Source organism: Trachurus trachurus (genome assembly GCF_905171665.1).
Source record: "Trachurus trachurus genome assembly, chromosome: 1".
NCBI lineage: Eukaryota > Metazoa > Chordata > Actinopteri > Carangiformes > Carangidae > Trachurus > Trachurus trachurus.
The window spans coordinates 11,010,527-11,082,615 of NC_139891.1; the positions used below are offsets into that span (position 1 = coordinate 11,010,527).

A 72,089-nucleotide genomic window follows, 5' to 3' on the forward strand; every position below is an offset into this window, starting at 1 on the left:
GCTATTTATGATGGCACAGCTAGGAGTGCGGTCTGTCCGCTAATAATGTGCTGGTCCAGCTCAGATAAGACTGGACAAACCTGTCCCCCTCCAGTGCTCTACATCTCTCTGTTTTGTTTGCCAATACTTGTTTCAGCTTCAGATTTTAGATCAAACCATTTCTTCTTTACTTCGTCAGTAGTGCACTCTTTTTAAAATACACCATTCAGTCCTTTACTTTGCATCCACTGCTGACGCTACTAAATATAACAGCATGTTGTTTGTTGACTTCCTGCAGCAGTTCCTCCACTTCAGCATTAGGCTACTGAAGTTATTTTGGATTCTTTCGAGTTCTTTAGATTTTCACCTGGGCATTTTAACGTCAATTCTCAACTCTACCTTCTTTGCGAAATGTCTGTGGTTTCTGTGTGCACACCGCCCGGCAGTTTCATGCCCTTTTATAGGGATTGATGAGGCATGAATCTGATGTCAGTTTTCTGATGAAATTTCCTAAAAACAACTTAGGAATTTAAGAAAATACAACAAGAGTCGTATGTTAGCCTTTGGTGCCTTAACTCAACCAATTCCATAACGAGGACGAATCAGAAAACAGACATATAAATATTAATTATATGTGTTTCGTCATTTCCGGGTAAATAGTAGATGCGTCTTGTCCAGTGAGGATGAAGTTAAAGAGAAATGTATAGATGCAGTTGATTTCCTGTTGTTTTGGTATTCTTTGCTTACAGAGATCTGTAAAAGTCTATTTAAGAAATAGTGATGTTGTTTTCACATGTAAACTATGACAAAGTCCAAACCTCCTGTTGCCCTATCTGATCAGATACTGCTCCTCCCTGTCCTCCCTCTCTCTCTCGCTCTCTCTCTCTCTATCGCTGTCTTTCTCCTTGAAATTCCTCCTCAGCAGCCTTTCCTCCCTTTTTCTCCTATCGGCATCCTCTTTACCCTGTCTTTTCCTCTCCTCCTCCTTGGTCTCTATCATCAAAACCTCTTCCTCTCCCTCCCTCTGCCTCCTCCTTACTGTAACAACCTCCCTGTGCTCTATCCCTCTCCTCACAGGCCTTTCCTCCCTCTCTTTACTACTAACATCCCCCTGTCTTCCTCCCCCGGTGTTTTCAATTTAGCGCCACTATGAACCAGTTCAGATTGTAACGCTATCAATTAGTCAGCGACTCCAGCACGTTTATTTAATGGGGCCGAGAGTGAGCTATGGTGATTTACAGGCTGCGAGGGAGATGTAAGGGAGAGATGTGCAGACATGGGCTGATATGGGTTTTTTTTTAAGTCTGTGGGAACGGAGCCTATATGTACTGTGTACCTTGAGGATTTGGTGCTGCGGTTTAAGGTCCCTGCAGTAATGTGGTGAAACCTCTATAAGATGAAAAGGTTTGGAGAGGAAGAAAAGAAATGCGAAGGAAAGAGAAAATGTTTGAGATTTTCTGGAAGGCTAAATGCCCCTTTTCACATGTATTGGATTTCAACCACAGCAGCTTTTTGTGCAAGAGCTGCATTCTTCTTATATACTATGGAAATGCTCTAAGATAAAAAACAGAAGGTAAAGGTATAAATACTGTATATTGAGTAAGTATTTCGCCTTCAAAGAAAAAAAATGCAACTTCAATGACCATCGCTGTTAAATTCCCAACTTTTCTTCTTTGTTGTTTTTTTCCTCAACTGGCCGAATGTCGATGATGTAATGTCACACAGACATATTTCCATTTGAAGGAGGAAAATGCTGATTTCAAGTACATAAATCATTTTGATGATATCTGGCAAAGAACAAATCTTTTCCTGTTGTTTAGAGGCAGAAATTCATTGCTGAGAAAATATGGTATTATTAACTGATCACACAATGTAGCTGTAAGACATTGGCATATGTACAGCTAAAAGAAACGTTATTGTCCAAAGTTGAAGAAGTTTTAGAACATTTCTGGAAAATGCTGAGGATCATGTGTTGAGGTTTTATTTTATGTTGTACAAAAAAAGAAAGGAAAATGCAAATCACTTTGTGTTAAGCAACTACTTTTATGTAAATATTCCAACTGTGTTGCTCCTAGTACTGAATAGCTTTACAGCATTTTTTTTTTGTTACTTTCATCATGATGATTTTGTCTCTTTTTTTTCTTTTTTTTTAAGTATATTTTTTGGCGTTTTTGCCTTTATTTGATAGCACAGTGAGATAGACAAGAAAGGGGGAGGCAGAGAGAGGGGGAATGACATGCAGGAAATGTCTGCCCGACGCAGGATTCGAACCTGTAGCCTCTACATGGGACGGCCGCCTTAACCACTGCGCCACACACCACCCCGATTTTGTCTCTTTTCTGTCTGGCTGCAGGTTAAGTGGGTGAAGACCAATCTGCTGATGTCGAAACTGGAAATAAAACGTTTTTCTCCATTTTTTTTCCAAATCTGTTACCTTCATCACATGCCAACGCTTTTTATTCATCATGGCATTTCCGAAAAAATTCAGTTTTTAATTTTTAATTTTTAATGGATATTTAGTAGATTGATGATGTGTCAGCTGGTAGTTTCATCCCCTAAAGATCAGATAAGATTTGGTGAGAAGGTGGGAATGGATCTCATGTTAGTTTAACGACACAGGGAGCACATGGCCTCTTATCATTTGATATGTAACACATCAGTGCCTCCTCTGTCCTTCAGTCAGTTCTCTACAAAGGTATCACTTCAGTACTGTCCCACCCACCGGCAGGGAGAGAGGGTTCAATGTTGTTTAAGTACACAGCAGTGCATTATATTTTTGGTTCTAACACTATGTTTAGAGCACAACCAAAGCTTCTGCCACAAAGAAATTCACAGGAACTACGGTTCCACAGCAGCACAGACACAAAACACACACAAAACAAATGGGTGGATATCCAAGATAATGTTTGGTCAACGTAACAGAAACTGGCACATTGAAAAATTACGAAGGTTCATCATTATTTTTGCCAATATTCCTGTCGGTAATAATAACATTACACTCAACTAACAAAAACAGATCACTGGCTTTGTTCACCTTTGACCCTCTGTGCTTGCCGTTGTTGGACAAGCACAGACCGTATAGGCCGCCAGTCTGTTACTGTAACAAGTGAGAGACATAATGAACTGGATTTATCTTTTAAGGATCCTTGAAGATGTGCAGATTTCACCTTTCAATAAAACACCAAAGCACATAATATCTATCAATACAGTATAGTAAGTTGGGACAGCAGGTCAGGTGGGCATGTGCATGTGTGTGTGTGTGTGTGTGTGTGTGTGTGTGTGTGTGTGTGTGTGTGTGTGTGTGTGTGTGTGTGTGTGTGTGTGTGTGTGTGTGTGTGAAACAGTGCGGGGGAGCAACCTGTTATGGGAGAACCGGAGAAGGGTTTGTTGGCTTGTCGGTACGCACAGCCAATGACCTGTCGCCTGTCACCGAGCCCCCGTCGTGTCTCTCAGTGTCTTCCTCTTAATTACCCATCATTCCTCTCGCGGCAAGGCCCCTCACAAATTACAGCATATTGTCCCCCGCCGATCAGCCTGTCATCATGCGGCTCCACGTTTCAGAGCGCGCCTCATTGTGGATGGAGAGCAGAGCTGGGGGGCCCGGGGAGGGACGCACAAACACACACACATAATATGCACAGAGCTTTGACGTGTATCTACATGCACACTCACCGATTAATTTGAATAGACATGCATGCAACAAAACCATTAGTGTGTCCACATTACACACACACACACACACACACACACACACACACACACACACACACACACACACACACACACACAGAGGCCAGGCCCATTAGCCCTGGTGCCAGCTGACTCTGTGACCCAGACGGTTTTCTGCCATGTCAGCAGGACCAAATGACAGTGCTATGGTAGCAATACCCCCTCACTGTCTCTCTATCTCGCTCTCTCTCTCTCCCTCTCGCTGTCTCACACACACATACACACATACACACACACACACAAGTATACCCTGATATGCCGAGAAGAGAATCTGACATCCTCGCTGTTGATCAGCTGAATCATTTCTGCCCCAAGAAATGAGCAGGGAAGTGACCCCTCTGTTTATAAGGTCGTTGAGCGTTTACAGCAGGATTCTAACCCAAACGATGCACACATGGTACATGCAGATGTGATGCTTGAGGTGAAAATCCTAAAGTTTGATGGACGAAAAGCTGAATCAACAGGATATATAAAGTTTTAATTTTCTTTCTTTAGAGTTTGAGAAAATATTACGTATGCTATTTCTCAGCCTTGAATCCATTCAATTCTATCTAAGATTAAGACATTCATGAAGACATTCATAAAAAAAACAGAAAATTAAAAATGTTTCTGAAGAAAGAGTAAACTCAAATTTTTACCAAATGATACTCAAACAGTAGATTCAGCAGGTTTTTTTTTTTTTTTTTTTTTTTACAGCACAACTTGCTCTTAAGTGACATCCTGAAAAAAAATTCCCATGTTGATTTCAGTATAATCACTGAAATTTATCCTTAGTGGAGAAGTACAGTATTTTCACACACACACTTATATATCCAGAAAGATGTTTGTGGAGACGTCGCCCCTCAGCTTTATTCTCCTTCACTCTGACTTGCTGCAGCTCTATTTGTCTCGCAGGAGGAATTGTAGCTGCTCCGAGTCGACGTCTGCCAAGTTGTTGCATCAGTTGAACGTTAAAAACCTATTGAAAAACAAACACATAGTAAACTTTAATTGTAGGCATTTGCCTTGGGAAGGAGGGCTCGCAATTTTACTGGTGCTCTCTATTATTACCTAAAATGCAGGCAAAACACTAATTAATAATCACTAGCATATGCTGGGTGAAGTGTGGAATTCTTTTACTGTGGCATTAGGTGCAAATGAGATTAAAAGTGCAGTAATGGCTGCACAGACCCTCCATCCAACACGCTCACTTTAAACAGCACATCTGACAGCTTGTTTTTCTTGCAATGGGCCAAGATGCAGGTAACAACTTTAATTCGATATCAGTTCTTATTTAGAGATTATCTCATATACCTCTAAGAAAACAAATATCATTTCAAGTATGCGTATGGTATTTTTGACAAACACTTGAGCTCAGTTCTCGGACTACATTTGCACGGGAGATTTTGTCCTACAGTGTCGCTAATATGACAAAAAAGTGCCATGTGTATGAAGAATTTAGCACCCTGCAGTTCCCAAACAAATACCTCTTAATTATAAGCAATTGGCCCTCCTTCCCCTCCGACCGCTGACTGGGACACATGAAAGCGTTAGTAATTGTAAGAGTTGCTGCGTTTATGTGGTGGGTGGGTGGGTGCGTGGGGTGGGGGGGGACTGAATGTGACGCGGCTGTAAAAAACAAAAATGGAAGGCTCTCATTGAATACTTCCCTCTTCTCTCTCTCCCTCTCTCTCTCTCTCTCTCTCTCTCTCTCTCTCTCTCTCTCTCTCTCTCTCTCTCTCTCTCAAGAAATGAAGCAAGGGAGGGGGGAAAATTCTCCATTTGGCACTGATTAGGGAGGACGCAAATTTGAAGGAGGGGGCTCTGAGACCACAGGGGTTACACACATGTATCTGCAGCCACGACACTCTGGGCCCCCTCTAATTTAGATGTCTAAGAATTTGCTGTATGTGCTGCCTCATGCCAGTAAGTCTCAGCCTCACTGTAAATAAATGGCACAGGGCAGTGTGCAGTCACCCCCATTTGTAAGTCATTAAAATATTTTCTCTGTGACATATTAATTAGGGTGTTGCATCTGTGTCTTCTCGGCTGTGCATGAGGAGAGCTGAGGTTTCGCATGCTTGCTAACAGTGTGTGTTTGTGTGCGCGGCGTAATTCATGAAAAATTATGTAGTGAGCAGGGACAAGACAGCTCCACACCTCTTTGAGCCATCTGTAACTCATCGTCTTATTGTTTAAAAACAAAGACTCAGATGTCTTAGCGTGGCTCTTACTGGAAGTTTAACTATAAAGCAATAGACTCTTTTACTGACAAACGGGGCAGTGTTGGGATTTGTGAACCACAGCAACTCAGCACATGTTTCAACCTCAGAAATATCCTCAGACAAATGTTGATCAGACACCAGCTACTTAGTTTTACATTAGCGCAGGTTGTTTACAGTTTTAGAGCTTTCGTTGCTGCTCTTAGCGACACTGATGAGAGTGATGAGACTGAAACCATAACAGTAAAGTTGTGGCTTTTGAAACCAAAAACAATGAGCTGGAAGATGCTGAAACTCTCTGTGGAGCTGTGTATTAATACTCAGTGGGTACATCACAACAAGTGACACCTCTAACATTTTACACGCTCATTTGTTGCAATGTTAATATAAATGTATAGATTAGCATAACTTTTAACACACTGAACATACTGGGTTGAGCTTACACAACAACACAATAAAAAGAAGGAAAGAAAAAACAATGTGTTTTTATGCTACTTTACTTTTTCTCTAAGTGGCCAGATACTGGAAGTTGCAAACTGAAACTTACAGTATGTATTCAATTATCTAAGTCACTCCGGGGAAATATACTGCAAATACACTTAACTTTTCCTCATCAACTTTTTAGAGATTAAAGTGTAACACAGTCGGCATGCTAATTAGAATGGCAAAGGCGAATCTATCTCAGCCTTACTTCTTTTAACTGGAACTAATTGAAATTGAATTTCTCGATCTCTGACTCTCTTTCTGTCTCAGATACAAACACAGCGTTGATTTCCCTCCAGCGTATCTTCTCTCTCTTCATGTCGATTATCTTTGTATCTCTTGGCCCCGCTGAGAGAATTATGGCTCTAATAACTTTCATTCGAGGCCCCTGTAGCATCAGTAAAATGTTTACAACAAGAAGGCAGAGAGGTCCTTTGGTGAAGCCATGCGTTCGTTACAGAGCCTTTGACTCAATTCAATGTGTATAAATATACCCATTTCATTATGGAGGCCAGTCAAATATTTGTTTCAGCGGTTTTCCCCCCATATAATGTAAATTGCTGCAAGCTGTTGCACTTGGAAAATGTTTTCTCATAATGCTTTTCTGCCTTCACATAAATCACAGCTAAATGTTGCATTCAAATGACTACAGACAGGCAATTTATTCTTGGCTTCCCTTGTGCCCCTCGAGAGAGGTTTGTGGCGAGCGGGTCGCTTCAGTTTTTAATAGTGACTGTCATTATTTGTTGACAGTTGTTCATCATCCTTTCCAAATTTATTGTGTTCTCCTGAAAGTATTTCTTTGTTTTGACCACTGTCAAATGAAGTGAGGGGTGAAAACATGTCAAGAATTAGGGCCACTGTGAGGCAACGAGCACATGACATGACATCTTTTTTTATAGTGAGGTTAAGAGTGATTCTTATAATAACTATCATTGCGTGTTTCTATGAATCTTGCTCAGAAGATACTCTAACAAATATCAATAACATTTTAACAAGGATTTATTGTTCGTCTTTCTTGTCTCACATTTGGCCTCCATGCTCCACTGTGTAACCAGAACCAGAGACCTGGAACGCCACATTTTCATTCCCTCCACAAAAGAGAATAACTCTCATGATATATTATCTGCACTAAGAAGATCCAGTGGTGAGACTGTAGTTACCTAATAACACTGAACCACGACTGTCCCGTACAGTGTGAGTTAGTGCTGCTGCTGAGCCGCTCTGTGTCAGCTTTTAACTGAATCTCAGTGGGGTTTGCCGACTGTCGGCTCGCTGTGTAAGCGGCCCGGAGTCACCCCACCGAGGGGTTTTGAGGAATCTGTCAGCAGCAGCGGTAAGCAGAGGTAATCCTGCAAAAAAAAAAAAACCTGTCTATTAGCTGCCTGTTAACTGGCCCTCTACACCATAATGACAATGTAGAGCACAAATGCAACCCTTGGCATCCTGAGGTTGGACTGTGCAAAGTGTTACCACGTCTGAAGTTGGGTGTAGTGAAGTGGACCCACCTGCTAATGTTAGACATGCTGCAAATAGAAAGGAGACCATCCTGTCCTTGGGGTACTTACATGAAGGATATGATAGATTTAAATAAGAAAGCTGTGCATTTGGCTGAGAGGTCTTTAAAGGGAGAAAATGTGAAAATGTGAAAACAATATTCAGTAGTTAGTTCAGTTATCTATTGGGAAGAAAGGAAAATTTTTAGATTTCATTAAAAACAGTTCCACTAACATGAATACAAGTAACATGGAAACTGGATTCATGTAATCAAAGCTGTCAATAGTTTTACAATGAGCCGAAAGCAATTTTCCACCATGGTGGGCAATAAAGATTTATTGTATTGTACTGTATTATTGTATTGTATAGTTACATTTTACAATAGTTACACCCCCATTCAAATGTAACACGGCTTTCAATTTCGAGACAACCTGCCAAAACTAATGGGAATTTATGTGTTTCTATCCACTTCTGTAATGTGAATATTAAGAGTTGTGGTTAAACAGCTGTTTGTGTCATTTTCAGTTTGGTGGTAAAAAGACAGTATATGTGATTATGTTTACTTTTGGTCTCTTCAGTGGTTCTTTACATCATGTGCTTCATGTAAGTGTGTTTCCACTGCACTTCATCAGATTTTGCTTCCATCAATACATCAACCTCTTTTTATTTTAACCAAAAAAAGCTCATGAAAACAGATGGATGGAAACTGTCCTAATAACTCTGGGCACAGCAAAAAGGTCTCGATTAATATTGAAGTGGTGATAGAAAAGCTAAATAGCCCACTGGATAGACAGAACAGCTGTAATAGAAGATGTACCTGCAGATAATACTCCAACAAAAAAATATGGGTAGTAGAAAAAAATAAAATAACTGTCATTATTTGCTTGGACATTGATGAAATACTGTCAGTTAAACAACAGCTGCTATAGAAGAGAAGCTGCATTTTGTCCCCCTGACATCTTCAACGATTACTAAAGAGCAGAGATGTCACTTAGTGGCTCTTCCAGCATCAGCAGTGACACACAAAAATGTTAAATAAATAAGTGATCATTTGGTTGTGGTGCAAGTGTGATGGTTTTCAAGGATTTTTTGGGACGGTCACGCCTTTTTCGGGAAGCCCAGTTGCTGGACCTGGTCCCTGGAACATGTCAATGATTAGACTCTCATTGGGGGTTGTGAGATGTTGTCAGGGGTCCCAGAATTTGTAGCCACGCCCCACCCTGCTCATGGCAAACTTGTCATATCCTTTACAACAGCTCTTGGATATACGGTCATGAGGAAAATCCAAGGGAAATCTGATGTGATTAATTTTGAAGATTATGTTGATGAGTCCAAATTCAGTTTTGTCAGGAATGTTTGGCTAATATGAGCTCAGAGTTGGTTCGGGGTCAGTTTGTACAGCGCTCAGAGCTGACAAGCGGCCAGCTCAGTTACAAGACACGCATGGATGTTTGGATGGAGACAAATTTGTCATTATCATTTAAAATGGGATGGTATGGTCATGTGAATGCTCCATTGGGTGGAACCTTCGTTGCCCGACCTATCCCAAAGATTCACCGTGTGTCACTAATGAAAAGAATATGGCCCCAAACATCAGACAGCAAACTCGGTTTTTTTGCACTCTACGACGTCCACAAAAGGCCAGACCTTTGTTGACTGTGTTGTCCAAAAGGATGCAGCTGTTGGGACACAGTAAATAAGTGTTCTTCAGATATTATTACATTGATATAATGATGTTCAAACATAGGTGATTTCATAAGTTGCAACAATGCATCTTAAAAAAACCACATGTAAAACTTAAATAAAATTGGTAGAGGTGAAACAAGTGGACAATTAGTAATCAAATAGTTGAATGACAGGAAAGGAGTAAATTAAAAATGATTTAATATTGTTTTGATGATTGATTAATTGTATCGGCCTTTAAAATGACAGAACAAGCAACAACAACATGATGCCAGCACCATGGGCACAGGAAACTGTAAAATACTGTGATATGACATTTTATAAACCAAATTCATCTACACATTCTATAATGAAACCAATCGTTAGTTTAGTTGCATTAGTTGCAGAGCTAATTAGTTATAGTCACAGTATTAGACATTGCGTCAAATGAAGTTGACGGACTTGAGAACATGATGAATTGTTAAAGAAGCAGAGAAGCCTGACTTTCTTCTCTTACATTAAGCCCATAATGCAGCTCAGTGGCATCTTCCATCACAAAACTGTTTTCGGTGGCTAAGCAGTATTCATCACAAGGAGTAAACAGATTTCTAGCTGTAAATTATTATCTAAAAATTTGCAAAACAGAATTCATAATGCAAACCACCCACTGTAAAGCTGTAGAAATTAGTTGTCATCGTGTTTTACAACAGTTCACTATGGTGAAATTAACAGGGATGATTATAATGAACACTATGCTCATAGACAGATACCACAGCTCTGGTAGCACATGACACACAAGCCAGACCCCATGTCTTATATTTAGAAACCATGTTGACTGAAAACCAAATGTACTGTTTGGTAAACCCACTTTAACACTTTGACATTGAGTTTGTTTTACACTCCAGAGTTTTCATCACTCAAACTGCATTTCTGCTGCATCATGCTCTGCATTTTTCCTTGCAGATGTTGATAACTCATGCCCCTCCTGCGTCTTAGCCGGTCGAGTCATGGATTCAACAGATCACCATTAATCACACCGTGACCTTCCTCTCAACCAAGCCCATCTAAAGCTCATTCATCCCCATTTGCCATGAAGCTCTGCGGGTCGATAATTGGCAAAGCAAAACACAGATTAAACCCAATTTAGAGGGTTTCAACTTGAAGCTTAGCAGAGACAGCCAGGCTCAGGCTGAACTGGAGTTCACTGCGCTCTGGTCCTCTCTGCCTGTCTGAGGCTGCACCGGGAGGGGACCGCAAAACCTAAATCAAACCAGTCTGTTCCCTGTGTTTGTGTTTGCGTATGTGTGTGTGAGAGAGAGAGAGTGTGTGTGTGTGTGTGTGTGTGAGAGAGAGAGGGAGAGCGAGAGAAAGAAGGAGAGTGAGAGAGAGATGCAGAGAAAGGAAAAATGTGTGTGTATGTACGTGCGTGTGTGTGTGTGTGTGTGTGTGTGTGCAAGACATGCAACAGTGCACTTCTCCCTGCAATGCCATCACTAATAGAAACCAACTTCCAGTGTTCAAACTCCATTTGCCTCCATTAACCTATTAGCTTAAAGTTTAATTGCAGGATGTCGTAAAATGATTTGGTCTATGAGTAATGACAATATTTCGGCTCTGTAATGGCCAGAACAAAGCAAACTAAAGCTAAGCTAAGCAAATCCCGTTGTTTTTGTTCCTCACGGCATGTCTGGGCTGCAGCTTTGGGCCTTTACATCGCTGTGTCTGTCAGATAATTGTTTACTGGCAAGGTTTTTGTTGCATGAGGGCAACATCACGGCAGGATAACAAACTAATAACTAATTTCATGGCTTTTGAGTCATTTTAAAAAGACCATCGTGAGGATCAACTTTAAAGAGCAACTGTGACTAATCGGACAGCAGGTATTCAAAGTACGGACCGTTTCTTATAAAGTGAAAAAAGACAACTCATGGCTTTGAAAAAAAAACATAAACCACTTAAATTCTGTTTATCAAACAAGCAGTGCAATGAGCAGTGGAGACCACATTCCTCTCTGCAACCATGGGAGATGACCCCTAGGTGGCAGCGTACCTCATGAAACCTCCAACACTGTAACAACAACATCACTCCAATTACAAAACCCCCTCAATTGTCCGAGCTTTTATTTGTTCCGCACGGCAACGACACTGGGTGACAGTGTGTCCGAGCGCTCAGTAAGTTATGATCAGCTGCCCTGGCTCTCGCTCCTGCCCTTTAAACAGCAGCTTGATAGGATCTGTGAGGCACGCTGGGCATGTATAGTGTTACTTCCATCAAAGGGGACTGAATGGAGGATGATGTGTGTACTGCCTCTGCTTAGTGGAGGCATTTCCAGCTGGCGCCAGGGCAGAGGAAACCCACTGAGACACACAACAACACACACAGACACTGGGGTCAGCCTGGATTCACCCCCCTCCTCCTCCCCCCTCCTTCTCCATGCCTCTTGGCCTCCACCGCCTTCTCTTCTTCTACCCAAACGCTCACCCCCCGCCTTCACTTCCCAGGCCTGGTCGCCTCTCATCTGCTCCTTCTCTCTTGTTCATCCTTTTTCTTCTGTTTCTCCCTCCATCTCTCTGCTGTCTCTTTTTCTGTTCCTTTCTTTCACCTCCTATTTTGCAAACTCAACAGTTGCATGCCAAATTCTCCAAAGAGCCAGTTCAAACAGGTTAATAAGGTTAAAGAAAAAAAAAGGATAGGGCATATTCATTGGTATACTTACAGGTAAGTATCGGAGCAACTCTCAAATAATCACATTAATGTGCAAGTTCAGCAGCAGCAGCCAATCAGAGACAAGGATTTACCCTGAATGCTCAATCCTTCAAAAAAAGATTTTTAAAAAATAATTAAAAAAACATAACTAATTTCATCAATTTTAAAAATCAAATACCAGCACGGTGTAAACAATAATACCTATATAAAATGTATAAGAGGGATTAAGTAGCTTTATAACCAACTGGCGTCACTGGGAACAAAACTAGTTTGGAAAGGGAAATAACTTGCCGTGCTGGTAGATGAGGCGAAATTTGAAAATTCATCAACACCTTGCTCTGCAACCGCAGAAAATGAATATAAAAAGTGACTGACAAAATTTACAGACTTTATTGTTGTGTATCTTGTAAGAAATCTTAACGTAGCTATTTGTTCAAATATAATATACAAAATGACCATAGGCTACTCACCATTATACAGTAGGCTACATTAGCCAGTTAGCCTAGCTTAACACAAAACAAGGAAAGTAGCTAACTTAGCAACCACCAACTCCTGACTGAGGGTATCTAGTAGTGTGTTGGAACGGTTCAGTAACCAAAACATAAATCTGTAATTTACTAGAGGTTATGCTGAAAATGCAGTGTGATGAAAGAAAAGGCCCATGCTCTCTATCACACCTTTCACACAAAACCATCTTTTATGATTCTTGTTATTATCATTATTTTATTTTAAAACTGTGTGGGGAGCTGCTGTTTCACACCTCCTGTCAGATCAGCCTCAGATACAGAGGGAATAGAAAAAGAGGAACACAGTACTTACATCACCACAAAGCCGCCCTCCTTCTCCCCAACATCTGAGTGACATCAGGGTTTAGTGGAATCTGATTCCGGCGGGATGTTAACGGCTAAATGCCTCTTGACTCGGCACTGCTTCCCAGTCTTCAGGGGGAGTACTGGAGAAAGGGTGTGTGTGTGTGTGTGTGTGTGTGTGTGTGTGTGTGTGTGTGTGTGTGTGTGTGTGTGTGTGTGGTGGTGGGGGGGACTCTGAGTGGTCAGGACAAATTAAAAAGCCAACCTGCTATTTTACTGCTCAGATCTGTTGATGCTATAAAGCAGGAAAATGGGGCTTGGCGGCCTTTACATGACTACTCCGGTGATTTTACGTGATTTTCCCCCGGCCCTGAATCCAAGCCTTCTTGGCACAACATGCTATGTCTTGACCAAGCATGGGATCCGTAAATGCCCTAATAAAGATTTTTTAGCACTTTATTTAGTTCCATGCCCTGGGCCAGCAGCGTCTAAAGTATGTCACTCAGTAACAGTGGAGAGAAGAAATAACCCTAAAGGCTAAACAGGGCGTAATGTAGATTTAATTAACAAGCCAAGCATGGGCTCACACACACACATCAAGGCATGAATACACACTCTAACAGACACAGAAGCCCAAAGATGCACGTGTTGAAACACAAAGACACACTCACATAACTGTAGGTTAATGATAGTCACACACGCACTTCTAACAAGGCAACACACACTTGCGCAAAAAACATCAAGCCACACATCCCCGGGTTTAGAGCGATGGTGTGAAAATATGTGAGTGTAAATGAGATGCAGACAGGCTCTCAGCAGTGAAGCAGCAGAGAGAGAGGGAGAGAAAGAGGATGTGGCTTGGCTTTGAATTGCTAAACTAAAGTTTGAGGAGATGGAAGGAATCATATTCTGAATTCTATGCATACTGATCGTCTTTGAGCAGCAGAGTGTGAGAGGAGCCGTATACTGTATCCCTCCGCTGCTTATTTGGGATATCACAAATTCTTTTTGAAAAAGAAAACTGACATCGCTCTCTCATGTAGCTTGTGGTGGAGGTGGAATAAGTATTCACAGGTTTTACTTAAAAACAAAAGTAGCATTAAAATATTGTTGTCCTGCGATTGGTATATACTGTATATATTTAAAAGTATTTCATATGTGTATTTGTGTAGTTTTACCAGGAAAACATGCTCAAAGCATCAAAAAGTAAAATGTATCCCTATGCAGAGGGGCTTCTGTTTGTGAAGTATATTGTAAGTTGTGTGATAGTTTTTATTATGATTGATTCTTTATTTCACCCAAGAAAAAAGGCTGAGTATAGTATGTCAAATATGAAGTTACATTGAAGTGCATCACTTTAGGTGCAACTTACTGAGACAATAAGTGATTAATTAGTCATTATTAGTTTGTGCCGCTCAGCATCTAATTCAGAGTTAATGAGGAATGACATAAGGAGGGCTTATAGGTCACCTCACCAACCCCATTTATTGTGTCAGTTGCTCTAAGATCATATCTCCTGGTCTGTTTTCAAATACAGTAACTGACTCTTTCCTTAGTAACTATTCAGTATTTAGTGTACTTTATTGTTTAGAGTGTATTTTCATCCTTTTTAATGACACATTCATATGAAAGCATATGGAAACAATACTGTTTGTGTTGTGTAATAAGTAAGTAATATTTATATTGTATCTAATATGTAATAAAAAAAAACTGCAGCTGTCAAAGAAATCTGTCTATATTTAAATAATTTTATATTTCTTCATAATCTGACATTGGATTAATCTAGTACAATATCTTCTAGTTTGACTGGCTTCAACATTAAAATGCAGATGGGGCACAATGATTATGTGTGAAATTTACAGAACAGGATTCTTACTTTTGATGGAGCATTTTGCAACTTTCACAAACAAAACAGGACAAAATCTGAGTACAGCTACATGTGGTGGAGTAGAAAGGACATAAAGTCTGTCTGTGAAATGAAGTAAAATGCGAACGAGTAGCATAAAATAGAAATTACAAGTACCTCAAAGTGTATGTATAATATCACTATGAGTATTTTTAAGCCCTGCAATTATCTGATATATTCACTTTAATGAGTTCACCTACCTACCCACCCAACACATGATGAGCTCATGCAGTTGGCTACATTAAACTACTGATGGTGCTCTAAGTTGTAAAGTTCCTGCTGCATTTGGATTCAAACAATAAATAAATAAAAACTAATAAATAAATAAAAACTCCACAAATGTTTGTTGTTAAATCCACACACCAATAATTCATTAGTCTCAGTGAATCATTAATTCTGCTCATTAGGGCCGATGAATCTAAATCAACAGGGCTGACGGTGAATGAGAGAACTCAACACTTAAGTCATTTATTCCTGTTCACTCAGTGACATCAGAGCAGATGGGTCTGATGTAAATGTTTGGCACCTGAACCCGAGGGACAAGCTGTGCTGTGATCTCACATCTCTCCCACTCACATGCAGACTCAAAATAGGCTTTCCACCATTTGAAATCATGGCAAGACAAAGACAAATGATCAGTCAGACAAATTAATAGACTTGTCAGGTAATTGTGCATCTTTTTTTTGGTTGTTAAAAATCAACAATGTCTGATTCCAAAAGGTGAACTTCACATTTTCGTTTTTTCTCTCTTTAAATCAAATGAATTACAGTGCCCATGAGACTGGCAAACAGGTTTTCCTCTCAAATGACACCAAGTAATAAACACATAAATAGTCTGTTAATGAAATAAATAGAAAAGTGTAAAGATCATAAGACTTAGGTAGTAGATTCTAAGCACTAATTACATCTCTTGCATGATTGAAGCAGCTACAATATCACAATGAGTTAACCCTGTGATTATTACAGTGTACATGTTGATTTATGAGGCTGTTACAGAATACTGACAGCAACATGGATCAAAAACAAAATTAATGACAAAACTTGGATGGAGCATAATTAGCTTTTTTTTTTTTTTACAATCACCTCACACACATGAACATAGAGCCTTATGGTGGAGGTTTTGTGATACATTAACTTCTCACATCACCCATAATTACTGTAAGTAGCACACACACAGGATGTAACGTGACAGGTTTCTGAAAATGCAGACTTGTACAGTGACCTGGGAAAGTATTCAGGCAACTTTACTTTTTGTACATTTCATCATGTTTTATATTCTTCCCACAATAAACCAATTAAAAACACCTTTTTATAGATTTTTGATACTTTGAAACTTGCTTGTTATGCAACTCAGATCACTTGATGTGTAGGAGTTGAGTTTAAAAACACACTTTCAGCAGACTTACAGAAATGTAATTTTGCAGTTTGGTGATAATAAAGAGTGGAATCAACTCATTTCATCAAATATTAAAACGGACAATTACAGCTCCTTGTGTTAATGGCTGGAGAGTGGGCACATTCACTGCTGATTTCGTACATTCCCCTCTCAGACTGAATGAATAGACGGGGAGATAACACAATGGGCTGATGAGGAGAAACTTGCAGTAATCTCATTAAAAACTTGTTATCTTCACTTTTCGCTCCGAGCTCTCACCTCACGTTACTTCTCTCACCTCCAGCTTTCTCAGACAAGTACACAAATCATACAGTATATGTACACAAACACACTGCACTTGAATGTAAATATGAATTTACAGAGTATTTACATGACTGTATACACACACACACACACACACACACACACACACACACACACACACACACACACACACACACACACACAGAGGCATGCACGCACACACACAGACGGAGAATGCACTTGGCTGAGTTTTCTCATGACTCAGTAACACTGTAAAAGTCAGGCACATTCTCCAACACTTTAATAACATTCCTGCCTCTAACCACAACATCTCACCACACACACATACACACACCACAGTTGGGTATTAGCTTATATTAAATATTAACAGAATATGAGTGGATTGAAGTTGGGTAAACTTGTGGTTTATGTTGTTGAGTCAAAATTTGGCAATTATTCAAATACTTCTAAGGTTTTAGGAGCAACACAATAGGCAAAAGAGTCAATGAACACTATGGGAGAGGAAAAGGATCTTGAGGACAAACCCACACACACACAAGCACGCACACACGCACGCACAAGCACGCACGCACGCACGCACGCACGCGCACACGCGCACACGCGCACACGCACACACACACACACACACACACACACACACACACACACACACACACACACACACACACACACACACACACAGAGTAACTTATAGTAGTGCCAATCATTATTTCCTCCACTAACATTTCCATTTCCGTCGGACTCTTCACTCCTCTCCCTCCAGCACTCCTTTTGGCTGCTTGCTGTCTTCCCGTTTGGCCGCCTCGGCTTCCTTCAGAGCGCTGATGACTGGTAACCATGGCGATGGGAGCTCAGGTCCAGTCCTCTTAACCTGGTTGAGGTGGCTGAGAGCAGCGTACAGCCCGGTGTCTGTGCCGCCGTGGATCCCTGGCTCCTGCTGTTGCTGCTGCTGCTCTGTGTAGTACATCTCCAGAGCTGCCGGGGTGCAGTGCTTCTGCTGTGTCAACAGCAAGAACAGGACAACTGCATTGGTCTCTGTTTAGGTGACACACTGCTCTGACTCTAATAACAGAATAAAGTCTGGACCAGAGGGTCAGCATGTATGGCGTTGTGCTGACAGCTTCTCTACGTTAGACAAAGCTCTAAACAAGTCAACAACAAGTTAGTAAGATGCCTGCTCAGTAGGGCTATAGCTTTCAATTGTGTGTAATGATCTTCATTGGGAGATGATGTCATGGATTTGGCTCATTTGCAATTTGAAGATCAGAAAGTAAAGTTTGAATGAGGATTATTTTGTCAGACAATCTCCAAGAGCAAGATCAAAGCTTCAAACGCAAATTAAAAAGGTCTGTAAAATGCATACCTGTACAAGGAAACTGGCTTGTGTGTCCTAAAAGTCCTCAGTAAGTCTTTTAATGTTCAGGTTCTTCAAAGTTTCACATTACAGGCTTTTAGGTTCCTGTGTTGGAAACCTGACAATGGGTGTTTCGTCTAGACAACTTAAAAGGTTGCACAAATGCTGTACAAACCAATCCATCAACGGAAACCTGTATCACAATGTCCTGATGACTATGAAGTCAAAGATGCGCAGGCGAAAACAGATTTTTATCAGTTTATACAGGGCCTGTTACAACTTTCCACCAGTGAGAAACAAGTGAGAACAAATGTTAGTGCGATGGACAAAGTGAGTTTTTCTTTAATAATCTGCACAGCAAATGTTTCTACAAGTCAGATCAAAGGAGTGAAAATGCCTTCTGACAAAGTAGTTTTTCTTCATCCTAGTGCGCAGATGAAGTTAAAGACTCGCAGTAGTCTACCAGTGCACCGCGGCTGCCAGGCTCAGTCCTGTTTTCACTTAAGGAAAAAGCATCCTCAGAAACCAAAACTTGCTTGTTTTTGAAGTGAGGAAAGCTGTGCAGCGTGAGACAACACGGGTAAATTAAATCAGGCAAACTCAATGTCCAGCCTGTTTATGTTACACTTTGGAAGAAGGCCCACTTTGTTGTGTTGACCTCACAAGCATTTCTCCTCGGAGGATCCACTACCTGACCTTCTCTCACAGCGAGGAGCCCAGCCTCTCAAAAGCACAGCAGTGACTACGCCACCCTCCATCCTCACTCCTCTTTTTATGTCTCCAACAACACATTAACAGGAAAAAATGCTGAAAGCAACTGTAACCGGCAAAAACTTCAAAAGCCTTGCCGGAAGGTCCCCCCCTCCCCCCTTCCCTTCCTTGCTTCCCCCCTCACTGTTAAGCCTTTAATCACAGTTTAGTCACGCTCAGCCCTAATTAAAGACCCCTCCGATTCACAGGCAGGCGTCCCAATCTCTGCCTGACCAGAAAGCGGGCTGTGTCGCTCCCTTGCTCTCTCCTTCTACCTCCCTCTCTCTCCCGATCTCTCATTTTCCTTTGTGAGACAGGGTCTTTAACTAACATGCGTGGCAGCGCTGGCTCAGAGCATGATGCCTCCAAGGTGTCATTTAGAGATAATGAGTTTGGTTTTCTATCTCCAGTTTTTCTGAGAATCGTCCTGAGGTGACTGGTGTGAGGGTGTGCCGAGAAACAGGGCATCAGATGAGCTGCACCGCAGACTATGTAAGTGCCCTTTGAGTGGGTGTTGCACAGTCCACTTTAGTCTGGATAATGAAATGATTATTCTGACATCGGAGGTTGACTCTGATGTGAGCTGCTTTTGTTAACTACAAGTAGTTATTAGTGTCCGATTAATCTTTCCTTTCACTATGCGAATCTGCAGGTTTATGCATCTATATATTTGAGCAGGAATACTGAACATGAACTCAAAAAACTCACAAAAACTGCAAAGTGTGTGTGTGTGTGTGTGTGTGCGCCTACCCTTAGGATGAAACCTTCTGGGCAGGTGAGCTGGTCATACCACATGGCTTTGTACATGAGCAGGAGGAGCAGGCTGGTCAAGAAGGCCAGTGTGATGAGGATCAGACCTGTGATCTGGATAACATGCACATGAACCGTAAGATAGTACGTAAATGATAAGGATGGCAATTTTATTGTTAATAGCAACAAATTCCATGAAAAGCCCAAGATCTGCACTTTCTAATTTCCATACCTTCCATAGCTACCTCAACCCCAACCCCGGGGGATCCCTACTCAAGATGTAAATCTTTAAAAACAGGCCACAGATGTAAAATTTCATTTTTTTTTAAATAGCTAGTCACTGACACCGAAGAAGAAATGCTTCGGTTCACTGATGTGTTTTCCATAGTTTGGGGGAAAATATAGAGTTGTATGGTGCAAAAGAGATATATCAGATTGTAGTTACACAGACAATCCTTATTAACAGGATTGATCCATTGGTGGTTTTAGACTTTGGCATTAATGTGCTTAATAAAAACGATGCCAGGCTGATACTGAAAAAAGAATGTACCTACATGCAGATTTTGTGTAGTCAGGCTGTTCTTGTACCTTGGCTTTCTCTGAAACATCACTGTAGAAGTTGATGTTCAGCTTCTTGATGTTCGGCACGTACAGCTTGTTCTTCTTCTGCTGTAGCTGATACTGTGTGGATGTCTTCACAATGATCTGCAGAAAGATAATCATCTCTCACTGTGACTCTTGAAAAATAAAAGCTCTCCTAATTAGCAATTATCCACATATCTGTTGAAAACTCTACTCTTCATGTCTAAAAATACATGTTCATCATTTGCAAAGTGTTGCACACATATTAATATTATGTTAATGTTTCAACAGTTTCTAATCAGCCTGTGGAACATCCCAAGCTGCTGAGCACATCATCCAACCAAAATATGACTGAGAGCTTTCTTTGTGCATTATGCATTCAGGGAAGTGCTTACATGGCATGGGCTAATGCCAAGGTTTTAACCCTGGACAGTAAGTCAGGGAAGGTAAATACAGCAGTTTCAGTGTTGGGGTTTATGCTGAAAAGCTAATACCCACATTAAATTTAATGTGTGCATTCAGAGTCAGACATGTTCTGCAGCGAGATGCAATCCGTTGGCTATTTCTATAATGCTGTAATGGTTGGTTGGTGTGTAACTTGGAAACACAGTAGCTGTTTCTGAGAAAAACAAACGTGAGTGAGCAAACACACTGACACACACTTAACAAGCTGGTCTCACCTTGTCTGCGAATGGCTGCTGGAGCTGGTTGACCTCCAGGGGTGTGATTAGAGGGATGTTATCAAAACCGTCGTCCGCAGATGGCTGCTTCTCCAGCTTCTCAGACAGATTACTGCCCAGCTTCACCATGGCTGCTTAGCTGCCCGAAAATGCCTGGATGGATCTGGAAAGCAGGGATGGACAGCTCGAGTCAGGCTGACTCAGACTGTGTGTGAGACCAAATGTGACAGCACTGCTTGTAGCTTGAACCGAGGATCCTGCCAGGACATGGAGGAAGGTGGAGAAAATGACAGTGTGATGTGTAAAACACGACATGATGAATGTGCTGTGTAGACCACGCCAAAGGAGGAGTCCAAGAAAAAGTTAAACAGATTAGTTTGTATGCTAAAAGAATGGCTTGTGATGTTGGTCTAATGTGGCAACGAGTCAAAATTCAAATGTGTCCAGTACTTTAGTTTGTGACCAAATACCTGTAACATCTCCCTCCGCCTTCAGTTATATAACTTTGTGTTACGTGCAAATGCAAATGTTAGCATGCTACTGTGGCAAGGTGAAGAGAGCCCGGGCGGGCTTCGAACTCCAGACTCTCGGGTAAGAGTCATGCGCGCTAACCAGTCACCCAAAGGGATGTCCTTTGGCCAAGTGGTTAGCGCGCATCTTACCCGGGAGTCTGGGGTTCGAAGCCCGCCCGGGCTCTCTTCACCTTGCCACACTACCACGCTAAACCATGATAGTCACATCATGGTAATCCTTTAGGCCTATGGCCAATGTACATGGTTCAACATCAGCATTTTAGCATCGTCGATCATGTTAGCCTGCTGGAGTTAAAGGTTGACTATGTAGAAATACAAGAACAACAACAGAAAAAGAATTCCAGCAGTCGATTGCCAGACCGTTGCTAGGTAAAACGGGCCGTTGCTAGGGACTCCGCTCTGATCAGAGGACAGCAGAGGAGGAGAACTAAGCAGGATATTTACCATATGTTTCATTTTTACCGTCATTAACAGCATAATAAATGACTTGTAGCTTGTTACAGGGAGAGTGGAGGCTCTCTGCCTTCCACACCGCTGCTGCTCAGAGCCTCCGCTGTCACTGCTCTCGTCAAGTTGGAAAAAAAAAAAAAAAAAAAGGAGCTCCGTGGCACCGAAAGTCCGCGACGATAAACGTGTTTATGACAGATAAGACTACACAAATACACCCATCCTAACAAGTATATGATAATCCATTGATCCACCGATTGATTATTAAAAAGGCTTGGTTGGAAACAAACGCATACGACCGGGAGGAGGCAGGAAAACAGCGGAGAACTGAGCCACATGTCGGCTACAGTCAGGTAGCTACCAATGTAAACAGAACGTTGACAGAAAGTCATTGTCGAGCCCGTCAAAAAAATAAAAAATAATAATTCAGACTAAAAAAAAAATTTTGTGGAAAAACAATACTTTCATTCTGTACCCCTCTAAAGGCCCCATGGATGTATTATTTTTGAAAAAATATAGCTTTTAATAAATATTCTACATATTCAACCTTTAACAATGAGTTTATAGACCGAATCGCCTTGTTGTTTACATTCTACTTCCGGGTAGAAAACCAGAACGTAATTTGAATGAGATCAATAGTAACGAACGAGAGTTTAGCTATATATATCATATTTTTCACGCCCTATCACTGTTTAGACAAATCTGAAATGATTGAAGAAACATTACTATTTCTGTGTGTGTGTTTTGTGTTGCTATGTGTTGTATTTATTTAGTTTGGGGGGAACACGGTGTCTAGAAAGCATCAGTGGCTCAGCTGACAGGGACAGCTGACAGCGGCAGCTAAGCTAACGGCGGTAGCTAAGCTAACAGCAGGACGTCAGCTGTTAAAACCCTCCCGTTGTGGGACACGACATGAAACTACTCCAGTTTGCTCAATCATGTTGTAACTAAGATATCCGCTGGAGAAAATATTTTTTCATGGACCGTTTATTGAGTCACTGAGTTATTAAAGTTAAGTTAAACAGGTAGCCTAACCGTTAGCCCAGCTAATCTCTGATAACCATGACTAATTACAAAAATGTGCACACGTAAATAGTAATGTTTGTCCAGTCATTGGTTTTATAGACTTTACAAACATCAGATTAGTGTAAACGGCAATATATTGACATGAAAAAGTAGATATATATAGCGAAACTCTCGTCCGTCACTATTGTTCGAATGCTGGTTTTCTACCCGGAAGTAGTTGTAAACAACAAGGCGATTCGTCCTATAGCAACATTACCGAGCTGTCAAGCCGTTAGCCTTGTTAGCTTATTAAATCAAACAATACATTCAAAGTGATAGAAAAACACTCTGGGTAGCCTATGTTGTCTAAGTTTGTATCTTATTTGTATCTTGTACCAAAACTGAAATGTATCTTTGCTGGTTGCCTGGCAACAAGAAATAGCTCTACACATAAGCACATGGGTCCTGTTAAACCACATTGTATTCACACTTTAGTTATTTAATAGATTAAACCAGACTGACTCAGAGGTGCTGAGAGGTGGATTTTGTTACACTATCTTTTTCTCAGCCTTTATGATAAACTAAGCTAGCTGGCTGGTGGTTTCAGCTACATTTACTAGTAGGCCTACTACCAAACTCTCGGCAAGCAAGCAAACAAGCACAATCATATTTTGAGCTCTTCCTCCAATAAATACGTAGTGACTAATTCAATCGAGTTATGGTAAGCAGATTTCTAATTATGTGGTTTGAAGTGGAGGCGGACTGAAATAACAACAGGCCCTAGTTACAGAGAAGCCTGTTGTCTTCCTGTTTATCAAACCCGTAAGTCTAGAATAAACATGTTTCATAACTACTGTGTATGATTCATCTTGTGTAACTTCTCCCACCAGTGTCTTATCTTTAAAATGTGTAATCAACGTGCAAATCCAAATGAGCCATCAACATGGCTCTGATATTCTGTTTGCTCTCCTCGAGTGAAATGATCACCTAAAAGTGGAGGGAAGAGGTGATGAGCCACTTATCTCATTCACACAGTGCAACACAACACCTTCTGCCAGCCAAGGACCCCACGGGCCCACTGACGCCAGTGACTCACAATGATGATACACACACCAGGAGGCAAAGAGCTACAGTTGATATGCTCTAGCCTGGTGCACAGGAAATGTGTTTTTGATAAAGGAAATGCAGGATCATTAGCAAAGGCCACAGGACACATTTATTACTGTGGATGAATAATCTGCTAACGAAGATAGTAAAAGCTGTCAGGAGGTGAAGCCCCTTGAATAATGCAGATGATTTTTATGTTGTAAAAGTCGGTGTTAAATCTGAACATTTTATGTCTAGGATTATTTCACCAGAAAAAAACAATCAAGGATACAGGTACAAACTAATCTCTGCTGTACATGTCGGGTAAAAGACACCTTTGCAGAAAAGAGTAGGCTATTATTAGGCCTACTCAAGATTAGAGCAGGCTACAGTGTCCTTGTTGTGCAGCTACAGTGAGTGGGCAGGTTAGGTGGTCATTTGTGCTGACCACCATTTTTCCTCCCCACAGTTAGAGTGAAACGTGGGTACAATGAATCATCCTGATTCTGTGAGTAACAAATGAGGGGGGTGTCGCTGTCAAATTCCAAGTGCTCCCACAATCTGACAGGAAACAAGTCTGAAAGAGCCTCACCTTTAGTAATGCACAGCCACCACTTTTTGGTTAAATTATATTTACTGTAAATAAACTAGTGGTATCAGAATGATAGCATGACTTTACAGTTTAATTCACTGGGGTACTTTCACATAGGCTATACACTCCTCAACAAACAGGGCAGTGAAGACGCAGCAGCTCTCTGAAGGTGAATACATGCTGTGTTTGGAATAGGTATAGAGCGGGCTGTTTGCAGGCTGTGCCTCTCAAGTTCTTCAGGGTTCACTGGCCATGCATATCTGAACTTGCTGCATTGAAGACTGCAACAAGATGCACAGGCTGAAGAATCAGAGAGGAGAGATCCTATCCTACAGCAGCCACATAGTATGAAACAGATAAGAATGATGAGAAAAGAAAGAAAGAAATCTATGTATTTATGAATGAAATGACATGTCAGCCCATTATTGCATAGGCTACATGGATGATCTTCCCTCTCACACTGTACATATCCTACATGAAAAAGGCTTGTTTTGTGGACTTCATGAAAACAGCTTAAAGCCATTAATCAAACCACATATAATTGTAGCTTCTTATATAAGGTGGGCATCTAGGCTATAGCGCAAATTACAACGCAGTTCATCCTGTCACAGGGAGCGACATAGCCCCACAACAAAGTGGGATGCTGGTCTATTCATTCTGGCAGATGTAAAACCACGAACTACCTGCGCTAAATCACTTAAACGCATCATGAGAAGAAAAAAAAAACATCTCACATAGGCTGGGTCCTACACACAGCCACAGGCTACAGCGAAATATTCCGCAGATGTTTCGACCCTGTTTTTTTTTACCCGCAAACACAAGGAAACCACTGCAGTCCCAGAAACATGACCGTAGAGAGGAGAATATAAACTTACTGTGGTTTTCCGTGCTGTCGCTGCTCTCCGGCCGGCTGTGGATGGGATCGGACCTCGCTGATGCTGACGGGGACTCGGTGTGAGCGCCGGTTGCCGTGGTGATGTGTGATTCACGGCAGGACTGCGCATGTAATTCAGTGTGGAGCGGCTCCGTCCTCCGGAGGAAACTGGCAGCAGCTCAGTGTGAATGCGCATCTCCAGGCGGCTCACGGGGATTGTGGCTGATCAGGAAATTGCGTTTTGTCTGCCGGGAAAAATAATCATATCTGAGTGTTTGTCATCAATGTGGTAGCCTAGTCAACGACGCAGTGTGTTTTTTCCCCTCTCTCTCTCTCTCTCTCTCTCTTTTGAATGGAAAACAAACACGCAGTCGGAATTAGGCTACACACCATTGACATTTTACTCAGTGGCCGCAAAGCAGGCTGTTTGAGATTTACTTGCAGTTATGGTGAAGTGTGTTTAGCCTACGCAGATCAATAAAAAGCAAGACAAAAACAGGATTAAGTAAAACAACATGAAGTAGCAGGGTACATCTGGACAAGACTGGAAATAAACCAGCAAGAAAAACTTAAGCTATGTTAGTTAGAAATTTAATTACGGCAGTTAGAATAGAATTTCTAATCTTTTTTCACTATTTAGTTCAGTTTTAACAGAGTTCAACCTGAGTTAACCTTTTGATTTATATTTCCCTTACATTTCCACACTACAATGCAGCGTCACATGTGTAGCCTATCTGAAGACCCAGCAAGTCCTGGACTCACGTGCAGCTTTGAGGTTCTTCATCTTAAATATTTAATTTTCCTTTATTCTTCTACTCCAATATTTTTTGTTTGGCTATTGTATGAGGATTTGTGAATAAATTAACTGATTCTTGACTTTTTACAACTACATTAAACATTTACCCTTGTATTAGGCCTATGTATTCCCATAATTATAAATGTTAAGAAGATAAAACGTGCCAATAATGAGTTATAACATACTTATGCTTGGATATGAATGTGTGTGGAGTATTTATCCAATAATATAATGTAGCTCTAACAGGGATCTTTATGATTGATAAAAAAGAAGAAGAAAGAAAGTAAATTTTGTTGCTCATACCTCTAGTGGAGTTTTGTTTTTTGAATATATATATTTTTTTACTCCGAGGTCGTGCTTTTTACTCAAGTAGCCTAGTACAAACAGTGGCTTCAGTTTACTGAAAAATTATTTCTTTGTGTTATTTTACACACATTCAGCCCCAGAGACAGTTTACACACAGTTCGCTAGAATGACAGATAAAGGTCTGGGACTTGAAAACAAGAGTTGGTAATGATAGACAGCAGGTCAAAGGTCAGTGGAAGTGGTGTCGCTCAGTCTTGCCTTTGACCTAGTAAAAGATGTCTCATGACCTGGATGACCTGAGGAATCTTCAAAGACACGTTAAGGATTGGTGAATTTCTGGATTATTTTTGTCTTGAATCAAAAAGTGTGTCATTGTGAGTTGGGGGAGTTAGGTGGAGCAGCTTCACCTCTCTCAGTGAAGGTGAGGAGGAGGTGAGATATATGTGGAGCTGTGTGTCAGAGAGAAGGGAAAGACAGAGATGTTTGTGTGTACGTGAGTGTGTGTGTGCGCTGTGAGGGAGCGGAGAGAGCGATGTGTTGGAGAATGAGTGGGAAGCAGGATCCAGGCTCGTCTGCAGATTTAGATCAACCTTTTCATGGAAAGAGAACTCCTGCTGTTTTCCTCTTTGGCCGTGCTCGACTGTATGAATTCATTACGCCTTTAGGGGAGCACTCGTCCAAAAATCAGCACTGAACCCCCCGCGCCCCCCTGCCAACCCATCAATTGGGCCTACATTTATTATTTTGACCTTTCCTTTGCGGGGGAGAGACATCAAAGTGAATCCTCGACTTATTCCTCTGTGAGGAGACGGAGGTGTCATCCTCACAGTGTGAGAGGCAGACTGCTGGCCTGTGCTGGTTTTGTTGTCAGTGAAGAAGAGAGACGGAGTCTGGGTCAACATAATTAAAATGAGAATCAATTAGGCCGCAGTGGAAGGAGGAAAAACTGGGCGAAAGCAGGCGTGTTATTGTGTGTGGGCATGCATGCGTTTACTTGTGTGTGTGTCCGTGTGTTTATAAAACTCTGATACGCTGATTATTTGCCATTTTCATGATCAGTCATTTCTTGGAAATATCTCATATTTTCACTCATGTATTTAGAAAAAAAACTTGATTACTATTTAATACAAATTAAGCTTTTTATAATTATGACCAAAAACTATTTATACATCAGGCTTCCACACTTTGTTACATTGTGTGATAGTAACCTAAACATATTTTTATTTTGATTAAAACATTATGTAGTTTGTATGATGATATTTTTTATTCTTGCTTATGTATATTTAACGCTGGACATAGTTGATCTTTACATTTCTTCAAAACAAAGTGTTAATGAGAGAATCAAGCTACAATCTAAAATCACATAGCAAAGTCATTTCATTAATGCTAATTTAAGTTAAAACAAACCATAAAGATTTTTTGTGAAGGATGATGAAAAACATCATGTTCCTATACAGTTCTCTACATCACTACATTTTGCATTAAACTGTGATTTTTGACATTTTGAATGAGTGTTGAAAAAGAGCAGCAGTAGTAGCCTAATGTCTCGAAAACACAAATAATAAATTAGTTTTAAATTTTATCCCTCAGTCTTCACTGATCATCACAGTACACTGAATTATTTTGACACAATATCAAAAATGTTATTATATCTTAAATCATATATGTTTACTTAGATATGTTTAAATATGATGAAGTGAATGGACTTATTTGTGCTGCACTTCCACTCAAGAGGCAGCACTGACTGTGAATTAAAAGCCTTTGTCATTTTATTTGATGCAGAGCAGTGATGATGTGGTTAAGAGAAAAGGAAGAACAGGCGCTGGTGTTCACCATAAATAATATAGGCCCCAGTGCTTCCTTTTGTCTGCAGTGTTTTCTGACTGCTGTTAATTTTGCATGAAAAGATTGTTTCCATGTAACACAAAAGTGACAAGCCCCTTTAAAACATAACTTTTTAACAATTACTTTACGTCAGTGCTAAGGTAAAGTTATTTGGGGTTGTGGTCACAGATTTATTTACTTTACCTAAAAAGTTCTTCACCTCCATATAATTATAGCTTTATTTCACAGACTCCAAGTCCATCAAGACACAAACAAGGAAACATAGACAAACAATATAGACAGTACACAGTCTGTCCACACACAAACTAAAAACAGTACAGTTGTTTAGACCAGCATTTCCAAAACATGGAGGTGTATTTCGTATCACTCTGAGTTGGATCAATTAGAGACATTATAATTCCATTTTTTGAACGATAAAGTGTGCAGGTAAATTTATAAATAAAATTTCTTAACAAAGCATTGAATGTGGGGACATTACTATATATAATATCAAGTGATGGTTACTTTCATACAAATAATTGTATGCTCTATATTTTCTGTAAGCAATAATACATTGGTTTATTGAGTGTTATTAGAGCGTATCTGGATAGAAAAAGAAATAAAACAAGCAAAAGTAAATATCATAAAATAATAAAGACTACATCTATTATATCTAAATATATTCAGTATTTCATATGAGGCACTGTGGCAGGATCAGCAGGATGCACAAAGTGTAAGATGGAGTCCTACACTGTAGCTGCTGTACTGTCCACTCAGCTTCCCTCTGTCATCCACCCTTCAGTCTTCTCCACTCTGGCCCAGCTCAGCACTAACCATCCATGACCTCCCTCCTGGACTGAAAACTCATCTTCTAGACAACATCGCCCTCTTCCCACAGAATGATTTAACCTCTCCTTGCTCTCTAAAAATATCCCATCTCTCCTACCTCTCTCCTCTCACTACACTCTGTCTCCCTCTCAGCATTCACGCCTTGTCCTCTTGCCACAACAGTATTATGAGGACACTCAGGTCTGTAGCTTTTCCTGTTTCAGGCTGCTTGTTATTTCTGGTCGCTGGTGAATTTAAGCTTATTTTGTTTACGAAAGAGCAAAGTGTATGAAATATCAGATGAAGAGTGGAGGGATGCTTAACAACACTGATGGTTCTGACTGGTTTGCTTAATGCTTCGTGTCTGCTGAGCAGGCTCTGATCCACGTCATAATGTGATTATCAGTTATGGATTTTGTCAGGACAAGGCCACTCAGTCAATTATCCCGAGTACTTTTAATCAGTTAATTTACAGTTTGAGTGACACTCAAATGGATCTGGGGAAGGAGGAGTCAACATAAAACATTAAGTATCTAAATGAATAAAAAACATACACTTATCATGGTCTTAACTTACAAACCACACAACTGGGTCTTTTTAGGTATACATTTCTGGGAGCAAAATGCAAGGAGTCGTCAAAGCTGATTAGATCCATGTCAACTGCTTTACCAACAGTACCACCTAGTGGCTGATTATCCAAATGACATCTCTAGAGGAGGCAAAGTCCAACAGGGAGATTGAGCTTATCTTTTGAACCATAATGAGTTCAAAAGAAACTAATTCTGGTTAAGTTTAACCAGAGAACAGTCCACTCTCTCCACAGTGTTGTGCCTTAGTTAGTCACTTAAATCAAACATGGGACTGCAATCCATGACTGTCACTGGCTGATCCCAGACCAGCTAATTATAGTGTTTTTTCTATATCTTTATGTTCTGTAACTTTCTCATATCGCAGTTGTCCTTCAGGTTTTCATTTATGGATTCAGGACTCTCCCATGTCTTAGAAAAACAGTTATAAATACATGAGATGACAAGCTTTGGAGATAGGCCAACACAGTTTTCATAGGACAGCTATGTTATTGTGTAACTTATATGTAAAATGTATATTTGAAACTCTCCTCTTAACTTAATGTTCAAACAAAGACATTGGATTTACCAATCTGGGATACATTTTAAGAACCAGCTTTAACTAATCAGATAGTGATGATGTACTAAACAAATGTATCATGTGAACGTATCATGAAGTGTATCAATTACATCATCTGGTTTTCATGGAGATTTGGAATGTAAGGCAGAGTATAAACACTGCCAATGATAACTAAACTTACTTTATAAAAATTAAAATTTAAGTACAGCTTTTGTACTCAACATACATCAATACAAACGTAAATGCAGTCACTAGACAATTAACCTTGATTGAAAAAAACAGATAATTTATTCAAGTGGTGTGATGTAGGATGTAGTTTGGAAACTACTGATCACGCTTCATGGGGCAGTGATTGATTTTGATGCATAACAACTCTGCAAAACAAGCAACAGTCAGATACAATTTTGGTCCCGAAAGTATAAAAAAGCACTGCCCTCTGAGGTGTAGTGAATTAAAACTAGTCATAAAATCTGTGACTTTGGAACCTTTAAACAACACACAATCCCTAATGCTGCAATTTATGATGTGTCTGTCTGTGGCCATAAACTTTAAAACGCGACAACTGAAAGAATCCAATTATCTTAACCAGGTAACACTAAATGGCCACACCACCATAGCTTATTTAGGACAGACACACTCATAAAGTCTTCAAAGTCATCAGTGCCTCAGAGGATACATTAGTTTTAACACAGAGATAAACAAACATCAAAGTGTTGTGTACCAGTGGGCCATGTTAGTGCCTTGTAATAATGCATGATAGCACATTAAACCACAGGTGAATTCCAGTCAAAGGTGTTAATAAACACAATAAACACAATAACACATGATGCAACCACTATTCCCTTTGCAGATGTGCACCATGACCACAGCTGGCACAAACAAAAACAATGTAACTCCACTGTGTGTCAAAAGTATGGAGATACAGCTCTGTAACTTTGTTAAATCCAGGATTACATAGTTGATATTACATTAAGATTCAAATGAGCTCAACAAGATGATCTAAATCTTCTCAGTTTAGAGAATTCACCCCTATTGTGATTATTCACATTGTTTTACACAAGCACAAAAGTACAAATAATACAAACTGATGATTTTACTGATGGATAGTCACATTTTTAAATGTGTGGTATGATTTGAGCAAATGCATTCCCCATTTTTATTAAATTAACTCATTATGCATGCAGACATAAGGCTAATGGGAAAATAACCACATGCATTTACAGGTTCCAGTTTATAAGGTACAAAAAAAACTGGCATTGGCTCTAATTCAATAAAAACCATAAAGGCTGAAATCCAGCATTGAACCAAACTGTGCCATCACTGCTCAGTTAATCAGTCCAGACAGACATTACTGTCTCAAATGAAGTGTCAAGATCCCGAGGCCTTAGACAGGGAGATAAATCTCAACAACCAGACTAACAGATAATTGTCCTCATTACTGATCACTTGCAGTTGAGACAAGGACCTCTCCTGCCCCGGACAAATACACAGATTGCACAAAGACAAGTATGGTAGTCCAGACAGACTGTAAATCATACATCAGGGGGTCAGCAATCTCTCCAGGGTGAAAGGGAACCTAAAAACTGCAGGCACATGCTTCAATGAATTCAAATAAATGCGGTGAAGTAGAAAGTACAATATTTCCCTCTGGAATGAAGTGGAGTGAAAGTATAAAGCAGCATAAAACTGACTGTACCCACATCCTGTCAACTGACTGCAGTAAATATTAATCTGATCTGGATCAACACAACAGCCAAGTTAAAAAAAACACACATTTTCGCCACGTACGTTTGACTCTAAACACCTGTCACTTGATTGACACTGTGCTGTTAAACCACAAACACTGCAGCTACACAGCACTGTGCTTGTGTGAGGATTAAAAAGTGAACTTCAACCTCAAAATAAGTTTTACAAACACACAATAACAATCCACACATGTCACACAGAAGATCCGACACTTTTACAGGGGCACCATCCCATCGGTAAGACACAGATTGGTTTTAACATTTTGCATCAAAGCTGTAGCAGCTCAGTCCTTTGTAAAGTGTCTGTCCGCCGTGCAAATAGAAAGGCAAACCTGACTGGCAGTGGCAAAGGGGTCAATTATCTTTTATTACTGAGTTCACCCAGTTGTGTTTAAAACATGACAACCGGTATACCTGATCATTTTGGTGAAAAAGGGGCTCTACAGAAGCTAATATCAAAAGGTCTAACTAAACCACCACAACCAAATGTCAAAATGCACAGCATCTTTACAAGAACCAGCCATGAGCCACCCAACACTAAAAATGAAAGGGTGCAGTATCAGAGTAGATGTTAGAGATGTTAGAAAGTAGCTGATGATGACCAGATGATCCACCTCCCTCCCAGGCCCCGCGCTGCCCACTCGCTTGTGTGCACACATAAATTCGGAAACTCTAAAGATAATGAAGATATTATGAAGGTAATTTAAACCAACTAGAGATTGTCACAATTTGCTTTTGTGACCTAAGTTGTAGACACTTGAGGACAGAGCCACCATTGGAGTGAGGTTGGCAGATGAGACATCAAGGTAAAGAAATAGAATAGCCCACTTTAGAGTCATCCAGGTATTGACATGGGAAATACACTGTAATATTTACAATTTCAGGTATGTAGGTAATATAAATGTTTTACAGACATGGACAAAATTGTTGCTACCCTTCTGTTAAAGAAAGAAAAACTCACAATTTTCAATGAAAGAACTTGAAGCTGACAAAAGTAATAATAATTTTTTTTACATGAAATTTAAGTGAGATGTTAAAAACGAAAATCAGACATGGCTTTTGAATTGTGTGTGATAATTGTGGGTTTTTTCTTCTTTTAACAGAATGGTATGAACATTTTTGTCCACATCTGTAAACCTACTAAACTAAACTTTGCCGTAGGGGAGCACCACCTGGTTGACTGTGATCTTTGCGCCTGAACTGTGGACCACATAGAGGCCAATGGCTTCTCTCCTAAACACACTGACTGTCCTTTTAACAGTGCAGCCACATCTCTGCTGAGAAGTGAACAGAGCAGTAAACTCCCTCACCATCATGTGAACTCTGGCCAAGGCAGCCGCCTTTTTTAATCACAAGGGAAAAAGGTCAGGGTGTATATTGTCTGTCAGTGGTTCACCACAGAGTTGCCTTTCACGGTCATAGACGCCTGCTGATACTTCACATTTTTGACTAGTCTGGGACCAGTGGACAAAGTGGTGATAATAGCTTTCCATAACTATAAAACCACCTCCTGTCTGTGCTGTGGTCAGACGGGCTTTTCTTGGTGGAACAAACCCTACACCAAACACTGGACCTCAACCAACCAAAAATACACATGTTTTAGGGTTAAGCATCCTGTCAGTCTCACTCTACACCACTCTGTCCATTTAGCAATCTTAATAATAATGTGACCAAAGTCAGCACAAACATACACAGGTCCCGGTTTGTCAGGTTGGAACATGTCTCTATAATAACCTCAAGGAAAATGTGAGAAGGTGGACTGTGACTAACGGGGAATCTTACGTCAGACGACAGTCTAACTAAACAGCAGGTTTCAGATTGACAGTAACCTGGGATGTTTAGAGCTTAAACCCATTTAGTTGATATTTTGATTTAAAACTTTTGTTTAATGACCATTTCAGTTCTGCAGAGCCAATGTGGATATGTTCAAATTAGTACTCCTTATTAAAATAGTTAATTAAACTTGTTTTGATTACACAGATTAAATAATTGTATATGAAAATACACAAAAAGTATAAAGGTCGGGCACATCCAATTAAAAAGGTGCTGGCCTCAAAAATAAATGTAGATAAAGAAAAAGAGAAGAGGAGACCGCACACTTAAGGGAGCTTGAGTGTGCGGTCTCCTCTTTTCTTTTTTCTATATGAAAATACACACAAATCTGCAGAGTTAGACAATTAATGGTTTGCAGGTTGCTGCTGAATTGAAGCTCTTAGTTTTGCGTTGTCCTCTGGTTCTCATTGATCATCCCGGCTATCTGGAAAAACTTGATTGCTCTGCTTGTGTCCATCTAAAAGTACAACAAAACCAAGTTCAAAGAAAAGTTTTCCATCAGTTGTTATGAAACCAACATGTTGCATCATGGAAAGCGAGGTGGTGGTGGGGGGTGGAGAAAAAAGCAAGGGAGAGGTGAGAAAGAAGAGGAGAGAGCTGATGGTAGAAGGAGGGGAGGAAAAGAAAAAGAGACATGATATGGGAGGGAAGACAGAGGAGTGTAGAGGAGTTGGGGAGGAAGGAGTAGGGAGCACTGTCACTGTCAGAGATAAATGAGTACGGTCAGAGAGCAGCTCAGCAGGTTCAGGTCAGCAGCAGCTCTCCTCCTCTGGATGATGGACAGTCTGGATGGAACCAAGCTCTGCTTCCCTCAGCTCCTCAACTCCTCCTGCAGGGGTTTTCTGCGTCCTCGCTCTGAGGCCGTCTTCCTCTACGCGCTGCTCTGCTCCGTCACCGTGCTCACTATAGCCCTCAACCTGCTGGTTATCATCTCCATCTCCCACTTCAGACAGCTCCACACCCCCACCAACCTGCTGCTGCTCTCCCTGGCCACCTCAGACCTCCTCGTGGGGCTGCTGGTGATGCCGGTGGAGATGGTGAGATTCATAGAAAACTGTTGGCTGCTGGGTGACGTCATGTGCGCTCTGTCTTACATTATCGGCTTCACTCTCATCTCGACCTCTGTGGGGAACATGGTGCTGATATCCATCGACCGTTATGTAGCCATTTGTTACCCACTGCAGTACCCCAACAAAATCACTCGCAGAAGAGTAGAGGTGTGTGTGTGTCTGTGCTGGGCCTGCTCACTTCTCTACAACGGCTTGATCTTAATGGAGCATCTCAGCCAGCCCGACAGACACAACTCCTGCTACGGGGAGTGTTTGGTGGTGATTGATTACATCTCTGGAGCTATTGACCTTGTGCTGACTTTCATCAGCCCCTGCTCGGTCATAGTCACTCTGTACATGAGAGTGTTTGTTGTGGCCGTGTCACAGGCTCGTGCCATGCAGTCTCACGTTAAGACTGTCGCAGGTGCTTCAGTAAGAATCACAGTAAAGAAATCAGAGAAAAAGGCAGCGAGGACTCTTGGCGTTGTCATATTGGTGTTTTTGTTGACATTCTGTCCATATTACTACCCGTCTTTTTCAGGGCAGGACACTTCAAACAATGTTTCTTTTTGGCCTGTTGTGTCCTGCTTGTTGTATTTTAATTCTTGTTTGAACCCACTCATATATGCTTTTTTCTATCCGTGGTTTAGAAAAACTATCAAGTTGATAGTTACCCTCAAGATACTAGAGCAGGAATCCTCTCGGGCAAATATACTTTGATGTTGTTAAACAGTCATTATTGGCACATATCTGATGGAGAGAATAACAAAATTGAACTGCCGTTAGTCCTATGTGTGATGTATTTGTCTAACTTAATTTGCCCCCCTTTCTGTCTGCACTTCAGTCTGTAAGAATTAGTAGTGAGCATGTGTGAGAGCTGTTTAGACTATCAATGGATATTTAACCAGCAAATCTTCATATAGCTGTTTGTTTTGATATTTCTGGAGCATCAATGCCAAACAAAGGAGCAAAGCCACTGTTTAGAATATGACTGTGATTGTGAGTAGAGTTGCCTTTATGTATTACTATGCACTGTCTTAAGTGTTTAGTGGACAGAATGTGTCTTGTTTTATTAAGATTTAGGGGGAAATGCATTTCATCCACATGTCAGCAATTTCATTCAACACAGGATTGTGGCAAATTAATCTGTGATTTACACATCTAAGCTTCCAGCTGTAATGAAAAACTCGTGTAACCCATTACTGTATTTAGTTATGAGAAAAAATGTTTAACAGCAGATTATTCAAATCTAGATTATACTATCTTTTGTGTTACCTCTCCCCTCTGAGTCTCTAGCATGACGGTTAAGGAAGTGTGGACATAAATTTATAAAATGACCTTAGAAAAACTGCATTAGTCTTGTTCTACCAATGATGGTTGAAAAATACAGATAATAAAGACTTTTTAATAAAACACACTGTAATTTATTTTTGTAAAAAAAAAAAAAAAAGATATTTACAATTAACAGTTTGTTTTTTAGAAAACCTATGTTGCTTAACAAGTGCTTAACAATATGAACAAACCAAAAAGCAAACATTTAATACTTGAGTCACCTCATCTCCTGGACTGAGACTTGGGCCGTCTGACCTCTGTAATGAACAGAACAAATGATGTGTCAAACTCACAAGTGGAGTGTGTCTTCTTGTTCAAGTTATCTGTTATTAATAGCAAAGTGTGAACACAGAAAACAACACAAAAAGAAATGTAGATCAGACAGTGCCTTGCATCAATTTATCTTCTATAAAAACAAATCTAAAATTTTGTGCAGTACATCGAACATCGCAACACAAATCTCTAATCATGTAATAAAATGAAATGTCCTGGGGGTGTGATAAAAAGTGGGACTTGACACAGATATGACTTATTACTGAAAGTGTAATGTGTGGGGAAACATTAAAACATTCACATATAAATATAAATACCTGGGATTTCATGCGGCCAGAAGTCATCACAAGCTGGACATCGTGGCTCTGGTCTTCCTTTATAATACCGGGCCACACATGGGTTATGTATTCTTATGCCACATACAGGATTTTCGCAGATTTGGCACTAAAAAGAAAGAAAAGTAATCACATCAGATTGTATTTATCCAAACCAAAACCTCAAAGAATTAGGCTAATGTTTTATGTACAGGGTTAAGTGAAACTAAAATTCAATCTATTTCTTTCAAACTATGGACAAAACCATATCAATTAACACATTAATTATTCATTATGTCTTTGTGGCCTGTTCACTTTTTGTCTTGAAGATACTTTCTCTTCAAATAGTATGCATACACAGTGATTATGATTTCAGACTGAATATGTTGGTTTTTATAGAAATGTGATCTGATGGCTGGAATTATCCATTTATAATCATAACACCCCCAAAAAAACTGTCAGTGTCAATGACAAAACTGCTAGTAAGGACTAACTTGATACCCTGACTTCAAACAAAGGGAAAAACTGTCTCCTCAGTACATTTTAGTGAGAGAATTGAAGTGTTTCATGATATTAACACAGTATATAAATAACAAAACTGATAACAATTTATTCAAATGACATTTTCATTAATGTTTTAGAGAAACGGAGCAAACATTTACCTGGAAAGCGATGTTGTGACAGATATGACAAACTTTGACCTGGTCTAGATACATCGTGCGGAGATATGGCTCCATCTCTATAATACACCTGGTAGACAAGGTGTATTCACCCCGTTTCTAAATGAATGAACAGAAATCACAAAACAAATCCAACAGCAAAGATGACAAAACTTTTTTTTTTAATATGATTAATAGATAAGTTATAGTAAATAAAATACCTTTACTATTATTCAAAGCAAATGTCATATCATTATTTGCATCCACACATTTCACATACTGTATGCTCATTATGTGAAATGCAGATAACTGATATAGAAATATTAAATCAGAAGAAAAAAAAAACTTTGTTTCTATTGCCAATATTTTCAGCTAAGCTTTATCAAGGACATTTTTCTACATATAAATACAGAACAGTATTTTACCTCACTGAGCCATTTGTCGCGTACAAGTCTGTTCAGCAGGTGCTCTGTCTCACTCTTCTTCAGCTTTTTGGAGGTCATAGTGTCTGCACTGTTCAGGATGTCAGTGGACGAGGCCTTGCCATTTTCAGACCCAACAATCAGGTCCATCTGAGGCAGAGCAGCTAGAGTTAGTCATCATGACATGATGATACACTGACACTGCTGATAATTGCCGAAAGATGAGATACTGATGTTAACTGTAAATGTTAGATGATATTGCGAGCTAATGTTTCAGTTCATATTTTTGCCTTTTCACTCTCCATAAAGTAAATACATGTTCATTGTGTTTGCTTTTGTACAGTTACGGTTACAGTCTCTCTCTCTCTACACTCTTATTTCATGCTAATTGATTTGTCAAAGATGAGACAGAACACAACAAACAAAAGTAAGATAAATTAGACTGACAGCATTATATTTTTATTTTCACATTTCTATAGATATTCAATATCAATATCATGCTTGTGAAGTGTTTTGGGCACATCAATCATGTATTGAAAATCTGGGTCCATATTTATCAATCTTCTTAGAATTACTCCTGACAACACTGCTAAGAGTTGACCTATGAGTAAAAAAAATCTTCGCTGAAAGCTGCACTTAAAGGTTAGCTATTAAGCGCCTTAGTCGCACTTTTAGTCAAGTGTAGGACTGAATCTTAAGTGTCAGTCTCAGAGCTGAATTACAACAGCACTATGGACTTTTTCATTGTTACTATTTTTACTGTTACGATCATGATTCTGTTTACTCAATCTCCTCTCGTTGATCTTGTGCTCTGTATTTTTTAGTATGCTACTGTCATGATGTAGTGTCATGCACTTGGTTTTATCTCATACTGTTGATAATATGTTCTGTATTTTTAGATTAGCCGCCTATGGACTGGTGTTGAAAATTAGCACTTGTGCTAAACACACTCAAGCAAAGCATCTGGTCTGTCCACTGGAACAGTCTTAATGTATTTGTGATGTCCATATCAAATAAATAAACATAACATAACATGTGCTGTGAACAGAATTTTAGGTGACGTCACTTCCAAGTCCATAGAAATGACTGGTCGAATAGTCCCTGGTGATTATCAGGGGTGCAAACTCATCAGGGGTAAAAAAGGTGACAAGATACGGCATGCTCTCCTGGGGAATTTTTTTTTTAAACCAACTTTAAAGGTGAATTTACAGTCAATTTTAGCATGAGACTAGGGTCCAGATTTACTCAGGTTTGCACAGCTTTTGCTCCTGTTAAACCTGCACAATCTGTCTCTCTGTGTCTGGTTTTGAAACACGTGAAGAGGGTCTTCAGCCTATGCAGGTTTAGCATGAGCAAAAGCTGTGCAAAACTTGGAGAATCTGTCCCTTGATGTCCATCAGCAAAAGTGCTATTCGATAATCATTATCGAATAGCACTTTTGCTTGAAATGCCCATCCGTATTGGGAATCAAAAATAAATGTTTCCTAATGTTTCCAATTCATTAAGTCTAAAATGGCATTCTAAGACGCTTGATAAATACGTTCCCTGATATTGTCACAGCCCTTGTCACGTAGTGGGGAAAATTATATTTTCAGCTGCTCATCACTCTAAATATTACTGACATGTGCTCCTACGTCATGAGTATGTGATTTACAAGTTCTGCTCTCGTCAGATTCATTTCTGTATGTAAATATAGCTACAATATCACAGCTCCCTGAAACATTAGCTGCTACTCAGCTGTGCCTGGCCACTACTTACTTAAGTTATATTTCAGGCAGTATAAGATTAGTGAGGATATCTGATATAAAGTATTTTATTCTAAGTCTGCTGCATTGGACTGCATTATAATGTGCAGAAATTTCTACTCTTCAGGTCACTTACAAAATGTTGCTTTGCAGGAATGTCGGCTTCAGTCCACTCACCATTTTCCTGAACAGCTCCAGCTCATTGTCGGCGTAATCTGATGACATCCTGGTGATGTCAGTCTCAGCCATGTTCACCTGATGAAAATTGGAGTAAAACTGTGATTAATAATACCTCACTTGGCTCACTGCACTTTTAATAAGATACCTGTCTTCTTAAATTGTTGCTTTATAAAGCAGTTTAAATGGCTGAACTTCAAAACTTAAGTCACAGGGGAAAAGATGTTTCTTTTGTTGTGCTGAACTTCCCTGAGTCTGTACACAGATACACACAGTTAACAGGTTTTACCACAGCCCAGTGGAGAAATTAAAGATACTTACCAAGGCGTAGTACTGCTGACCGTTATCTTCCGACATCCCTTTTCTGACCTGCATGAACATGGGCTGCAGCTTTGAGTTGATTGTATCAATGAACTCGTCCAGTTTGTCAGGAACATACTGGGCTGCAAAGAAAAGAAACAAAATGTGTACACTCTCATGTTTACAGTGTCCTTGTCCAAATGAGGCAATTTAAATGACAATTCCAGGCAACTTCAACCTCAAGCTATAGTTATTTTAGGTCTAAAAGAAGAAATCTGAAGATTTTCTTTTTAACTGCCCCTGTTTTGCAGTAGCTGTCTGTCCCTGCATCACAACGGCAGCGATGAATGAGAGCGGACCGATCTTACGCTGTTAAGGCTGTTTACATCCCACCACAGACAACGTCAGATGGCTATTCAAATATGCACCGAGGGTTTGTTTACTTATAGAAAGCCGACATGTTTGTAAACAGAGCTGTAATACAAAGTCTCGCGAAGTCTAGCGCGAGAGTCAAGTTGACACGCTCAGTATGTTTACAGGTAGAATAAACAACAGCCAGACTTACTTCCTTTGTTGATAAAACAAACGGGAGCGCTTCAGACGACCTGTAAACATTGTTACCCGCCAACTTGACTCTGACGCGAGACTTTGCGAGTTTGCACAACCCTTTGTATTACAGCTCCGTTTACAAACATGTTTGTTTGCTTGAAGTAAACAAACCCCTTGGTGTATGTTTAAATAGCAATCTGACACTGATGTAGAAAAAAATTGCGGTTTTGAGGGATGTCAACAACCTAAACAGCGTAAGATTGGTCCACTCCCATTCATGCAAGGCGATGCAAGGACAGACTGACAGACAGAACTACTGCAAAACAGGAGCAATTAAAAAGAAAACCTTCAGAATCCTTCTTTTAGAAGGATTAGGATAGGGAAACTATAGCCCCAGGTTGAATTTGCCCAGAATAGTCCTTTAAAGCAGAAGTAAGCGGAATGTTTACATGTGTATACTACCTCTGACCTTGTTCTCTGATGCCCGTTTCTGCTTTTGTCTTTCCTTGTTTACACTCCATGTCTCCCCCCCCCCATATGGACAGTAACCACACTCCACCTTACAATAACTGTGAACTGGCCTTTGCATTGCTGCAACATACACTATAGTACTACCTCTGACCATGTCCTCTGGCGCCCCTGTGTTTTCTTGTCCTCTTTTTCATGTACATGACATGCCCATGGGATTCTGCACCATTGCACATTTTGCACTATGCACTTTTCACTATGTAAGGTTGTATGCTCCAACGTAATTTCATTGTTATTTATGGCAATGACAAATAAATGATGATTGATTGATTGATTGATTGATTTTTGTGTTAAAGCAGAAGTAAGCGATATATTTGTGTTAATATAAGTCTTAAATAGTTATATCTTCCGACAGCAATCACTTACATAGAGTGTTTGGACCGAAACACGGGTCTGTCAGTCACTTTGCTCTGCTCTGAGCCGAGGAGAAAACTTTTCTCGTATCCTACAATTTTTATCCAATGAGGAGAGAGAACGGCATGCAGGGCTGTGTGTGCAGCCAAGGGATGCGCGTGAATGTGGTGACGTAGGGACGAGGATTGTTATGGTGCGTTCAAGGAAACTCGTAACTCGTGTTTTTCCGACCTGTGAAGTTGTACCAGTTCGATCTGGTACGACTTCACAGGTCGGAGGTTACGAGTGGCCGTTATAGTGACTTTCACAGGTAAAACAGGTCGGAAAAACACGAGTGGGTTGCCTGGAACGCTACAAAGTCGTAAGTTGTGACATGAAGCTGTAAATTTACGGTTTCAAAAGCCTGCCTGGAACGCAGCATTAGCCAAAACGACCGGATCACTTACTTCTGCTTTAATATAAGTCTTAAATAGTTATATCTTCCGACAGCAATCACTTACATAGAGTGTTTGGTCCGAAACACGGGTCTGTCAGTCACTCTGCTCTGCTGTAAGCCGAGGAGAAAACTTTCCTTGTATACTTCCTTGCATCCTACAAGCTTTATCCAGTGAGGAGAGAGAACGGGATGCGCGTGAATGTGGTGACGTAGGGACGAGGACCAATAGATCCATGACGAGGGCGGGGGCTGCTAACTCCATCGGCTGACAAGAAGTTAGCCAAAACGACCGGACCGCTTACTTCTGCTTTAAGCTACTTGAAAAACCAATGACTCGACAAGTTTCTAGTTCTACTTCTTATGGTTTTAACCATAAAGTTTAAAAAGTTGGAAGTTTACCATCCATTAAATCTTTGTTTATGATTGAACATGTATGGAATCAAATATAATGCTAAATATTGGATCATAATTCAACATAAAAATACTGCCCAAGATGCATATGTACGTGAATACACAAACATTTTTTGTTTATGTCAATATAATGGAAATATTCTGTTGAATTTCAAGGCAGAAAATGCTGAGGGTCTGCATTTCTGTTCTTATCATTCAGGAATCTGCACAGGCCTTTATCTGCATTGAATCATATCTCTCAATGCACTTTGAGTTGAGTTATTCAAAATGTATTATGTACATTACAAAGGCAAGGCAAGGCAATTTTATTTGTATAGCCCATTTTTACAGTTTGTCTCAAAGGGCTTTACATGGCATCATAACAACATCCTCTGCCCTTAGACCCTCACATCCACTGAGGAAAAACTCCACAGAAAACCCTTTATAGAAAGACATAGAAAGACTCACTGTTGTGTGTTTCACAGCAATGCTGATAAAGTGTCCTTGCCCCTTGTTCATCAACAATGCCATTGGCCATCATGGTCTGCAGAAACCTTCGATGGCTGTCTCCCATCTGTCGTGACATGTCTCTGGACTGAAACACCTACAGAGTAATGAATGGTTTAAAACTTACTGTACATGAGGAGGTGTTTCTTATAATAATGGTCGCATCATTTCAGACAAATGGACCCATTCAGAGGCTTGAGAAGTTAGTGAGGATGCATGAGAAGACACATTTCCTTAATACTAACAGCTATAACTATACATGTGATCTAATATTAAAATAAAATGTGCATCTTTGAGACTGTTCGTCAAAATTTATTTAAAAATTTAGGAAATATTTGCACAAAAACGCCAACAAAATTAATACAACCAGTGATTTTACTATTTCGTCCACACTTTTTATTTACTCAATGACTGTTGGCATGACAACTACACTTCTTTGTACTGAATTACATCACAATTCAACAACAGCACCACAAACTACATCCTCCATCCTCCAAAAGGGCCTTCAGTTGTATATCCAGGTAATACAAGCAGTTAACACTCCTGACAAACCCCAGAGCAGCAACACAGATTAAGTACCGACGCTTCCCGTGTGTCGTGGCTTCTTGTACCACCGACTTTGACATTATCACAACGACTTCAAGTTGAAACACCGACAACAGGTTGTTTAACTGTTAGCTACGATGAGAAAGTTAAGTTTCATTACAACAGAAGCAACTTGCCCGCTCACCGTTGACGACTGTCACAGCTAGCTCAGAAACCTCGTCGGTGAAGGGTTGACTTCAGGTTACTTGCAGTTTGATTTCACTGGGATTTTTGATTTCAACATGTGTAGAAAAAAGGCGTCGAAGTCTTAGATAAATCAAACACAAGTTTACCGGGCTCTCCTTCAGCCGCGCGCCTTCCTGCTCCTACGGCTCACACACTTCCGGTAGTTTGAGGTTCACGGTGAATTACTGCCACCTGTGGCTGCGGAGGTTACATACACCATGTGGGGGGTAAAAACAAGTACGCGGAGGACACATTCTTGAGTTTAAAAAGCGTTTTACAATCCTATCTGACTTGAGATCTCTACATTGTCCCTCGTCATGTTTCAGATATTCTTTGAGATGCGCATATTGCAGCTCATCAAGTACAATTCATCTGGTTTCACTGAAATAAGAACATTTAACAGAAAAAACCCCAACCACTGGAGTATATTTGTCGATGAAAACAGAACAGCATAAAATACTGTATTTCCATGTCTTCCTGTGTTGTGCTCCCTCCCTCTGCATGGTGTCATTTTCTGTTTGCAACTCCATGTCAGTGCACAGATGTACGTACAGATGTAACATAGAAGTCAGAGGTAATATTAAGTGTAGAGCATTAGCCCCAACCTTTCATTAGAGACCACGCAAATGTAAACATCTGTCTGGGCAGTCACAGGTGCAACTCATTAGCAATCATCGCCGATTCAATCTTGTCTAGTATGTTGAACAGCAAAAACAAAACAACTCAGCTTTATTCTAAATGCTTTATTACTCTAACAAATTAAATAAGAACATATAATACAAGGTGTCTGAGTCTTTGATTACAATATAGCCTATTATTAACATTATTTAAATACAGTATCCAATGTCATTAACTTTTACTGCAGCATTTAATCTAATGTTCCTCAACTTTATCCCAAAACGTCTGTGGCTCTTCAAACATTTCAAGTTCAAAAGGCGTCATAAAATAGTCAGGTTATCATAACAATACTCATCAGCGAAAGACAGTCATCAGTGTGTTTACATATACACAAATAATTCGATTTTTGTAAAATAGAAAAATAAAAAAGCACAGAATTAAGGTAATAGTCTGATGGAACCGTTTACAGTACTCTGATTTCCCCTCATGATGAATTCATAAAAGTGGTTTGTTAAATCGAACTAAATCACCAAAACCATCAACAGTAACTCAAAAACAACTGGTTTATGCTGACTTGATAATTTAAGTAATTTGTGACAACAAAGAGGAGATACATCAACCCGGTGCTAACAGTGTATTGTCTTGACATGTTGAATCAAATTATTTATGTTTATGTAAACACAGTGATACTTGTGATATTTAGTTAATTGTCCAATTGTAACAACTTAAGAAACAACCACTTCCCATACTTAAAATTCACAGCCCAAGGTAAAAACACTGCTCTATTCTTGCTTCTTTACGTTCATTGGCAAATTCCAAATTTGTTTAATTTACAAACAGGATTGCCTCAGATGGATTGACGACACCCCACTAATGAGATGCATGTACATGCATCGAACAACCTTTCCAATGTAAACAGGAGATTTAATGTGTAAAAGTTGCCCCATGTGTTATAGTCACTGAAGCAAGGACAGAGCAATGATCTCTGAAACTGGAAATAGAGACACTGACATTTCAACAGTTTGTTTATAGTGAACTTGATCACTGCATGGAAAAATGTAAGATTGGGAATACTGTCCTATTTTTTGATTTTGTACTTTCTGTGTTCACATCACCAACCACTTTGATCAGGTGGCACTACACGAATCCCCAACAGTAACAAAACTCTTTGTCATCACTGTCGAGTCAAAACTGGACAAACTGAAAGTGAAATTAAAATTATTCACAATGTGATCAATCCTCAGTGATGTGGTTGAACAGCCAGGCATGTGTCATTCATTCATCCAATCCTGGCCACCTGTGGTGACACGATAGTTTCTCCATCTTGCTCTCACACAATCCAACTTCATTTTTATAAATTCAAATGTAAGAAAAAGGGGGCGTCGCTTTCAGCCCATCATTGCCATCATCATCTTTACATTTTTCCAAAGTACCCTCTGTTGACTCAGTGTGCTTTTTGTCCTCTCTAATGTCTTTATCCTTTTAGTTGGCAGCAGTTGGCTGAGAAAACACCAAACCTGAGGATGACATGTAAGAAGCAGAAGTAAGTTGTAAATAGAAGGAACACAACGATGACGATGATGAAAAGCTGTATTTTTTTCTTGATAACAGTGGAGGGAAGTTTAACTATAAGCAAAAGTCATGAGAGCTGCCGGTTGTGAGTCATCAGCTGAGATCCGACAGTTTCCCTTTGACTGCGTGAATGTTAACAATCTTGTGTTTTGCTTAGCGCTTGATGGTGTTGATCATCTGTGTGTACTACCTCGTGTTCTAGTGGCTGGTAGGAAACTGTCCATGTGTGTTGATAGACTGTTGCAACTTCTCCTCTTTGGCCCTTCTGCTGTGGCAAAGCTGTTGAATAACACAAGAGCCATCAGTACACAGTGCCTCTTCTGATGTTATGTACTGCATTTCTGATAGCATTCAGACTCATAAAACTATGTACTATAGATATCTCCTGACAGATACAGCGCTTCAGGCCTCTCACCGTTCTTTTTTCCATGAAGCCGGTCAGGAATTCGTCTATGTCTGTGCGCCCCTCTAAGAAGTTCTCAGCCGTTTCCTCCGACTCCTCTTCTGCCTGGTGTGCAGCAACTTTTAACCGGGCCTGTAAAGTACTAAGACTGCAACTCTAGCAGGGAACAAAAGACACTTGGTAAGAAAGAGAGCAGCAGAATTTTTCAGTTTGAAAACATGTACAAACATGTTTGGGTTGGGCACTTCAAATGTCTCAATATTTTCTCCTTTGTCTTCTTACATTTGACAATGTAACAACAATGTGGTCATGACCTTCTTTCCTCTTAAAACTGACCAGTAAAAAATACTATTAATTCTAAATTATTTCTCGGATACAAATCCCAGAAACTTTAAGTCAAATGTTAAACGGACCCCGAGGAGTTTTTTTTTTTAGTTATAATAGAGTCTCATATTAATGTGGATGAATCTACGTTACCCACACACTTGTTAATGGATCCATTTTCGATAAATATATTGTTTTGTCTTTATCGTTATTTTGTTATTATTATTTAGTGGTTGACTTGCCCAGCATTTCCTACTTTTGGTTTCGCAGACGCTGCCCGGCGGGTCATGGGACTAACGCCGCCGAATCGCCGTTTATGGTCGGAACTACGACGGTATCTGATCATCTTCGAACCACCGACTTTCATTCTTGATTTGAAAACATTCTTGACAAATGTTTTCGCTTTCATCCGTCTTGCGCTGGTCCAAGATTTTCACCGTGCGCTCTGAGTCTCATGGGAAATGTAGTGTGAAAACACTTTGCTTTCCAAAACTCCTCGTTGTCCCTTTAAGCATGAAATTGAACGGGTGATCAAAAGCTTCCACCCATTAAGGTCTCTTTGACAGGAGTGATTAATGTAGCCTCTTACCTCGCTGAGTTCATGCTGTCTTTGCATCTTTGTCTCAAAGGCCGACTTCATCTGTGTCAGCTGTTCATACTGTCAACACAGCAAACAGACCCCCTGATCATTAAGCTCCAAGACAACAACATGAATGGGTTTGTTGTGTGTGTGTGTGTAAAGGAGATGACATAAGGGCTCACCTTGTTGAGCATTTCTTGTCTTTTTGCTTCCAACTGTGGCTCCATCTGAAGGTTTTTCTCTATAAAAGGACAAAAAAAAAACACAGGTCTTTGTAACGCTCCACTCTAAGGCCTCTTTTTCATAATTTGCCTGTGAAATAGGGGAGGAGCTTACTAGCCATGTTCACTATGCTGGTGACCAGCTCCTCTTTGTCGCTGGTGACCTGCTTGAGCTGTGGCAGAGTCACAAAGAATTCCAGGAGGACATCCTCGTTTTCAGACATATCTGATAACTTGGTGAGACTGGTGTGGGACGCAGCGGGTCAGAGGAAAAGAAAACAAAGACATCAATTACAGATACAAGAGAATTTTTCCCTTCTTGCAGACACACATTGTAACCTGCTTTAATAAAGTCTCAGCCATAAAATCTAAACAACATTTTGGTATACTTTACTTCAAGTCACAGAGCTCAGGAAACGACTCAGGAATTTCAGGCATCTTGTACATGTGTCCGTTCAGTCCAGCCTAAGAGAGACACAAGTACTGTAAGCAAGTCATGTTCTTCAATTGACCTGGTTTCTAGATTTGTGGAGATCCAACTGATCAATCTTAGGAAAAGCTGCATAAGCAGATGAAACACACCCTCTTGAATCAGTATAGCTGGACTGGCCAATCTCAGTTTGTGAAGGTGTTGACATTTGAGGGATTCTGGCTGTACTCTAATTTTTCTTTCATCATATTTTATTCATTTGTCTTGGTGAGCCTTAATTTTTGCAAAGAGCTAAATGTTTGACTGTTTCCCCCCCAAAAATAATGCAGCCAAGGGGTATGTTTCATGTTAATCAAAGTTTATTTAACATGATCAACATACACTTTATGATCCCCACTGTGTGTGTGTGTGTGTGTGTGTCTGCGTCTGTGTATTGTGTACATTATCCATCATCAGTGTACCTGGGGGTCTACAGTGGGTACAGGCAGTGGCAGGTCAGAAATCAGTCCATATGGAGCTGGAGCACGAGGAGGACCGTGGGCACTATCCATCCCTGGGTGAGGCATGGGAGCTGGAGCTGGGCCCGGACCAGGAGGTGGCGTCTGACTGGGACCCCCGTGACGAGAACTATAGTGGAAAGCTTGAGTGGGGTAAGGAGCCATGCCCGATGACTTGTACATACTGCTGCAATACAAGGGGGGAGAAAACACGAATCAGAATCAGCCTTTATTGTCACCTATACAGAAGTACAGTGAAATTACAGCACTCAATCCGTCCGTACATATACAGAATAAGACAGACATAACAGGATGACTGGGCGATAAGAGGGGGGAGGAAAAGGAGAGAAACAAGAGGAAAGGGGAGGAGGAAAAAAAGCAGCTCCCAGACTATGCTCCTGTGGAGGGGTACACTTTGGGACTGGGAAAAAAAACCTCAGCAACATAGGCACATCGGCAGCCAGCCGAAGCCATCATCGGCGCAACCCGCGGACCCCGCTTGTTGCACTGGGGGATGAAAGCGGCGAAGGCGTGGGATGGGGGGTTAGGGGGGTGTGTGTTGCATGTGTGTGCGTGTGTGTACATAAGCCTGGAGAGTCGCTTCGTCTAGCCTCACAATCAGTGCCTCAGTTCACAGGGTGTCATCGCGATAACACAGCAGGTTGCCATGGAGGTGTCCTTGATCGGGTCCCAGACCGAGTCAACAATCAACAGGTGTCCATGAAGGAAGGGAGGGAGGAATAGGAATGCAGAGCATCTCACTGCAGCGATCTCCTGGGGGAGTTGTTCCAGCAGCAGCCTTGGCCGAGGCCGGTGCCGTGGGACGCCGAAATGCAGTTAGATTATGATTGTTTGGGTTAGGGCGAGTGGTCGCATTCCAATAGACTCAACTTACTCTGTTTGTCCATTCTGGTCTCCAAATCGATCCATTCGTCTTTGCAAAGCCGAAAGCTTCTCCAAGATGTTCTGCATGTTGCGGTTTATAGCCACAGTCCGAGCGCTAACAGCTCTGTCCACCCAATCAATCATGTCGGGCAGCTTCACAGGGCTTTGGACTGCTGTCACCGTCTTCTGAATTTTTCGATACACCAGGGCAATGCCTAATCCAATCAGCAGATAACCTATTATCATGGTACTGAATATGTAGATATCCTCGATGTCCTCAACGGAAAGAATCGCCAGGCACACGACCCTCCACTTCTCTGACGAGTCCATCATGTAACCAGCGACAAACGTTCCATCAGGGCAGACAGGTTCCCCCGAACCCGAGCTTCTCGTCGAGAAAATTCTGTCAATTGCGTTGAGAGACCAGTTGACCAATTCCATGATTTAAATTTGGAGAGCAATGCGGAGAGAGGCTCCCAACGTTTGAGACAAGACAGGACAAGATGTGAGAAGCAAAGCAGGGAAGATAAGGGAGAGGAGAGAGAGAGATGCGTCCGCCTTCGTTGAGAGCAGGAAGAAAATTGTTATTTTGATTTCTGGCCAAAACACTTTGATAAGACCCAAGTTGCCTCAACACATAGACAAGAGTTTTCTGTTCTAAGGGAACGTAGTGAGACACAAGTGTCTCCCTATTCTCCATGAATATTAAACTCACTATGGGAAGCCACCAGGACCGGAGGACATCAAGGCAGGAGGACTTTTCCAGAACTCGTCCAACAGACTCTGTATGACCTTACCCAGATCGGAATGCATCCCAAACTGCAACATAGACAACAACACAAACTTGATACTTAGAAGGAAGTGAGGATATCATAATCGACAAATATAAGGCAAGAACAGGGACAGGAGATGAGAAACAACCAGGAAAAAGCAACTGAATTCTAAACAGCTGAACAACACCACATTTGCATGCACACTACACCAGGCTGTTCAGAGAAGTCATGGGAAGGCATTTACTTGATTAAAGTCAAATCCAGCAAACAGACCCCCCTCTTACACACCAGCTCTGCTGTGACTGACGTTTTGAAGTATGACTTTTCCTAATTATAGTAAACAACACATACCTTCTGTTTCTTATAAAAATTATCCTCAACATTTTATTTCTTGAGGATGCATTCAGAGAACAGGCCCTGTGCTTGGAAAAAACTGTTTTTCTTCTGCGTAGCTGTGGAAACCACCTTATTTTTCTATTTTCAGTTTCAGTTTTAGTCAGATGGGATTTAATTTGTTATACAATTATGATTATTATCCTTCATTCTAACTGAGCCTCTGTAACAGGAGTAATGTCAATTTGCTGTGTTGTGTTTTCAGCTTCAGTTCATACTATAAAGGCGTGAAAACCATGTTCATAAGCTGAGGTTATAGATGAGAATGGTGTAAATGCACAAGTGAAGCTTTGTTACTGAGTGACAACAAAATGTCAAAATTGTGCCAGCTCACCTCCACAATTTTTCTAATTATAACACATATTTATAGGACTACTATTGACTTTGTATAACACGTCAGACATAATCTGTTTCAGTGCACACATTAGTACACACCATGACTGGCCAACAAAAAAGCAGACAGTGATTAAAAAACAAAAACAAAAAAAAAACACAACAACCTGGAAGCTACTTGGCAAACAAAAATGGGAAACCACCAACTTAACCAAACCGATAACAATTAAAAACGTAAGACCACTACTTACATTAGTGATGAGGGGACTAGTGATCATGGTGCCATTATTGCTGTCAACTAAATGATGACCAACAGGAGGGTAGACACTAACCACTGGCTTCTCCTGAGGGAACTGAGGAGGTAGCAGACTGAAAGAAAGAGAAGATCAATACTGTAAGAAGGAAGAGGGGCAGTGTAATATGTATTGTCCCTATAACACAGTCCTAGACCTAATAAGACTCAAATTGGAGGCCTTCGCATCACTGTGAGAGAACTGGTAAAGGTCTTCACCAACAGACTTTGGATAGTTCATGCTGTGGGGACAACATCTAAAATTACATACTGTAGAAGTTGCTGACTGACTTTGACTTTTTTACTTTTCTTGCCCTTCTTCTCAAATGCTTTTGTGAGACTATGACTATTTTAATCTAGCGCTTCATTTTTTTTATCAACAGAACATAGGGTTCACATCCTCTTGTTGTGAGCTGTTGATGAAGCATACTTAAATTCTTGTTTTTTTAAAACAAAAAACAAAAAAAATCACAAAAACACAAGTTATAAATGAAGAAAACATTTGTGACTTTTGTGTTCTGTGGTTTATTATTATTATTATTATTTTTTTTTTACCACAGTAGGAATTCCAACCAGTCAATGGTTGATGTACAGAGTGACTGTGTGAGAGGTACCTTCTGCTTTCGGTACTCACACAGTGGCTCTGTGCAAAGATGTACTCACATGTTGACACTAATGGTGGAGTTGTTGACTGTGAAAGGTATTCTATACTCCACATCCTTCTGAATCTCTGCAAGGCTGTTGAGGAAGAGAAACACAGGACAGCTGTGACATGCCATGCTGAATTTGTAGTCATAGTTAGCTCAAATTACAAAACTTATTTGATTTCCATTAACCAGCGTCTCCCATGTTCAATGTGACCAACTGACACCCTTCTCCTATTACTGTATGCTGTAAGTGTAATGCTGTACTATTTACTATGTTCGCCGCTGAAAACAGTTTGTCAACTCCACAGGAACTCAGCATCAGATTTTTAAACATCTTTGAAGATATGCTGCATATCGAAAAGCCATGGCCTTACACCCTGTCCTATACAGTTTATGAAAAGACTGATACTCTTTTCTTTTATGCACTCCCTCCTTCACGCCAATGCCATGCCCTGATCAGCATTTCTCACAGCACATTAGCCATGTGGTCTCCACTGGTAACAAACAGTACCATCACAAATAAGTGTGCAAACCCATCATATTCAGCATACAGCACATCAGCAGGGTGATGACTGTGATTTAAGGCAACCAACTAACTAACACGAGATATATAGCAGCCGTCTTGTCCCTGTGTATGTCTCAGTATACTGATAAAAACAAAGAAGTTACTAGATGACAGAGCTGCTTCGTAAACAAAGGCTAATACTTTAATCCCCGCGTCAATGAGCAGGCTCCTTATGAAACTACATGCGTGACAAGTTCGCTCAACAAACACTTGAGTGATCACTGAACATGACCGGCCTGCTCATAGCTTGTGTCATAAACCCTAAATATAGAAACTGGTAATGTCACTTGACTTGATTAGCTTGTCAGCTAGCACTGCGCCCCAGGAAACCACGTCTAGCTCGTTAGCAATGAGGAGGGGTTAGCAACCACAAGCAGCCCTGTTATTGACTCGATTACTTCACATTTGTACAGAAAAGCAGGTGTAAATGTAACACAGCCCGAGGTTGTGGTGGGCTATTTGTTAGCCTAACCTGGCGTGTTTCTTCTGACTTCACTGTGGTGGCTAGCTACAGTATGCTAAGTAAACATCAGCTGTGCATGTAAACCCAGTGAGTCAACATGATCCTCCTATTAACGCCGGTTGAGTTTCCGGGGAAGCATTGTGTTCACATTATCCTAACATAAGGAGATACAATATCGTGTATAATGTTGACAAGCTAACGAGCAGCAGCAGCAGCTTCTGGTTCCTGGTGAGCGGTCACAGTACCTGGGATGAGCCGCTTTGAGTGACTCGATCTGCCGCTGTCTTTGTTGCTGTAGGCTGTTCAGAGGAGGGAGAGGTCCGGAGCCTTTGGACAGGGGGAAAAGCCAGTTCATCCTCTCCTGGCGACCAACCACACACTGGACTGGGTGACAGACAGAGGCTACGAGCCGACAACAGACGCAGACGAAGTGGCAGAGAAAGTGAGCATGAGGAGCGCCCGGCCGGAGGTTTGTGGTGCTGCTAACCGCTGTTAGCCGACTGACGACGCGGGTTGTTGTCCACACGAGGCTTCACTCTGTAGTTACGTTACAAAGTCAGATAGCATATCCGCATGTGTCGGATAAAACGACTATTTCGTTTTATCTCCACAGCTCTCTGTGTAATTTCAACACTGTCACTAGCGTAAACGAAGAGCGAGATAATTACTGTTCAAGGAAGACAACAACCTTGCGGCTAACAGCTTGATCAACTTATTTACGTATTACGTCAAACAGCGACTCGACGTCAGGCGCAACTTCCTGTTTACGAGCCTGATGAAAATTGAAATGATAGAAAGGGGATTTATTTTTGGTTGACTTCATGATTGAAATGTTTTTTTTTAGGACTGCTTCTGAACAAAATGAACATTAAAACTTAAATAACTTTTAAAAGATTTGACCTTCATTTTTGTATGTAAACCCTAACTTTATTGACTTGTCTCACCTGAGAAAGCACTGTGAGGTTTATTAATTTATGACATCACCTTTTAATATTTTTTCCTTCCTTATTTTTCTTCTTTCTTGTTAATTTTTCAACAAAGGCCAAATAACAATAATGTAATGTATAATATCAAATGGATTACACGATGCAGTTGAAAGTATGCCTCAGCTGTGGAGATTCAACATTCAGCGATCAATTTTAATGTTACATCGAAATTTTGCTGTATTTATGAAACAGAAAAAGGACTGAATCCAACATGACCCATAACCCTGCAAAAATTGAGGACCTAACAGCACAAGTTGAGGGAACATGTTGATAATCACAGTGGTGTAATAAGACAACTTCCTCTCAACCGAAGAAAAACACAAATTATTGTCAACCGGTTAATATCTTTACATGCCATGCCCACACCTTGCCGGGATGAGGTGTGATTAATTGAGTGAAAACACCTGTGGGGGGGCTTTATATACAATTCACAGACGAACACAGGTGTAATTAATCAAACTGATGGCTGGTTTCTATTTCACTGCTTTAGTTTCAGGTGTTTTATTGTATTGTTAACACTGTCTCACCCACCTACTTTGACACTTGAAAAATACACTCACAGAATTATTTTGTCTTTAGTCTTGGATCTGTTCTTTTTCCCCTACAAATTACAGAACCACTCTGATCATATTCCCTCCCTCAAAGCTCCACAAGGAAGCAATGAACGGTCATCAATGACAGAGAACATATGAAGTGAATCATTATTCTCTATCCGCTTTGCGCTCAGAAGGGAATATCACGACTCTTCATCGTGGTTAGCGAGACCAAACACTTTAGAAACACATTTCTCAAGTCAGAAACTATAGAAATGATCCCTGAAAGTATAGTCTTAGTTTGGAAGAGGGTGAGAACAGCGTGTCAGTCACAGGACAACCTTTCTTAGTCATGGTTTGACAAGCTCCTCCAGTTGCTGCGCCTGGTCCAGTCACAGGGGTTTATGTTAGTACAGCTCAGCACAGCCAATCACTGTATGATAGTTTCTCTGGTTATTAGAAATGAAGGTGTTTTTACATTATATTTGGTTGGGCACTATTCACCGCAGGACACATTTTCTATGATAGTATTTTTTTAATTAACTAATAACTCTTTTCTTACATTTTAAATTAAATTAATTTCTAGGTAATTATTTTGTAAATAAAATATGATACTGACAATTATCCATTGTACTTCTACAGTAACAATGACTAGATGAAAACCTCATGTATTTGCAGCAAATAAATCTTTTCACTTTACTTCTTTTACATACAAGTGTGACCACTCTGATCATATTCCCTCCCTCAAAGCTCCACAAGGAAGCAATGAACGGTCATCAATGACAGAGAACATATGAAGTGAATCATTATTCTCTATCCTCTTTGCGCTCAGAAGGGAATATCACAACTCTTCATCGTGGTTAGCAAGACCAAACACTTTAGAAACACATTTCTCAAGTCAGAAACTATAGAAATGATCCCTGAAAGTATAGTCTTAGTTTGGAGGAGGGTGAGAACAGCACTTCAGTCACAGGACAACCTTCCTCAGTCATGGTTCAGAGGTTGAGAAGCCAATCATTACTTGCCTCTGACTACAGCTGTAATACACAGAGCACACAGACAGGGGGGAAGCCATATCAAGTGGACAAATAAGGATAAATGTTTGTGTAAAATGTCAAAAGATGATAAAGTTCCACTAAGTTGCTGTCACACATCGTTGAGCACCATGGATGTATGTAAAAATGATCCATTGTTTCATTTTTCAACTCATATGGTTCGTTTTCAGTGTGTTTTCACTCTGGTCCAAACAGTAGATGAGTGTCATGTTTCCATGACGACTGACCAGAAGAAGACGAGTGATACGTCATGTTTACATGACTCCGATTGTAAAAAAAAATGTCTGAGAAGTAAAGCTAAACTTTTACAAGACACCAAGGTTATTTTTAGTTTTAAGTGCAAACACTTTTTTGTGATCAGGTGAAACATCATTTCAAGCTTGTGCCTTTTTGTAATAGCTGGTGTGTAAATATGTAGAATAAATATGATAACACATGTTTATGATAAATTTTCACATTTCCAGTCAACTTTTAACATTGATCTGATGCAAAGCCTTATGGAATAAATCACCTTCTAAATTCTACTGCTCCATTCATGAATCAGTTTCCTATAGGGCCCTGCCATCAGTCAGTGGTCAGGGTCAGGCCCCCATCACAAAAAACAAGTTTTCTGGGAGAAACCCTGACTTTAATATTGTATTATTTCATTAATTTGTGTTTCATTACAATAACAATTTAAAAACAGTTATGTTACTAAGACATGTTTCATGGGTTTTTAATTTGCTCCGAGAATATGAGGTAAAACCGAAGTCGAAACAGATGCGGCAAAATAATTGTGACTAATCGACTAATTGAAAAAATAATCGATAGATTAGGCAACAAACAAAATAATCGTTAATTGCAGCCCAGTGTTTCCCACACATTCATTTATACGTGGCGGCCCGCCACAAATGAATTACGTCCGCCACAAATAGATTTTTTCGACTTTTGGATCGGCCAACGCAGTATCGTTCTGTACATTCATCTCCGCATAGCGCTGTTTCTCCTTTACAGAGAAGCGCACATGCATGACAGCAGTGCACGGTAAAAGCAAAACGCGCATGGTATACTATAGTGTATACAAGAACATTGTTGTTTTTTACATGCTAGTGTAACCACTCTGATCATATTCCCCCCCTCAAAGCTCCACAAGGAAGCAATGAACGGTCATCAATGACAGAGAACATATGAAGTGAATCATTACTCTCTATCCGCTTCGCGCTCAGAAGGGAATATCACGACTCTTCATCGTGGTTAGCGAGACCAAACACTTTAGAAACACATTTCTCAAGTCAGAAACTATAGAAATGATCCCTGAAAGTATAGTCTTAATTTGGAGGAGGGTGAGAACAGCACTTCAGTCACAGGACAACCTTCCTCAGTCATGGTTCAGAGGTTGAGAAGCCAATCATTACTTGCCTCTGACTGTACAGCTGTAATACACAGAGCACACAGACAGGGGGGAAGCCATATCAAGTGGACAAATAAGGATAAATGTTTGTGTAAAATGTCAAAAGATGATAAAGTTCCACTAAGTTGCTGTCACACATCGTTGAGCACCATGGATGTATGTAAAAATGATCCATTGTTTCATTTTTCAACTCATATGGTTCGTTTTCAGTGTGTTTTCACTCTGGTCCAAACAGTAGATGAGTGTCATGTTTCCATGACGACTGACCAGAAGAAGACGAGTGATACGTCATGTTTACATGACTCCGATTGTAAAAAAAAAATGTCTGAGAAGTAAAGCTAAACTTTTACAAGACACCAAGGTTATTTTTAGTTTTAAGTGCAAACACTTTTTTGTGATCAGATGAAACATAATTTCAAGCTTGTGCCTTTTTGTAATAGCTGGTGTGTAAATATGTAGAATAAATATGATAACACATGTTTATGATAATATTTTCACATTTTAAACTTTTAACATTGATCTGATGCAAGGCCTTATGGAATAAATCACCTTCTAAATTCTACTGCTCCATTCATGAATCTGTTTCCCATAGGGCCCTGCCATCAGTCAGTGGTCAGGGTTAGAGTGGTTAGGGTCAGGCCCCCATCACAAAAAACACGTTTTCTGGGAGAAACCCTGACTTTAATATTGTATTATTTCATTAATTTGTGTTTCATTACAATAACAATTTAAAAACTGTTATGTTACTAAGACATGTTTCATGGGTTTTTATTAATTTGCTCTGAGAATATGAGGTAAAACCGAAGTCGAAACAGATGCGGCAAAATAATCGTGACTAATTGAAAAAATAATCGATAGATCAGTCGACAACCAAAATAATCGTTAATTGCAGCCCAGTGTTTCCCACACATTCATTTATACGTGGCGGCCCGCCACAAATGAATTAAGTCCGCCACAAATAGATTTTTCGACTTTTGGATCGACCAACGCAGTATCATTCTGTACATTCATCTCCGCATAGCGCTGTTTCTCTGTTACAGAGAAACGCACATGCATGACAGTAGTTCACCGTAAAAGCAAAACCCATATGGTATGCTATAGTGTATACAAGAACGTTGTTGTTTTTTACATGCTAGTGTAACCACTCTGATCATATTCCCTCCCTCAAAGCTCCACAAGGAAGCAATGAACGGTCATCAATGACAGAGAACATATGAAGTGAATCATTATTCTCTATCCGCTTTGCGCTCAGAAGGGAATATCACGACTCTTCATCGTGGTTAGCGAGACCAAACACTTTAGAAACACATTTCTCAAGTCAGAAACTATAGAAATGATCCCTGAAAGTATAGTCTTAATTTGGAGGAGGGTGAGAACAGCGAGTCAGTCACAGGACAACCTTTCTCAGTCATGGTTTGACAAGCTCCTCCATTTGCTGCGCCTGGTCCAGTCACAGGGGTTTATGTAAATAGTACAGCTCAGCACAGCCAATCACTGTATGACTCTGACAAGTACAGCAGTCACAGAGAGCTTACAGACAGGACAGAAAGCCATACTGAAACAAGACCTTCAAGTCATGGCATATTATTCATGATGACACGTGTTTTTTTAAATCATCGAGAAGTTTTTCGTTTTGTTTTGTTTTTTTGTTTTTTTTACATGTGGACACTGTTCAACACATAAGCTTCTTCATGAAGCAGTATTTTAGCAAACAGTACTTTCATACTTATTTTTCTTATATTTATAAGTGACAGTGTTATGTTTTGTGGACAAGATGAAACCCCTGAGAAACAACCTGTCCAATTTCTATAAAGTGCACACAACAAAATGCTCCATCTACAGGACTAAGTTTTGATACTTATACAGCATCTCCTCTACTGGGCAGTACCAGCTTCTGTAATTTTTAACATCCATCCACTACCACTCTGATCATATTCCCCCCCTCAAAGCTCCACAAGGAAGCAATGAACGGTCATCAATGACAGAGAACATATGAAGTGAATCATTATTCTCTATCCGCTTCGCGCTCAGAAGGGAATATCACGACTCTTCATCGTGGTTAGCGAGACCAAACACTTTAGAAACACATTTCTCAAGTCAGAAACTATAGAAATGATCCCTGAAAGTATAGTCTTAGTTTGAAGGAGGGTGAGGACGGGAGGTCATTCACAGGACAACCTTTCTCACTGAGGGTTTCCTCTCACTGTTACACGTGGCTAAAACCACCCCTTAGTAAATCGCAAACAAAGTACAACTCATCTAAAACGACATTAAACCCCTTTAGCATAAAGCGCAGTGAAAGCTGTTAAGTTTATATAGATTTTCTGTACCATAATACCCACAATGCCTTGCGAATTGCGTCACATACGTGCTTGTATTTCTTTTTTTCTTTTTTTACTAATTGTTGCCTTCTATGAAGACGAGTACAAGTCAACACCATCACGGCTGATCAGGCTGTTTGGATGACTTAAAACTACACAAATAAAAACGACAGTTATGCACTAAACGTATTTATATAAAGCTTTAAACCACATCCATGCAGGATACACGCTGAGCAGTGCGTTGTTTATAATGTTCCTGACAGAAACCTCGCCAAGAAGAAGAGTTCCGCTTAACCCTGACGCCAGATCCGCCTCATTGTGATGGCTTTCAGTGGCTGTTAATATTACAAGTTAAATTAAATATACCGACAAAAATACTTATTTTGGTTACAGCGTGTCATTAGAGTAGGTCGCCTGTGATGGCCACACGACGTCGAAACCCGGCCAGCCGGTTTCATACACAAAGTGAGGTTTCTCTCGAAGGTCTGTTTGCTCCGACACATGAGGGCAGCATTTCACCAGCAGCAGAAAGTTTACCTGGTGGTAAACTGACTGGGTAGCTAATGAGACAAGAGAGACTGGTCCCAACCAGGTCCCAACCTGTCCACCCATGTTGCGCGGTAAACTTCACATAAAGACGTACACTAATCAAACTGCACACACACATGACAATTATTTATATGACAGAACGGTTCAAGTTAAGAGAAGACTCGGCCGCTGACACATTTAAGCTAAGTAGCATTTCATGTTGTAGATGCACCGCCAATTTCTAGGTGTACGCGCTAAGTTTGTATTTTACTACAGTTATGTTACTGGCAGTAGTAACACAAGCAACTTACCAATAAAACCGACGCGTATCTGCAGCACATCTATTCTTCCTCGCAGGAATCCACCGTTTAATGTAACCCTTTTAGTAAACACGTCGACTGAACTGTGATTAACAAGTGGTTACCTAAAAACTACTTCGCTGCGCATGCGCAGAGACATGCCGCGGTCACTTTTTTTTTTTTTTTTACCTGTTATTATCAATGAAACATTAAACAATCCTAATTATTTTAACATTTTGACACATAATTTAATCTTTTAACTGAATAAAAGTATTTTTGCACGTGTCCCTGAAATAGTTTATTCATGCATGAAAAGGTCCATTGACTTGGCATACACAATTTATTACAAACATAATCAAAACAATTTACATTATGTGACTTGGCACACGCCCAACATTCCTTACACATATAGACTTCATAGACTTACTTCATTTCGGCATATTCAAATTAATGTTTATATTTTACACTATGACAGCGAAAAATCATTTATGAATTCAGAATGAATAGATTACAACATTTAAGACAGATTTGAATTACACATAGTACGAATAATTATTGCACATTTTGTAGTTATCTAGCTGTTAAAGCTACACAGTGATGAAATAATTGCTGGAGGTCTGTTTTGCTATTCAATTTTTCCAGGTTACAAAGGGGATGGACAGAAGGCACCTAAGTGGAAATCTATGTCACACATGCAACTGACACTTTCAAACACAAAATAAGTCAATAAGGATTCTGTCAGGAAAATATTTAAATTACATGAAAAATCTCTTTCCTTGTCTCACATGTTGTAGAGTGCCACTTCCGGGTCAAAAAAACAAATTGTGTAATATTGGGACAATATTTACTTCCTTACAGTAGCACTTGCATTTGTATATTGTCAAAGCAATAAAAGCAAAACTATACTGGCTATATGAGATTAAACAAAATCAGAATGTAAAAAAGATTGAGATGATAAAGTGAGAATAGGTGTTCTGCAGCAATAAGATCATTATGACACTGATTTTATCTAATTATTATTGTGCTCTTCCAGTTGTTATAATCTGCAGTGCACTGGTTTGTAGTGCATTATTGTTGTTATTAAAAAAAACATAGATTATAGCTTTGATATGTAACGGAACATATTGATCATTAAGTAAAAATACCTTTCAGCTGGCATGACATGGTGACAAACACTACAGCTTGCTAAGTTGTATATAAATATATATATAACCTAAAATTATTGTAAAATGGCTTTAAATTTTAGGCTGCTTGGAATGATATGATTAAAACATACTACAAACTACAAAAGAAGACATATCTATCCAAAATGAAAAATGATCATTAGGTGCAGTTTCACTAACTGTTGTGAAGGTGCCATGCTCGGAGAATAAATTTTCTTTCTAATTCTATTTTGTCTTATTACAATGTAACTCACACTCAGGATGAGTGGTATCAGATCAAGCTGACAACCATAAAATGGTCATGTCACTTATTATCCTCATAGAGAGCACCAGTCAGCTGTGTGCAGCCATGCTTGTAGATTTTCTGCCATGAAGATCTGCTCTTGAAAACAAACTGTTTCTAACTCAGGCCGCTGGCTGAAGTCAAAGCTGATCCATCCCATCATCTGGCTGTTTTTAATGATCTTTCTTCATCTTTTTTTTCTGTCTTCTGTCTGTGTCCTTGTCTACGACTTCTCCCTGTACCTCCTCCAGAGCTGATGCACTTGTCTTCTGGCCTCAGAGCGGACACAGCTGGAGAAGGAGCTGTAGCGTTGGCCCTTTACCTGGTGAACACAGAGCAAAAGGGAGGCAACGTCATCGGAGGAAAAGTCATTGGAGCAAAGTGAGACATTTCAGTTACCATTTAATATAATTTTAGAGCTGATTTTTTTATGCTATCCTGTTTCTGGATGAAAGTATTGAATTGGGGGAAAACATTTTTAATGGCACAAAGTGTAATGTTCATGAGCTTTCTCATATTCTCAATTGACCTAAATGAAGACATCCAGGAATCCACACTATCTCTCAGTGTATACTCTGACAGAGAGACTTAGCTAACAAATGTGAAAGGTCCTTCTTCTATAATAGTGAGCTCCGTTAACCCCTTTAAGTTTATTTCCATATTACTATTACGTATCTTTCCTAATTTAAAGAACCATATATTACATTTAAGGCTGGAAAAAGAAGACAATCATCATACTGCTGCCAAAAGTCATATTCTAAATCAAATGGCAACATGAGGGAGAAAAGGTGAAACATGTTAATGTGGCTACAGCTGTTATTATTTCAGTGACTAAAATTGTAGACGTACTGTACAACAATGGCTAAAAACTGTATGTGCTCCATCAAACATTTACTGTTTACTGTCGTTGGGAGTGATACTTATCTGCTCGCCAGCTCCCTCTTCAGACAGGACTTGAAAGAGGTGGCACGCGCCACAGCTTTATAGCCCTGAGTGGATAGACGTCACAGGGGAGAGGGGAGGATGGAAGTGAAGATTAAGGTAGTGGTGTTGGGATGATGGCAGCACAGATGTGTGGCAAAAAGAGAGGAGAATGAGGATGCAAGTACAAGAAGGAGAAGGGAGAGAAAAAGAAAGATAGAAAAAGAGAATATTGTTACAAAGCCAAGACTGTGAGGCCAAGACAAAACACAGAACAGATCCTACAACAGTCTGTAGTTTTACTGTTTTGCAATGTTAGTGATTTTTTTGCAGCATTTCACGCAAAAAAAATAGCTTGTAAATATCTAACATGTCATGGAGGAAATAGGCCTCTGGATATGTGGTAGGGCATCTGAATACACCACTAGAGGGCAGTGTCCCTCTTTGGGAACAGCACCATGGCATCACTTCATTAAAGTGTTATCCATTCACTGTACAGTAAGTTGTTACAGGGGTCTCCCTTAAATCTGTCGCTCTGTGTGGCACATACATAAACTTGAACTCCTGAAAAGCTCCATAACTATTTCAATATTGTGCCACTGGAGACACACTGACATTTCTAATTTCTTTCATTTGTCATTTCCATTTTGGCTAGATTTTTCATTTACTGTAATTACTTGGGTTCTTTTCCAGTGGCAATTTAGGTTAATGATGCCTTTTAAAGCCTATATGTAGTAGATAGAGTATATAGATTTTATATACAGAGAGAGACTTTTTTCATTTGGGTTTGAACCAGCAGCAGCAACAACAATCACTGCTGGTGGTTTGCCCTGTTGAGATCATTCACTAATGTTCAAACAATGTTTTTCCAGAATGTGTTAAATAGTGACACAGAACAGGTGAAGCGAAGCCGAGTGTTGTATTTAAGATTAAGAAACACTTTCGTCATGCTCTCCTCTACCACTCCTTAGTCAACCCCCTGGCATTTTGTCTAAGTCATATAGTTAAAAGTGACGTTAATCTCTGTATCTGTCACACAAAGTTTCTCACCCTGCCCCCCCTGTGCAGCCGGTCCTTCATGATGCCGATGAATTCCTTGTAGGAAAGCTGATCGTCGTGATCTACATCGAAAATCTTGAAGATGGTGTGTACAAGGTGACGTGTCAGCTTCAGCCCAGTGGCTACATACACTGCTCTTGCAAACTCATCTGGTAAGAGAGAAAGCAAATCATTTTTGAGCATCTTAGCCACGTACTATGCATCAAGCCGTAGAGGATGTCTGTATAGTCAGGAACCCTCAGTGTCTGCAGCACAGGTTCCCACCACTCGCCCCCTACCTTGTCCAATGGAGCGAGATGCAAAATTATACATCTGCATTGCAATGGCAAAGTCCTCAAGGTTGTTGAGGAACTGGAAGAAGGATCTGAACTCGTCAAAGGTAATTCCCTAAAACAGCAGGAAAAAACAAAACAAAACAGAAGCAATAAAACTCTAACCAGCTTACAAACTGACTAAAGGGAGTCACACTGACAAAATCCTTGTTCTCGGAAGAACTTGAAAATGATAATGATGACTCTTTCGGAGCCTTGATTACACGTGCACACAACATTCCTTCAGGCGCATCACCTATAATGTCTGAAATATAAGCTGACCGAAAATTAAAAAGGAACCATGAAATAGACATTAATGACATAAGAAGTCATTAATGGCAGGATTGCGTGTGCATATGAAAGATTAACCAAACAGCAGTCGTCTTGCAGTGTGTCAGAACCTGGACGTAGCTGCATACAGTAATAAGCTGAAGCCATTCAACACACAGCTGGCTGTTCAGACGAAGCTGTGACTGATTTTATTTATGTAAAGAAAACAAATCATATTTGGTTTTGAAATGACTGTGCAAAAGTGTCACATGCTCTTTCCTATGTATCAAGATCTCTCTAAACCAAATATACTGACAGCTAGATTGCAGCAATAATAATAAACATAAAGAACAAAATCCAAAACAAATAAAGTGTACAAAAGTGCCTAGCTTGCTGTGTATCTTAACCTAACCATCCTCTATGTGGCTAAATCAAAAGAAAGGTGACAACTTAAGAAACAGAAAGAAAGACAGACAGATTGTAACTGCAGGTTCTGTGTCGTACGAGGCAGAGACCAACCTCCTTCTTCCACAGCATGAAAAGGAAAGAAGGGAAGGACAGAAATAGAGTTGGGTTGCATAAGGACTACAAATGAATGTGTATAGATAGATAGATAGATAGATAGATAGATAGATAGATAGATAGATAGATAGATAGATAGATAGATAGATAGATAGATAGATAGATAGATAGATAGATAGATAGATAGATAGATAGATAGATAGATAGATAGATTCACATGTGTCTGGAAGTGCTATCAAGTGTGTGTGAGTGTTTGTGTGTAGTCAAGTGGAGCAGTCGAGCGCTGAAGTGTGGAGAGTCACAACAGCCTCGGGCAGAGACTGAGGTGGGAGATTATGGACACTGGTGGGGTGGAGGGTGGAGACACTCACAGAGGAAGAAGAACAAGTTGAACAGATAGATAAAGGGGCTAGGATATGTATCTGTTATTCTCTGTTATTAACAAATCTTGCTCTTTTCACTCATCACATCAGTGTGTTGTTCGGCCTGTGAGGAGCTGCGTGCATGTACTGTACCTTCTCATCAGGTATACACTGGCGGACATTCTCCAGGTAGGCGCTGATGTTCTCCACATTGGTGAAGCGCAGCAGGATTTTGGCAAAGTCCTCTTCACTGATGGTGGTCATTCCTTTAGAGTAGGTCAGAAACTCAATTTCCAACACTTCTGTCTGCAGGTTATCCATAAACCTGAGGAACAGTCAGGGAAGGGAATGGAGAGGAGGGAGATTGTAACCAAAGACTTAGTTGGCATGTCTCTGTTTTGTGATTTGGTCACGACTGTTCATAGCAATCATTTTGTGATGTCAATTGAATATACAGTATTGCCCAGTACCTGTAGAAGTCATCGAACGTAAGCTCTGCCTTCCCTTTCTTCCCAAAGAAATGGACCAGAAGGGTGGTGTCGATCGTGACACTCTCATCTGCTCGCTACGGATCATTAGAGAGGGAGGAATAACAGAGAGGATCAATGAGCAACTAATCAATGAGCTTAACGCCTTGTGATTGGAGGAGAGGCAGTGGGCAGGATAAGTCCATCATCAATCCAACATGGCGACTGTGGTGCCAGGCTAGCAGGAAGCAGGTCTCTGCGGCACGGGTGCGGGACGTGCACCAGATGAGCCAAAAACTAACTTTCAATCAAATGAATCAGCTCAGACAAACAGTCAGCGGCCATTATGACATCATACCAGTCTAGGCAGCAATAACCTCCTGAATGAGGTTTCAGTAAATGTGTAAAATAGAAATAGGGTAAAGATGTAAAGTGGACAAAGGCTTGTGAAGTGAAAGATTTTGAGCAAAATTTTGTCCATGCAGCCTAGACTGGTGAGGGATGTTGCTCCAGCAGCATGAAACACAGGCCAACAGACTGGCGGATACACACAAAACAAGTGCTCAGGTAGCAGTACACAAAGAAAAGACAATGGAAAACAGACTCATGCCTATAGTCACTGAGCCACGGATGGAGATCAGCAGATATGTAGAAAGAAAGACAAAGTGTTCAACAGGGAGAGCATAGGTGAGGGGTGAGGGACAGAGAAGAGGGACAGAAGACGTTTGGAAAAACAGCTAAGGCCCAAACAGACATAAACATAAAGCTAAGCTGGCAAACACACAGAGACACATTAAAGCCACCACATCCCATGCGTTTCTCTGCAAATGCCACATTGACACACCTGAACATAGCCTCAAATCACAAACAGCAGTCATTTAAAAAAAAAACCCACATAAGCACAAATGCAGATAATATGAGCAGATTCCACCTTTTTCCATCAATCAATGACAGCCATGGATGCAATTTTAAGACTTTTGCGCTGTTTGTTTCTTTTTCCTATACTGTGTTTACATGTCCTTTTATCTTCCTTGCCGTCGATTTCACGTTCACTCAATTACCCTGGTCATTTAAAACCCATTCAACAGGCTTTGTCCTGTTTATACAAGTTGCTCCTGCTGTAATCTGTAGGTCAACACAGGGTGACATGGGTACTTTACACGAGCCTCTGAGTGTGTCCCACTGTGTTTATGCTCGCTAACATGTCTATCTCAGAAAAAAGGTGTCAGCCAGCACCAGGGCAGAAAGAGAGGACTTTCAAAGGTCATCATTTTTCTCTCTCTCTCCCTGCCATGCCCCACCCCACCCAACAACCCCCACACCCCGTCAAATCCATGGCCATGCTGAGGAATATGCAGACATCAGATCGGAAGAAATCTCATGTCTTTCTGAGGGGGGAGTGCGTTTGTGCCATTTCCATCAGCATCATCATATTTATCATCATTGCCACGATGCCACTTGGGGTTCTACCTCAAGGGTAAAATCCTAAAATCCGATGTGGGGTAAGAGGAAAGTGTCAAACAAGATAACACAGGTTTTACAAAAGGAAAAAAAGGTGCGTTCAAGTCAAGAGGTAGTTTTTGTTATACTTGTTTGGTGTGACACAGTGTCATTTCTATCAGAAATGAGCAAATGAATATGACAGCGCTGCAGGGATAATAACTGAGAGAAGACTAGGTATACTGATCTGGAAACTTAAGTACTAAAGTTTAAGTTACATTATTTAAAGTTACGATCCGGTGGGAATTCTTTAATTAATAAAAGAGAAACATATCAAAAGGTAGGCTAATGGCTACATTAATATGTCAAAAACCTCCCCTAGTTTCCAAAATATGTGATCAATCTGTAGTTCCACATTTTGTTAGCTTTAGACCCTATTGTTCTGATTATTTTTATTCACTATGGGTACTTCAAGCTACTATTCAATTTGAATGTTTTTAGATGCCTCAATATTTATATTCATTTTGACTTGAAGACTTTTTTTTTTGTTTATTCCCCATCATCTTCCCCAAATTCCCCATCATATCGTTCCCTGTGGGATTAGTCAACTAAAAAACTCCACTGGCAAAAGTCCCTATGTGTGCAATCTGATTTGGCTAAATCAGATTGCACATCTCAGTTTTGCTTGCATGAACATTTGTAATTCTACTCTACAGTGAGATGCAGTAGATTAAGGCACCAACCGAATGCCAAATTCCCTGTAGTAGATCTTGCTGTAATGGATGCAGTTTGGTAACTGACAGGATAAAAGTATCTGCCAGGAGACAAACGCTAGAAGTAAATCCTATTGTCTTACGACCAACATCAGCGTGACCCCCGGCGTTCTGTCTGTTTCTGATTCACTTGCAGTCTGGTTTCTCAGTCTTTGATTAGGGATGGAAAGAAGGTTTCCTTCACACAGACAAACTGAAACAGTTACAGACTTATCATTTCAGTGTCTTGTTTCCCGCGTCTTGCCTATTTGAGGGCCTTTTAATTAAGCCTCTGATTATGGCCAAACAGGACAAAACTGTTTTTACTTCTTTGTCCCATTTCTGACTCATAACTTGTGCCTTTATGACACATGAGCTGTTCATAACATCTAGACAGCAGCCAGGTGGTGTTCCCTCTTTCCTCATCTTTAGATTTCCCTCTTGTTTTTCTAGCCTAAAACATTTTGTCTCAAAACTGTTTGTTTTTCTTTAGTAGAATGTATACATCCTGAATTCACAATGGATCACTTTCCCGGTAGATTAGAGGCTTTATCCTAACTCTAATTCCAAGATTTATCCATATTGACATACTTTTACCATTATCAAGTTGTTATAGTTGAACATGTAAACAGACACTTTTGGAGTTACTTCTGGCCTACAGCAAATCTAAGTCCAATATTTGCAAGATTCAGTCAAAACAGTTAAGATTGGGGGTTGTTGAAACCAAATCAATGAACTGAAGGTTTCTAAAAAGTGGAAGACCTGAGGGAAATCCATTGTATTGCAGGTGGTAACCTTGTGTATTTATTATATAATTATTAGACTGTTTTTTGTACTCAAATATTTAGTCAACCTTCTAACATGATCAATGTTTCTTCCTTACCTAATAGAGATGTTTTTTATCAGTACATCTATTTTTATTACATCTATTTCTTATTTTAATTGAGATGTATAACCAGAGGAAATCTCTGATGGTTTAACTTTAACTTTTTAACTTTAGTAGGCTGATGAAAATGTAACTTTGTTCTGACTTTAGTTCCCTGAAGTAATTGACAGTCAAGCTGCCAGTGTTTCAGCCGGTCTAGTAAAAAACGTTGGTAAAAATATCGGCCCTCCAAGAACCCATTTCTGTGTAACTGTGGTTAGACCGACGTGACTCCAAAACTGATCATAACAAGCTTATCGTTCCTGGAAGTGTGGCAGCACAGGTGTGAGCTCATCATCCCCACGAGGACGTAATGGTTACCACGCCCACAAGGCACGAGCCAACAGCTGGTGTGCACATTTGTCCATCTACGTGTGTGAGTGTGAGTGTGTGAGCTTCAGCAGACTTTGATCTCCAAGTCAAAGACAAAAACAGTCATTACTGATGTAAACTCTAAACAGTCTTCCTCATGCTCTCTATCAGTGACTAACACCCCAGAGGAAGAGCTCATTGTCCGTCTTTCGTCAAGTTTGTCCGTTTGTCAGTCGGTCCCACCTTCCACGGTAAAAACAGCTCATCCTCCTTTCCCTTCCCATGAGTGGTTCTTCTTTTGCCCTGCACCTCCCTCCTATCTTTATCTTCCACCTTCTCTCTCTCTTTTTTTCTTTCCCTCTTTTATCATATTTCTCCTCTCACCCTGCCCCTGATCTGATTACTCTGATTTCCTTTCTCCTCATACTACCTGTCAGTACCCTCTTCACTTGAAAAACATTGGGGTGATTTGCTCTTTCCTTCCTTCCCTCCCTCCCTCTCTCTCTCTGCCTGTCAGTCAGTCCCTCCCTCTCCAGACAAAAGCAAAGAGGTATAATGGTGACTAATCTGTTGAGTAAACACATCTTTCTCTAAATACAACCTTCTTCTTTCTTTTCCCCTAAATGTGCTTCCCAAACCTCTTTTCTCTCCACCCACTTTGTTCCTGAACATTTGTTTTCCCTGCTGACCTGTGTCATCTTCTGTGGGCCTCTCTCACCTGTTTGTTGTCTCTGATTTTTATCTCTTCCTTGTTTTTTTTTCTTCTTTACCCCGAGGTTTTTTACTAATGTGGTTAAAGGGATAGTTCACCCAAAATTCAAATTTCACTCATTATCTACTCACCCTCATGTCAACTAAGAGCTGTGAGAATTTTCAGAGTCCTCCGTTCCTTCTCTGAGTTACGGGGGGGTCTGCGCAGCAGTATTTGTCCATATAATGGTTGTGAATGGACACCAGAGCTCTTCGTCCAAAAAGACACACCAAAAAACATCCAAATACCTCCATACTGCTCGTCTGTAATGTCCCTCTTGTATTGAAGCCCCGACATGAGAAATTGTTCCGCCGGTCAGTGCAAATCACGTGAGATTTGCACTTACACAGGCAGAGCAGTGAACTGAGACACTGGGAGCTTCCGCTACAAACAAGCTTAAAATATAGACTTATTTAATTTTTTTCGGAACAATTTCTCATGTCGGGGCTTCAATACAAGAGGGACATTACAGACGAGCAGTATGGAGGTATTTGGATGTTTTTTGGTGTGTCTTTTTGGACGAAGAGCTCTGGTGTCCATTCACAACCATTATATGGACAAATACTGCTGCGCAGACCCCCCCGTAACTCAGAGAAGGAACGGAGGACTCTGAAAATTCTCACAGCTCTTAGTTGACATGAGGGTGAGTAGATAATGAGTGAAATTTGAATTTTGGGTGAACTATCCCTTTAAGTGATTTGTTGCAATCCCAGGGTTGTATTTTCTTTGATTTATGCTGTTTTGCTTTTATTGTCGCCACTCTCTCACTTTACTTAATTTCATGCATTTTGTAATCCTTCGCACTTTCAATATGCCTGTTTTTCTTGCTTTTATTTTCCTCACCCCTGCCTCCCCCTCTGTCTGATTCGTCCATTTTGTCCGTCTGAAATCCCGGCAGATGAAAGGCTGCTCGGTGTAAATACAAGGTCAGCCCCATTACACCCCACTGTCATTACCTCCACCTCAGCTTCCGCTGCCACCTCAGTGCACAGCCTGTCATTAGGCAGCTAGCCTGCTAGCGCTGCGTTAGCTGTTATTAATCATTACCAGCACCTTTGCCTTGCATTTGACATATCAGAGGGGCAATTTGAGTTGCACATGAACGAGCCAATGAAAAAGGAAAAAATACTGGACATTTGTAAGAGGTTGTAAAATGTTTTGATTTTAGTCTTTTTTTTTTTTTTTTTAACAGAATTTAAGACGTGCTAAATTGGACTGAAATGCTTGTTGGTTGGTTGGTCTGTCTATCACTGTACCCCCAACTGAAACATTTAAACAATTATGAGATGGATTGAATTTTTAGAAAGAATTAATCAATGTTTCCTGTAGCACCTCCGCAAGCTTGGCATTTGTTTTACTTCAACATCAATTTGTCAATTTTGTTGTTTTATCACTAAATTCTTACAAAAGTAATGACATCAGGCTCAACTGTATTCTGTGTTTAGTGCTGATTAGCAAATGTTGGCATGCTAGTGCAGTAATCTAAGATGATAAAATTAGATCTTCTATACATCAGCTTGTTAGTATTGTCATTGTGAGTATGTTAGTATGCTTACATTCACATTAAATGCTAAAGCACAACTTCCTATCCTAGCCTGCAGGCCTCATATAGTTCAGGTCACCACTACTCATATATTCTGTGATTCAGTGTAAGTGTTCGATGCTATCGGATGGTTTTTGTATGTGCTCTGCCGTCAGCCGTCACATGACTGTATACCACTGTCATTACACATGTGGAGTAAACTGAGAATGATCTGACACCAAAGCTACAACACTAGCCACCGCACGGCACAGATAGTAAGGCACAGATACACATACAAAAGCAGAATGAAAATGACAGGAGGCAGGTGAGAAACAGAAACAGGTCATTAGAATATGGAGATCTATCATCTGACTAATATGAATGGATCAATTCTGTCACACTAACACACCACAAAAGGTACAAGAACAAATACAAAGAACAATTTTCTTGTCATATTTGTTCATTAGTTAGTGACTGACACAATGAGATGGGTTAGAAGAACGGAAAGACCCTTTTTGGAAGAAGCTCAGATTATTATCCCATGCAAAGTTTAAAAGTGCGAAGAACGATTTTCCCACAAACTTCTCTCGGTGTCAGAAAAAAAGATTAATGTAATGGACATCATAATGGTTAACACAAGGAAGTATTTTAGAGCTCATCAAAACAGATGATGTCATATGGGAAAGGAAATGGATTGATCATTGTTTCTCTACTCTACTGTGAGATAGTAAGGAATCTAAGCTACTGTGGTGAAGGACTGGTACATAGCAGAATGAGGTGTGGGACAAAAAAAGAGCAGTGCTGGGAAAGATTAGCAGGTATATCTGACCTAGCATTTTGGAAAGAAGCAAAGAAAGATGACGAGCTGAGTTTACATACTATATCATTAGTATCAAGCCAAACCAGAATGAGTTTTGGAAAACACAGTTCTCTTGTAGCCATGAATATTTTTGATATAATATACCCAGTTTTGGTCACATATGAACATCTAGGAATGGCTAAATATAACTGCTCCAAAAGTCACAGTTTAAAGCCTTCAATGCTCATATGTCAAGCAAAGCTTTGATCTTGTAACATTTCTGGTGTTATTCTGGCCAAGCTTGATAGGACTACATTACTCTGAGCTTAGGGGGATAGTTAGAGGGTTTACATCAATTAGTGGGCCTGAAGAGGAAGCGTGAAGGATGAAAAATGAAGGGATAAAAGGACAGAGGACAGTTGGGTCTATGTACCTCCGCCAGGTCAGAAAAGAGGACTTGACTGGCGCCTCGCCTCAGAACGTCCCAGTAACTCCGCGCCACAAACTCCTGACTGTCTTTTTTAAGCACCTGTAGGAGCGGTCAAGCAGGGCC

The 72,089-nt window shown here is 40.3% G+C and overlaps 5 protein-coding genes across 5 annotated transcripts in view; 1 reads left to right on the plus strand and 4 right to left on the minus strand.

The window, feature by feature from the left end:
* Positions 1-17,377: 17,377 nt before the first annotated feature.
* On the minus strand, positions 17,378-20,877 carry caly (calcyon neuron-specific vesicular protein; the record flags this gene model as incomplete). Its single annotated transcript, XM_083977298.1, has 4 exons — positions 17,378-17,629; positions 19,487-19,600; positions 20,075-20,191; positions 20,749-20,877. The coding sequence occupies 4 exons, from the start codon at positions 20,875-20,877 to the stop codon at positions 17,378-17,380; spliced, it is 612 nt and encodes a 203-aa protein (XP_083833424.1).
* Positions 20,878-34,536: 13,659 nt separating this feature from the next.
* On the plus strand, positions 34,537-35,532 carry LOC310987812 (trace amine-associated receptor 13c-like; the record flags this gene model as incomplete). The annotated part of the gene is made up of 1 exon (XM_083974246.1): positions 34,537-35,532. The coding sequence occupies one exon, from the start codon at positions 34,537-34,539 to the stop codon at positions 35,530-35,532; it is 996 nt and encodes a 331-aa protein (XP_083830372.1).
* A 779-nt stretch (positions 35,533-36,311) lies between these two features.
* On the minus strand, positions 36,312-43,695 carry nsmce1 (NSE1 homolog, SMC5-SMC6 complex component). Its single transcript, XM_083981979.1, has 8 exons — positions 43,529-43,695; positions 42,760-42,895; positions 40,056-40,177; positions 39,735-39,812; positions 37,816-37,962; positions 37,394-37,510; positions 36,735-36,861; positions 36,312-36,401 (listed from the first exon to the last, which is right to left on the minus strand). Exons 2-8 carry the CDS (start codon positions 42,875-42,877, stop codon positions 36,367-36,369), a joined length of 744 nt encoding a protein of 247 aa, XP_083838105.1. The 5' UTR covers positions 42,878-42,895; positions 43,529-43,695; the 3' UTR covers positions 36,312-36,366.
* A 624-nt stretch (positions 43,696-44,319) lies between these two features.
* On the minus strand, positions 44,320-53,297 carry vps37a (VPS37A subunit of ESCRT-I). Its single transcript, XM_083979198.1, has 12 exons — positions 52,811-53,297; positions 51,554-51,628; positions 50,850-50,967; positions 49,815-49,918; positions 48,179-48,401; positions 47,682-47,752; positions 47,403-47,530; positions 47,249-47,307; positions 47,076-47,144; positions 46,175-46,318; positions 45,950-46,038; positions 44,320-45,704 (listed from the first exon to the last, which is right to left on the minus strand). Exons 1-11 carry the CDS (start codon positions 52,918-52,920, stop codon positions 45,958-45,960), a joined length of 1,182 nt encoding a protein of 393 aa, XP_083835324.1. The 5' UTR covers positions 52,921-53,297; the 3' UTR covers positions 44,320-45,704; positions 45,950-45,957.
* Positions 53,298-61,148: 7,851 nt separating this feature from the next.
* micu3a (mitochondrial calcium uptake family, member 3a) overlaps positions 61,149-72,089 on the minus strand; it is a gene marked incomplete at its 5' end in the record, with an annotated part of 29,822 nt that continues 18,881 nt past the window's right edge. The window contains 7 exons of the mRNA XM_083972400.1: positions 61,149-61,445; positions 63,095-63,252; positions 63,382-63,490; positions 64,722-64,893; positions 65,039-65,133; positions 66,506-66,520; positions 71,970-72,065. Coding sequence (XP_083828526.1) covers positions 61,347-61,445; positions 63,095-63,252; positions 63,382-63,490; positions 64,722-64,893; positions 65,039-65,133; positions 66,506-66,520; positions 71,970-72,065 — 744 coding nt within the window. The 3' untranslated portion in view covers positions 61,149-61,346. The remainder of the gene's footprint in view (positions 61,446-63,094; positions 63,253-63,381; positions 63,491-64,721; positions 64,894-65,038; positions 65,134-66,505; positions 66,521-71,969; positions 72,066-72,089) is intronic.

Coding starts and splice junctions, on each gene's coding strand:
- vps37a (XM_083979198.1), bottom strand. CDS start 52,920: ATGAACTGGCTTTTCCCCCTGTCCAAAGGCTCCGGACCTCTCCCTCCT. Junction 49,919..50,849: donor CTAGTCCCCTCATCACTAAT/GTAAGTAGTGGT, acceptor TCTATGTTGCAG/TTTGGGATGCATTCCGATCT. Junction 48,402..49,814: donor GGTCCTGGTGGCTTCCCATA/GTGAGTTTAATA, acceptor CTTGTATTGCAG/CAGTATGTACAAGTCATCGG.
- nsmce1 (XM_083981979.1), bottom strand. CDS start 42,877: ATGTCACGACAGATGGGAGACAGCCATCGAAGGTTTCTGCAGACCATG. Junction 37,963..39,734: donor TGGAGCTGTTCAGGAAAATG/GTGAGTGGACTG, acceptor GCTCTGCCTCAG/ATGGACCTGATTGTTGGGTC. Junction 37,511..37,815: donor GCGACAAATGGCTCAGTGAG/GTAAAATACTGT, acceptor TCATTCATTTAG/AAACGGGGTGAATACACCTT.